This window comes from Crocuta crocuta, unplaced genomic scaffold (genome assembly GCF_008692635.1).
Source record: "Crocuta crocuta isolate KB4526 unplaced genomic scaffold, BGI_CrCroc_1.0 scaffold174, whole genome shotgun sequence".
Lineage (NCBI taxonomy): Eukaryota > Metazoa > Chordata > Mammalia > Carnivora > Hyaenidae > Crocuta > Crocuta crocuta.
This window is the reverse complement of record NW_027530330.1, coordinates 5597056-5669144: the sequence shown is the minus strand read 5'-3', so window position 1 is coordinate 5669144 and position 72089 is coordinate 5597056. Positions and strand designations below refer to the sequence as shown.

At 34.8% G+C, this 72089-nt stretch overlaps 1 long non-coding RNA gene across 1 annotated transcript; it reads left to right on the top strand.

The window, feature by feature from the left end:
* Positions 1 to 42891: 42891 nt before the first annotated feature.
* Positions 42892 to 68887, top strand: LOC144232791 (uncharacterized). Its single transcript, XR_013335518.1, has 4 exons — positions 42892 to 43299; positions 43997 to 44123; positions 67066 to 67148; positions 68830 to 68887. It is a non-coding gene; the product is annotated as an uncharacterized LOC144232791 (long non-coding RNA).
* The last annotated feature ends 3202 nt before the right edge of the window (positions 68888 to 72089 follow it).

Genomic DNA, 72089 nt, shown 5'->3' with positions numbered 1-72089 from the left:
AAGGATATAAAATAAAACTAACAGAAAAACTAATAAGAAAGTAATATCTGAGCTGGATTTTGAAAGACATAAAAGGGGAAGAAAAAATTCCATATTTTTCTTGAAATTGCATGTACAAACCCACAAAGACAAATAAATGAACAATAACCTCCAGAGACTGCAAATAATTTGATGTGGCTGCAAGAAGTGACCAGGTGTGTGTTCTAGAAAGTTGACTCTATCAGCAATGCAGAGACCAAGTTTCACAGCATTTGCCTTTTTGGGATGACATTAAAATAGGTCAGTGGCAATGGCAATGGAGAAGAGGAAGCATATGGGAGACTGTTAAAGTTATAATTTATAAGATAATATATATTGGAGACCATTCATCAAATCGCCAGGAAGATAAACATGTCAGGTGTTGGATCTGTTAATTAACTAGGTGGGAGGGGTCCTTTCACGATGTACACATATAATCACCATGATGTACACTTTCAATGTCTTACAATTTTATATATCAATTATATGTCAATAAAGTTGATGTTAAAACATGAAAACATTATTCCCTTCTTTATCAATGTGTAGATGAAAACAAGGCCACCCAGAATAAAGACATCCTTCCCCAACTTTCTTTGTGGTTGCATATAGCCATGTGACTAAGTTCTGACTAATCGGGTATAAAGGAAGTATATTTATAGCAGCTTCAGGGAACAATTCCTACCTACAAGATGAAGGGCTTTCTCTCTGTCTCTTTCTCTCTCTCATTTTAAATCTCTTCCTTTTAATTGCTGTCAAAACTACAAGCATGATTACTGGAACCCTTATCTGCTCCTTGAAGTCTATTTGAAGAGAGAAGAGTGACCTGTAAGAATCTAAGTTTCTGGAGACATAAATAAAACAAAGTGAATGATCATATGTAAGCCATTTTCTACTTGAGGCCTCTGTTGTACTTATAGTAAAATCTCTTCCTAATCATATAGAGGTTAGAAGTGAAGAAAAGGAGAAAAAGCAAGTAGAGATTTTGAGCTTAGATGGTTACTGACCTTAATAAGAAGTAAGTTAGGGGTACCTGGGTGGCTTAGTCAGTTGAGCGTCCAACTTTGGCTCAGGTCATGATTTCACGATTCATGGGTTTGAGCCCCACATTGGGCTCTGTGCTGACAGCTAGCTCAGAGGCTGGAACCTGTTTTGGATTCTGTCTCTCTCTCTCTCTCTCTCTCTCTGACCCTCTGCTGTTTACACACACACACACACACACTCTCTCTCTCATAAATAAGTAAAACATTAAAAAAAGTGAGTTAAAATTCATGTTCTAAGGGAAGATACTAACATTAGATTTAGAAATTTGGACTTACATCTGAGAGTGATATCCAAAGGGAGTGGTCTAATACATCGTTAAATAGCACAATCTGGAATTTATGTAAAAGGCTGGATATGAAGATATGAGAGGCATAAAAATACGTGCAGTGGAGGCATGCTCTTGACAATAGATATGATGGCCTTGAAGAGCACTCAGAGGACATAAGAGATCGGAGAAAAGAACTGTAGGGAACACCAACGTCTAGACCATGGATGAAAGAGAGGAGGAGCAAGAAGAAGAGAAACAATAGCGGTGGTGGTCCTGTTGGTGGTGGTGCTGGCAGTGATAACGACAATAGACGTAATTGAATAATTTACTAGGCAATTACCAGATGCTGGGCACTTCCATAAGTGCCTCCCATGTATTAACAATTTTAATCCTCTAAGCAATCCTCTAAGGTAGTACCAAACTCATAAGGTAAGTCCTGTTATTACCCCCCATTTTAAACAGTCACAAAGAAGTTAAGTTGTCAAATATTACACCATTAGTGGTGACATCCATTAGCCTGTCTCCAGAGCTCTTCCTCATCAATGTTCTGCCCTACTTTCTCAAAAGAAATGGAAATGTTCAATGGGTTCTGAAAAAACCCAACTGCTGTCATGGCAGATAGAGAGTGAAGATTTGAAAATGATGAAGTTGGTGGCTCTTACTAATATTGCAGAGAAGTCAGGGGAAGAGGGAAAATAAAACTGACTAGATTTGAAATTTTGGAGGTCACCAGTGACTTTGCCAATAACCCCCTTAGTGGAATGATGGGTCAAAGTTTGATATGCACAGGCTGAAGAGAAAGTTCATGCCTTCCTTTTTATCACACACACACACACACACAGACACACACACACACACGCATGCACACACACATTAAATAAGGGTAGTTTAAAAAAAGTGGATGAGGCACCTGGGTGGCTCAGTTGGTTAAGTGTCCAACTTTGGCTCAGGTCATGACCTCACGTTTAGTGAATTCCAGCCCTGCATGGGACTCATTGCTGTCAACCCAGAGCCCACTTCATATCTTCTGTCCCTCTCGGTGCCCCTTCCCCACTCTTTCTCTCTCTAAAATTAACAAGCATTTTTAAAGTGGATGAAGCAATGGAGAGAAAGAGTGTAGCATTCATCTGTGAATTAAAGGTGAAAGGCTGTAAGAAGAAAATATGGAAAAAGGTTTTTTAAAAATTTGTTAGATTATATAGACTTAAGTATAATTTATCATATGTAGTGAGGAAGTCATCAAACTGTTTGAAAATGCGGAAGAATGCTGGAAAATTAATGGGCCAAGTTGGAAGAAAAGGTGGTAGACAATGGCATCAAGGGCTTATGTGGCCTGATTAGCCTGGAGCATGTGAATGTGAATTTCCTCATGTTTTAGTAGTAGTGCAAATTAAAGACAACCTGAAAGTAATGCATTCTTAAGTATGCCCTAAGAACAAAGAAAAGAAACAAAACCAAAAAGGACTCAGAGAACAATATCCACCGTACAGATAGTATGGGGACAATTATCATGAAGTCTGATTTCTGGCATTAGCTCTGCCACAAATTCATTGACAGAGATCCTCTTTGGAATTATGATCTCTCAATTTTCTTATTTATAAATGGCGCTACTGAAACAAAATTTTTTTGCATGAAAAATGGAAAAAAGTAAAACCTCTAAGAAAAGATTATGCTCCAAAGATTTATTACTATTGGAGGAAACATGAATAAACTGAAAGCTACCAAGAAGTGTAGTGAGAAAAATACCAGTTCCGGATCAACTATGCCATGTCCATGCAGTCACTGAGAGAAAATCACTCAGATGCTCTGGATCTTGATCACGTTTGTAAAATAAGGAAAGTTGTCTTTAGATCAAAGACTTGTTTAAGGATCAAACTAAATAACTTATATGAATTTATTTCATAATATAAATAACTATATAAAGACAAGGAATTCTTTTGGGAATCATGAAATATCATCTGTAACAGGAGATGATAACAGCACAAAATGATGTGAATGCCATTCACATCCAAGTATCTCAGTGACGGTGAGAGATAGACTTGTCACAGATGTCGCATCTGATTTCCTTATTGTTCTGATGAGTCACACTTAATTTTGAACAGCAACGCAGTTCTGTGAACAAAGGAAGTGGTTCAAGGGATCATGACTCTGATGGACAGAGAATGGTTAACTGCAGTATGCTATCCAGCAGAATAGCGAGAAGATGCATTGTCACTACCGGCAGTGTGGGGAAAAGATTTTGGCGGAGGTTGTGGCTGAGGAAGTTTCAATGCAGTTATGGGAAATCTTTCTGCTTTCCTCATGTGGTCTCACCACATCCTCAAGGACCTTCACTGTGGGGGCTCTTGGGAGAGATGTAAATAGTCAGGGACAGTAAGGCAGACTGAAGACAGGAAGTGAAGAGGTACCAAGTATGAGGGGAGATTGGGATAGGAGGAAGCCGAGCTCTGGGGAGGAGGGAATCATCAGATGGCTAAACATACTCTATTCTGGATTGGGATATACAAGGGGATGGGGAATGAGGTTGTGGGGGTGGGGGATGGGGATATAGGTGGGTGTGGGAGGGTAAACCCAGAGCGGAGAGTAGAAAAATCACTCACCAAAAATCCATGTGGGCTCTTCACAATGATATTTCACTTTTGTATACGTCTAAAATTTCAGACCATCTAACATACATGAATATAAACCTATTGCACAAGGAGACTTACAGTTTTGGATATTCACTACCTTAATAATATTGACCATTCCTCTCTTGAAAGTCCTACGTTCTTTGGTCAGTCTCTCTTTGCTCCCTGTTGTCTATCACAGTCCTTTATCCTCTGACCTCTCTTTGCTTTTACCCAGCAAAGTGGATGTCCAGTGTTCCTGGAGTCAACCCCTGTTTTTATGGAACTGATGCTCATATTCAAAATTTGGAACTCAGAACCTCTTTCAATGTATGGACTCTTGTTTTTAATTGCTCACAATTTTCTTTTTCTTTCTTTTTTTTTTTTTTGCTTTCCATTAACATCTACCTAACCTGGTTTTCCCCCAAATTCCATCATCTTTCGTAAGACAAATGCCTCTACTTCTCCTCACTCTTTCCAAATGCATTGCCACCATGCTTTTTATCTTCCAGGACAGAAATCTTGGGGTTATCAAGCCATGTATTTAACACATCCTCACTGCTTCACAACATTAACACCACACAAATTTAGATCTTCCTTAACTGATATATGAGCTACCTCACTAGCTTAGTATATTCTCTTTATTTTCCTAAATCATTGTTTGAATTGTGTCACCTTACCTTTCAAACATTGTCATAGTTCTTAGTAGTTCTTCCACAATTTGGTTTTAGATATCAAATCTTACTTGTCATTTTCATGACATGGTTGGAAATTAAAGTTTTATAAAGCTATTTACTGTGGTACCTGGGTGACTCGGTTGAGCTTTCGACTTCGGCTCAGGTCATAATCTCATGGTTTGTGAGTTCAGGCTCCATGTTGGACTTGCTGCTGTCAGCACACAGCCTGATTTGATCCTCTGTCCTGTCTCCCTCTTCCTCTGCCTCTCCCCTGCTCATGCTCTCTATCAAAAATAAAATAAGTATAAAATTTATTTTAAAAATTGAGGTGCCTGGGTGGCTCAGTTAGTTAAGCATCTGACTCTTGATTTGGGCTCAGGTCATGATCTCATGGTTTTGTGAGTTCAAACCTTAAATCAGGCTCTGTACTGGTGGTGCAGAACCTGCTTGGTATTCTCGGTCTCCCTCTCTCTCTGCCCCTCCCCTATGTGTGCTCTCTTTGTCTCTCTCAAAATAAACAAATAAACTTCAAAATATTTTTTAATTAAATAAAATTTTTAAAAAGTATTTACTGAGTTGCTGTTATATGTTGGCACTGTGGTAAACAGAAATATAAATGACACAGTCCTATTCTCCAGGAGTTTGAGACCTACAGGGAGGCGGATGAACAATACAGCTTGAGCTATACTAGAAGTATGTAAGCAGGTTAATGGGGATCCTGAGAATAGGCACTTAATGGAGACTCAAGCCGCCAAGGAAAATTTCCAAAAGAAGTAGTAAAAACTCTGAGTCCTACAAGATGAAAAGGAATTACATGGGGAAGATAAAAGATGAAGACTACAGGGATCAGCATGGGGATCTTTACTGTAAAGATACATATTTTTAAGGAATCCTAAACTGCTTTTTATGGTAGAGTAAAATGTTTCGCTATAAAACTAAAGAGGTAGGCTAGAGTCAGATTATGAGGGATCTTGTGAATAAGACTAAGAAATCCTCATTTTATGCCAAAGGCAATGGGAAGCTGTTGAAAGATTTTAGTTACGATAATGAGTTGTGTGATCATATTTGTGTTTTAGAAAGACATCTGTCAGCAGAGTTGAAAATGCTTGGAAGGGCTGGTAGTGAAGGAGAGCAAACTATTTGAGAAGTTTGGATCTCTCACAGAGCCTTGGGAAAACAGTTACTGCTTAAAAACAACCCCTTTCATCATTACCAACAAGGTAAACAAAAAACGAAAACAAAAACAAAAAACAAAAAAGGTTTTGTTCACAGTCAGTGTGGAAACCCAATTGGCCAACAAAATTATTTTGGGTAGTAAAGATGCATTAAAATAAAAAAAAATCAAAATATGTGTCTACTTTGCAAAATATAGGGATCAGCATTTCATAAATCATGAGTAAAAATAATTACTTTGAGTTCAATAACAGGCTAAGGAAATGACTTCTAATTCCCATGGTTTTCTCTTCTAATCTGTTAGATATTTCTCTCTTGTATTTTATTTATAGTTAAGAATAGAGATTCATTAATTTACTGGTACATTATATTTAGCTTTTCAATAATAAATTGGGCTGGGGAATGCAGATTCTATTTCACATGAAGATTTAAAAAATAAATCATTTGGGATGCCTAGGTGGCTCAGTTGGTTAAGTATCTGACTTTTGATTTTGGCTCAGGTCATGATCTCATGGTTTGTGAGTTTGAGGACCCTGTCATATTCTGTGCACAGTGTGGAGCCTGCTTGGGATTCTGTCTTCCTCTCTCTCTGCCCCTGCCCCCCTCTTTCTCTCTCTCTCAAAATAAAAATAAACTGAAAAATAATAAATAAATTCTTCTTAGTTTTAAAGTCCTTACATATAACATGCACCATATGTAAAGATACTATGTGGAACCAGGATTAAAGAAAACATTTGCTGTGTGGGATTGTTGAATGTGTATGTTGTTCTGAACCCTTCTTCCCCCATTTAATTCTTGCAATCTGTCTGCCAGTACATGCTTCTTAATCATTTGCTGTTCTATTTTTCACCAAGACTTGTTTACATTTTATAGAAAACCAAGAGATAGCCTGCACTATAAAATATTTAAATACAGTGTGGTAGATCAGTATCATCACTACCTAAAAACTTCTTAGAAATAAAAGTTGGGGCACCTGGGTGGCCCAGTTGGTTACCAACTCTCGATTTTGGCTCATGTCATGATCTCATGACTTGTGAGTCTGAGCCCCATGTCAGCATGGAGACTGCTCAGGAGACTCTCTCCTTCTCCTCTTTCTACAGCCCCTCCCCCCCACCTCTCTCTCTCAAAATAAATAAGCAAACTTTAAAAAAAGAAATAAAAGTTATTAGGCCCCACACCGGATATACTAGGTAAGAATCTCTAGGGTTATGGCTCAAGAACCTATATTTTAGCAAGCTTTCCAGATGATTCTTATGCATCTTGGGAAGAATTATAGTAAAAGATCAATCCAAAAGCAGAACAATCTAAGGAAGTTCTGACTTAATGAAAAAACTAATTTTACTGAGGTGAATGTCTAGACTTTTAACAGGTAACCACAAATATTCACTAAAATTGTTCCAAACCTGTATTGGGTCTGGTTGAACCAATTATATGTTCACATTCATGTAACAATGATCTATAGGAACTATATGCCATTAAGTTTATGTTATGCGCTCCTGAGGCTCGTATATCCACAGAGATCTGATCAGCTCGTCTAGCAGGAGATACCAGCACATTCAATAGAACATACATTCAGGATAGGAAATGAAGGTCCTCAGAGCAAACTTTTTTTTAATACAAATTACCCAATAAGGCACAAAGGTATACTATTTTCAATGAGTTTGTGAGAATAATTGTTAGTCACATTTTTCTGAATTATCTCAAATATTCTTATTTTACAAATTAGTTGTTTGATACAGACAATTACAATAACTTAACCAGTAGTATAATGTGCAGAAACCTATTAGAATGCATTGTGAATTAAGAAACAAAGCATTTCTTTTCTTGATGGAAATCAAATAAAAATGTCAAACTGCTGCAATCAGACATCCTAGATATGAATATTCATTGGCAACTGTTCATGGCAGATTTATGAATTCTTTCACCTGCTGTTAGGAGGAAAAAGGAAAACATTAAATTGTCAAATAAAGCTATTAACATAAGCTAAGAGAAAAAAATATATACACAGATGGATGCTGATCTTGGAATTATGCAATCTTATCAAAAAAAGACCTATTTCTTTTATATTGTGAAAACATTAGTTTTATACATGCATATTGCAAAGGTCTGAGATTTGAACTCAGTATCCACTAGCAGCACCCTGTCTTATGGTTTATGGAGGACAGTGAAACCAAACATCTATCACCCTGTCATGTAAAGCCATGTGTAAAGATACTCATTAACAGTCTAAGTCATGCTTAGAAAGTCTGCTTCCTTCCTTCAGCAACATTTACATCAACATCCAATACACTGAACTATTTTGCCCTAAAGAAAAGCTTTTGATTAAATTAGAGAATATAATTTAAATGGATGATAACAAACTACTTCAGTGAATTTGTTTTGAAGGTTTAGTAATGAGAAGCCATATAAGATGTTTGTTTAGGCATGTTAGGTTACTTATTTAACCATGTGTGAATTTCGGTTAATTTGTGGAATACAGTTTTCATGGGCAATTTTAGTGCTTCCTGATTATTACCAGGGTTGGAATGCTACAAAAACATAACATTTCCTGGAGCGCTTCAGCAGTTTCATTTATAGGCAAGGAAAGGATGAACAGAAGCAATAAAAACTACACTTTAAATATCTCATTATTTCTTCATACACAGTTTGATTCTTGTTTGGTTCAGATGATTTTTGGCATACCTTTTACATTTCTTTTACGTTACTACTGTTGACCCAATCTTTTAGATAGGTATAGAATTTTTTTCCTTTTTAGTTTCTGGTATAAATAAATATATATTTAGTACCAATGGACTGTTTTATGTCAATTAATTGAATAAAATAGTAATGGTACCATTAGGTCAACAAGACTTTGGGTTGTATTATATCCAACAATCATACAATTTCAACTAAATATTTGGCAAAAGAATTGTGGCATTTTTTCTACAAGATGAAACATTTGAAGAGAATTGCAGAGATCTGAAACAAGATCCATTTCTTCTATTACTGCTCCTCAGCTATGCCAACAAGTTAAACTAGAAGTCATTTGAATGTGTTCCCAACACATTGATTTGGTTGACAAAACCAAAGTAAATGGTGTTGAATCCTTAAAAGTTTGCATTATCACATTCATTCGTTGTTGGTGGAAGTGTAAATTAGTGTTTTCTATGGAGGATAACTTGCTAACATTTGTTATGGAGCATAATTCATCCAACATATAAAAATTAAATATGCATACACCATTTAAGCCAGCAATTCCTCTTCAAGGAATTGAATGTATAAATGCTTACCATATTCAAAGGTATCTGTTACATCATAGTTTGTACCAGCAAATGATTGAAAGTAAGCTGCAGTCTATTATTAGGGTAGGTTAAGTAAATCATATTCACCCACACAAAAGATTATTGGTAGACGTTAAAAGAATGAGGTAGTTCTAAATGCGCTGATGTGGACTCATTTTTAAAGTGTATTTTTAAATCAAAGCAGCAGGACACTAAATTGTGTATATATTAACTTTACACATTTTAGTGTAAGACACTGAGAAAGAGAAAGAGAATCTACTTTTCTGTTTATTCATTTATCCATGTATCTGTCCAGGATACTCAAGAGACTCAAAGTAATGATTGTTTCTACTAGGTGAGTAGGGTAGGAATACACACACTTCTGATTCTAAGTCTTTTTGCATCTTAAAGACATTTATCATGTGAATGTACTAGGTAAATAAATTTAAGAAATAAGAATTAATTGCAAATAATTCATTTCCAAAAGAATGCCACAATATGAAAAGCATGGATTAAGGGATACGTAAGAATAAATGACTGTATTCTAAAGACTACTCTGTTTTCCATTAGGAATGATAAGGAATATTGTTCCAACACCCTTTCATTGTTTAGTTTTTTATCCAATCAACTGTACTTTGTATCTTAAAAATTTGCAGCCAATGCTACACTTTTAGATTTGATTATGTTGAAGGTAGCCTCCTCCCAGAATTGCATGCATGTAAAAACACCCACAAATTTGCAATAAATCCAGGGGACTTATTTGTTGTATCCACTTCAAGGCCATCCATGTGTCCCTAATGCTTCATGAAACTTGGACTACCAGCCCCTTATTTGAAAAATGGCATAAATGTAGAAATTAAGTATCATTCATTTCCATTCTCAAATCATGTAAAAGACTCTAATAATAATTTTGAACAAGACTTCAAGAATAAGTAAATGTTTTAAATTGAAATTTGTGATTATAATCTAAGCCAAAGTAACTCCTGAAAAGCAATACATTTTTGGTACCAAGTGGCCATCTCTCCAACTTCCTCTTAGTGATTTTGTATCTGGGCAGCATTTCTATCATCACTGAAAAAAATTTAAAATATATAAATTTGAGAGGGAAAAAAACCCTAAATATTAAGAAAGTGTTACTATAGTCCAAGAGTTGAAGAGTAATAATATGGAGGTTGCATGCTTTTAAAAAATTACGTGAGACCCGTTTCAAGGGTGTGATGAAGCCTGATGTTATTTTAATATATAAATTTGAATATACATATTAATCCAGAAATAAACACTACTGCCTAAAAGAGTAGTCACTAAGATTCTACATCTTTGGATGCACACAATTCCTTAACAATTACTCTAAATAATTAAAGTAACATATATTCCCTAGGAAACACCTGATAATGCTTTTATGTACATGTATACAGGTTTTCTTTTAGTATTCTATTTACAATAATCATTATATTATTTTTAAAAAATAATAGTGAACACAACACCAAGTGCTAAGTACAAAGGCAGAGTATCTAGAAGCTGTATTTGCTAATGTAAATTTTTTAATTACTACAAAACAATGAAAGATATTTAATCACACTATCAATATGTTATTCTTAACATGCTATCACTGATCTTTCAGACTAGGGCTCTGTATATGGAGGTTTCCATAGATATTTTTATGGGTTTGAGTTTCTCATTTTCTCTGTCATAAAACATTTGAAAAGTAGCATAACATCTCTTCTCTTTGACCTCATCTGACAAATTAAATATTCAACAACCCTGAAGCATCCATTACCCTTGAGATGACATCATGATCTCAACAACACTCCTTTAGGCAAATCAACATAATTGCCACACATCTAGAACATACAGAGATTCTTCTTAGACAAGGCAGTGAGAGCCTCTGCTATTAAGAGGTCAGGATTAGGTTTAAATGGCTCAGGTCTTAGATTCAACACTTTTTAAAATCTCTGGGTAACAAATACAATTTCCCTTTAATTAAAAAATGCAGAAAGATGAAGCTATGAAATCCATATTTATAGGGTATGATGGGAAAGAACATTCTATAACATCTATTTTGGATATCAAAGCATTTACCAAAATACCATTTTCACCCAGTTTATTAAAGGAACAAAGGTAGCTAATAAGTCAACTGAAACACTTCCTAATAAGTGTCTCATTTATGGAGACAAAGGGCTGGATCACTCATCATCGATGATAGTTTTACTGGCTCATCTGATTAGAAATCTAGACATTTTAACTCAGGTCTTAAGTTGTAGTGGATCTCAGATATTCCAATGAATATCTGAGAACAACAATAAGAACAGCAACAGTATTCACAAATAAATCCTTATAGAGAATTTCTTATATGCCAAGCACTATTCTAAGTATTTTTAGATGATTTAGTTCATTTGCTTCCTTACAGCCACCTCATGATAGAGATGATGTTACTAACTCATTTACAGATGAGGAAGCTGAGGTGAAGAGAGATTTACTTACCTTGTTCAAGGTCACAGAGCTTGTGAAGAATTTAAATCCAAGCCAAGGAAAGTTATACGTGTAAACATGATAAAATTACGTTGGACATTTAAAAAGATGTTTTAAATCACTTTTTTTCCCCAAAAGAAATTTCAAAAGACTGAAGGGTGATGGTTTTCCATGACATCATCCAATAGGTATTTCTTAGTTACTGTTAGATATCGTGGTAGATGCAAATAAAAAAGATATGAATGAAAACTTATATGAGACTTAATAAGCCTAACACAAAAATAAGTATTTTTTTAAAAAATGCTCTATTTTTATTATTGTTCCACTTTTATCAAGTAAGAAAATTAAAATATATGAGACAAAGAAATTTTCAGTTGTTTCTATAAGTCTCACCTATATACAATAAAATCTTGGTTTGCGAGCATAATTCACTCTGGAAACATGCTTGGTATCCCTGAAAGATTTGTATATCACAGCAAATTTCAAGAACCATTGGCTCAGTTGTTAAAATTTATTTGAAATATTTCCTTGTTTTGTGGAACACTCATAGAACAAGTTTCTCACAATCCAAGGTTTCACTGTATTTTTTTTAAAGGTATTTATTTATTTTTGAGAAAGAGAGAGTGGGGGAGGCAGAGAGACAGGAAGAGAGAGAATGTCAAGTAGGTGCTGCACTGTGAGCAGAGAGAGCCTGATTGGGGACTCAGACTCATAAACCATGAGATCATGACCTGCTGAAATCAAGAGTCAGATGCTTAACTGACTGAGCCACCCAGGTGCCTCATCTCTATATATTTACTTGCTTTTTAAAAATACAGTGGTTGTAAGAATATATTTAAACCAATGTTATTTGACCTTTTTTTTCTATTAATTTAAGTCTATTCAGTGTCTCCAAGTAACCTCTCTGACCGATTTCTATTTAAAGGTTTCTATTTAAAGGGGAACCTGAGTACCTCAGCCGGTTAAGTGACCGACTCTTGATCTCAGCTCAAATCTTGCTTTCATGGTCATGAGTTCAAGCTCTGCGTTGGGCTCCATGCTCCTCATGGAGTCTACTTAAAAATTAGAAAAGAAAAAATATAAATACATACATACGTATATATTTATAAAGTCTGTAACAGTCTATTCTTCTGACTAACCTTCAGATTCTCTATGATAAAGCCTTCCCTGAAAACTTACATCTAAATGACTATAAAGTATGTGATTGAAAATTCTCACTTGATATCAACTATGCCCAATTACATATTCACATTTTACTGAAATTTTTAGGTATTATTTCTTGAAGGCTAATTGTCTGATTTAATTTTTTCATTATTCTGAGAGCATCTCTAGCCAGTATAATTTTCTGCAGTGATGGGAATATTCTATAATTGTGCCATGCAATAGGGTAGGTACTAGACATATAATAGCTGTTGGGCACTTGAAATGTGGCTAGAGAAATTGACAATTTAATTTTTAGTTTTATTGAATGTTAACTAATTTTAATTTAAAGTTAGTCACAGGTGGCTGGTGGATAGTAGCTGCCTTTTGAAGAATGTATATCTACAGTGATTTTTGCTGAGTAAATATTTAATACATTCTTTGGAATAAATGAATGAGCAAATGAATGCATACACCAAACTTCTTAGTTTTGTTTTTTGTTTTTGTTTTTTAGAAAGTGAGAGGCACAAGTGAGCTGGGGCAGAGAGAAAGAGAATCCCACAAAGAGTAAAGAGAGAGAGAGAGAGAGAGAGAAAAAGAGGAGACAGAGAGAAGTGTGGCTCACTCAATGTGGGACTCAAACTCACCAACAAGTAAGATCATGACCTGAGTTGAAGTCAGAAGCTTAATGACTGAGCCACCCAGGTGCCCAACTTCTCAGGTTCTTAGGAAATATCTATCTGCACCCAAACTTTCGTTTTCTAATGTATGAGAGACCATTTACAGAAACAATCCTTCTAGGGATTTGTAATCTTAGAATCATAAAGTTAGTCTAGGAAGAGGCTCTGGATCATTTAGCCATCCAAATCCTTATTTGACAATGAGAGATGAGTGAGTCCAGGGAAGACAAATATCCATGCTTCAGAGCTAGACTGTGAGGAATCAAGGACTAGAGCTCAGGTGGTTTACATGGGAGGTATGAAGAACACTCTGTAACCCTGTTGGGGTTGGAAGCACAAAAAGAACAGAGCCACCTACACCCCTCATGGTGGATGAGACCACCATCCAGGGGCCCCGCACTCCTGAGCTGCCTATGCCTGGAGACAGAGACCTAGGTTTCCTTGACGTTAGAATAAGTTTCTAAGTTACTTCCCTACTGGGAAATTTATGTCCACAGAGCAAATCTAAGATCTATATTATAGTATAATTTTACCAACCTGAAAGTGATAAAACAGATAATATCTTTGTCAAAATTCTATTGCCTTAGGTATAGAGTCATTTGGAAACAGATAGGTTGAAACTTGGAAAAATGTTTAAATTAACAATTAAAATTAGTTTCTACAATTCATCTTTTTTTTTTTTTTTTTACATTGGATTCTGTTCATTCTTTTTAAGTCCAGTATCAATCCATGTTACCAAATAGAAACTGTTGACATGACTCGAATAAAACTTAAGCAGTTAGGTACAGTGGGGCAGTGGTTTCTGAAACTTGTACCAACATAACTTGCTCAGCTGTTTGTGCACATCTCTCCTCAAGTCCAACTTCGAGGAAGAGACTTCATGGTGGTAACTTGAAATCCATCATGGTGGAGGTATCCACACCACAGAGATCATCAGTGTCACATATCAAGTTGTCCCCTTCCCAACCCTGTCCTTAACAGTTAGCAGCACCATTTATGGGTATTCTCCTACATAGCAAAGACTGTGAGGTATCTCAGGACTCATAACTAATTTAATTCAACATCAGATTTATTTGTAGATGCATTTCTCCTGTGCAATACATGATAATCAGGAGACCAAATTGTTTTGTCTGAAACAAACAAACAAAAAACCCCCACATGAATCAAGAGATGAGGTTGCTTTATGAAATGCTGACTCTACACCACAGCATGAGAAAGTAATGATGTAGACAGATAGTGTCCAGACTGATATTTTTATAGCAACTAAATTGTTTCTTCTTTAATTCCAGAACCATCAAATTTCCAGTTTTTATTGTGTTAATGAAATCACTAAGAACCTTGCCATCTCTCACCTTAATTTCATGACTGAAAGAACATTTAATACTAAAGAAGTTGTAAAAATATATAAAAATATATAATCTCTGAATAAGTTACAGTTCTTCTTAGAAAAGAAACATTTGCATTCTTACACTCCCATGTACTATATATTAGTACAAGCTTTGCAGATGAGTACTTTGGGACTCCCATATGATCATTATGTTAATTTTTCTTAATAAGTCATCAAAATAAGAATCATTAAAAAAATAATATCAAGCTTTTGGACAATGTTGACAGAGTTGCAGGTGCCAGACAGAAAATCCAGTCACACGGGCAAAGGCCATAGACTGTCTATAGCTCTCTTAGCTGAGGATGACTTTTCAGATTACCTAAATTTCTGGCTTCCTTCTCATTGTTCACTCAAGTAGATGTCTTATAAAAAAACATTTTTTAGGGGGCAACTGGCTGGCTCAGTTAGTAGAGTGTGAGACGTGTTCTCAGTGTTGTGGGTTTGAGCCCCATGTTGTGCGCGAATTAAAAAAAAAAACATTTTTCAGTATTATTTTTATACATAGAATATATGGCAATCTCCAAACACAAGTATGTAGTCTCCTTATCAGTTATCTTCCATTAACATTAATGATCCATCATTTTGGTTTTTCTTTTTAATATATATATAGATTTTACATGTTTATTTTTAGAGAGAGAGTGGAAATGCATGCAATTGTGCAGGGGAAGGGCAGAGAGAGAATCTCAAGCAGACTCTGTGCTGTCAGGGCAGAGCCCAACTCAGGGCTCAATCTCATAATCTCATAAACTAAGTCAAAATCAAGAGTTNTCTTTCATTGTGTTTCATCCATTAGTTGTATATATTTCCCTGAGTGTGATATTTTCTATGTATTGATAACATGTAGCTTCGGAATGAGTAAAATGAGAACCCTATCTAGAGACAAGGTAAACTGATTCACACCTGGCCGGATCAATTTGTTCTGGTAGCTGATCTGACATATCCTGGAATCAGCACTGCCCTGTGGGCTTCAAACTATGATAAATATTATTTCAATGCATTTAAAAATGTTCATTTCTTTTCAAGTGAGATTAGATACTATTATTCCTCATGTAATTACCTCCAGTAAATTAGTGTCAATGCTTTTAAAAGTTATTTTTCTACTTCCAAATATGTAACAGGAACAGTGTATATATTATGCCACAACTTCTTCTAATAAAAAAAAAAGATACATGGGGAAAAAAAAAAACCCAAACTCTTATTCAGTAGTAAATCAACTAAGTAGACACAACCAAGTGTGTATTTGGCATATTTAACAAAGCAGACCAATGGCCCTAAATTAACACTGAATTTGCTTCTGTAAAGGAGAATCATTATTGACATTTCCAGCTTGTGGGACCACTGAGAGTGAATAAGTTGATTGTTGTTCAATTATTTAATTAAGTTCCAGGAAAGATGTGAATCACAAGGTCTGCCAGCATTAGCACTAAATTATAGAAACAGACCAGTATTGGTCAAAAAGCTGACTGCAATGATCACTGAGAGTATGTTATGGATTGACCGTCTTTGTCAGCTAGGGTATTGACAAGGCTAAATGTCGAAAACTAATTCTGAAGTTTTGAATTAAATGATTTTAAAAAGAATAAGGAAGCATGAATCGTTTAGTGAGTTGAAGCATATAGACTATTTTAGCTTGTACAACCTCAGAGGGGCCAACCACTTTGGTCCACAACATAAGGAGTGTTGAGAAGAATAAGGTAGCAGCATTATAGTAAAATGAAGTTTACTAGTCCCGCTTTATTTCTCACTTTGATTTCCATAGTTTAAGTTACCTCTGCTCAACTGTGGTCAGGAAGCAGATGATCCTCCATTGGAAAAGGACAGGCCCCTATAGGTCACTAGTAGCCCTAATGCTATGTCACAATGCCTGTGTCATTACCTCACTTCATCTCATCATCTATGCATTTTATCATCTCACATCATCAAAAGAAGGGTGAGTACAGTACAATAAGATCTTTTGAGAGACCTCATTCACACAACTTTTATTATAGTATGTTGTTATACTGTTCTATTTTATTACTAGTTTTTATTACTGTGCCTGATTTATAAATTAAGATTTATCATAGATGTGTATATACAGTAAAAAAAAAAAACAGGGATTATGTAGGTTTTGGTATTATTATCACGTTCAGACATCCACTGGGGGTCTTAGAACAATCCCCTGTGGATAAGCGGGGACTACTGGATCACCTCTTTAAGATATCATTTGGAAATGCAAAAGTGAAAATAAAGAAATCCACTCATTTTTCAGGTTTTTAGATTTCTAAACATGTTACGATGTTTAACATATGTACATTATAAACATAATCCAGCTACCACAGATAGTAAGAATGTCTGCACCGTGAAATTGGGACAGAATACCATATACTTCGCAACAGATTATAGACAATCTATGTAAAATGCTTCTTTCAAGGACTAGTATACATGCAACAGATAGCTATTGTGTTAATTAGAGTGTGAAAGAATAACTACATTGTTTATTTCCAGTAAGTATGTATGTATATCTANAAAAAAAATAAAAAAAAAATAAATCTGTGTCTATATGTTGTTTATGATTAATTGCATCAATTATAAAGTGATAGCTGTGACCAACTAAGGAAAAGCAATAGATCTAATACAATTTTATTTATTTATTTTTAAGTTTATTTATTTTGAGAGAGAGAGAGAGAGAGAGGTAGAGAGAGGGAGAGGGAAAATTCCTAGCAGGTGATGTGGTTCTTGAATTAATGAACCGTGAAATCATGACCTAAGCCAAAATTAAGAGTAGGTGGCTTAACCAACAGAGCCACCCAGGTGCCCTAATGAATTAAAAAATTTTTTTCTTAATGCTTATTTATTCTTGAGAGAGACAGAGACAGAGTGTGAGCTGGCAGAAGGGCAGAGAGAGAGGGAGGCACAGAATTCAAAGCAGGCCCCAGGCTCTGAGCTGTCAGCATAGGGCCCTACGTGGGACTTGAACTCACAAACTGCATGATCATTACCTGAGTCGAAATCGAGACTTAACTGACTGAGCCACCCAGGCACTGCTAACTCTTTTTTATTTTATTTTTTTTTAAATAAAGGTTTTGTTCTATACCACTAGTCAAAAGTCATCATTAAATTGGGAATAAAGTTTGTTTCAACCACCAAAAATAATAAAATCATTTCTAGAACACAGATGAGAACTAAACATTTTTAAATTTCTAAATAACCCCAAAGTTTCATTTTGTAAGTCTTGTATTGGGTTTTTATTCTTGTTAAACTTCCTCCTCTCCATTCCCCTCCTCTCCCTCCTTTCATTCTCTGTTTGTTTCAATTTGCTATCCTGAATTAACTGTTTTTACTAGCCTAAAGCCACTATTCTATTGATCTTTCTAATGCAGTAAATACATCTTTATTTTGGTAGTGCATAGTTTTTTTTTTTAATTTATCCTTTAGTCTTATGCAGAAGGAGAAAATGTAGAGAAGGGAAATCTCTAAATTGAATGCTGAGGAAGGAAAATAGAATCTTATATAAATCAAAGGGAACTTGTACTTTTCAGAGACATAGATCACTTTAGGTATATAGCTGTAGGTATATTATGAGGTATGTATAAATGGAACTCCAAAATCCTATTTGGGATAAAATATGGATCTACTAGGATCTAGGTAAAAGTAAGACTCAGAGGAAAACTGCTGAGGTAGAGGCTTAAATATGTAATGTCAAATTAGACAATTTAAGCATTTTTCTTTAAAAAAAAAACCCCATTTATGGTTTTCACTTGCTATGGCCCTATGATCTGAACCCTGCAAACTTGATCTGAAAAATCATTTCTCTGATTAAGCAGTTTAATTTGCACATGTAGTTCACTACATACACAGATCTTTCTATATATTCTGATTTCTTGGTGGGAAACTTTCACTGATCCAGAAGAATTTATATTAAAATTGCTTGGTAATGTGAAATCTGTTCAGGAAGATTAGAAAACCGTATCATATTCCCAGTATATTAGACTATCAATTATAACAGTTGCATCCAAACTAATTCATATTTACTCAATTGCAAACAATGTTACATGAAACAGCTTAACCCCAAATAAACATGCTATTTATGCAAATAATGTTAAGTGTTGGGGAAACAAATAAACAACAACAAAAACAAAGATGCCAAAGTCTTTTAGCAACAAGGAGCCAGAACACTTATAAGGAAATTAACTTTACTAAGTCAATAAAATAACCTAAATCCCTTAAATGTAAGACTCCTATATTTAATCTATAATACAGTTCAACAATTCCACTCTATATTCTGCACCTGAAAGTATATCAGGTTTTCTTTTTCTTCTTTTTTTTCCTCCCACAATCAAACTCTTCTTACAAGACTAGGGTATCCTAAATCTTCCCCTATTCTCACCATACATCAAAGTTATGTCCAGCAAAATCACAGCTTCTACTGCTTGTGGTTTCTCAAACAATGCTTCTAAAATATTAATGTACAATTAATCTGGGGATCTTGGAAAAATGTGGATTTTAATTCAGCAGGTCTGGAGTATGGCCTCAGATGCTGCATTTCTAATAAGCTACCAGATGATGTCTTTCTGCTTTCAGGTAGCAGCAAGGTCTTAAGAGAAGGTATATATCACCAAATCTTTAAATCATCACAAAAGTTTTGATGTAAAAGTCTTGCAAATCTGAATAGTTCAATAAGAATATAAATATAATATGGGGGAATTATGACTGTATCCTTAAGAAGTAGCTGAGGAAACTGAACTAAGGAAAATGGCGCTAACCACAGAGGTCAATGCTCCTGTATTCCTGTCAAGAGGAAGTAATGCTTTAAATTTCTCGTTAATACTCATAAAATATTTACTATAATAACAATGTAATGCACTATAGGTGCACTAGTACTCTATTTTGAGTCATATAGTACTTCTCAATGCTTNATTTTTTCTCATTGCCATGTAGTATTCCATGGAAGCAAATTTTGAATAAAACCCGATATTAATAAATACTATATATTTTTAAAAATGCTATTGCTAAGCATCAAGGACAAAATTGTGAGCAAAAGCTGTAATTGATGGTGTTTAAAATAAACAAATATAACTAATTATAAGATACTTTCTGTATATCAAATGCAAATGCCATAAAGATGAACTCAGCTTCTACTTGCTAGATTAGTAGTAGACAATGCTATCCATTTTTGTTATCTTTATATCTATAGAAAAAAAAAGACAGGTGAGATGAGCATTGATTTGGAGAAGGAGAAACTCTGAAGGAAAATTATCACCTCTGATAATTTTCCATGGCCTCTGAACCTGAGCAGTTAAATAGAGATAGTAACTCACTCATGTAAAGCTGGAAAAATGAAATGAGAGGCATAGATCCCTGCCTGGCACTGTGCCCATAGGTAGCAGCCTACAATTACAAGCTTAACTTATTAGTACTCTTAACAATCTGAGGTTCGTTCATTACATAGATGAGGACATATTTATAAAGCACTTTTAACTGGCTTCTCCTTATGACCACAATAATTATATCAAGTCTACTGTTTTTTGAATACTTATATTATATCAAACATCGTGTGAAAAGCAGTACGTAATCTCTTTTAACCTTCATACTTGTTTGAAGAATGTATTTCATTTAATAATTACCAAATCCAGAAAAATAAAGTGGTTTACATAAAATCCCTAGAGTTTATACAAAGCAGAACTGATATTTCAGCATAGAATTGCCAAACTTCACAGTTCTTTCTATAGGGTATTTAAAATTATTCCTTGTGGGTGGCTCAGTAGGTTGAGCAACTGACTTTTGACTTCAGCTCAGGTCATGATCTCAGGGTCCTGGGACCAAGCTCAGGCACCTCCCCACCCTGATGGGCTCTGCACTGGGTGAGGAGCCTGCTTAAGATTCTCTCTCATCCCTCCTTCTGTCCCTTCCCACACTCATGCAATCTCTATCTCTCAAAAAACAAAATAAAGCCAAAACCTCTTCCTTGTGGTTTTGTCATCTGTGAAATGTGATTAATTATGTGGAGAACACACATTGTTTTAAAAATTAGATCAAATAATGGGGTGCCTGGGTGGCTCAGTTGATTAAGCGTCTGACTTGGGCTCAGGTCATGATGTCATGGTTCATGAGTTGAGCCCCACGTTAGGCTATGTGCTGACAGCTCAGAGTCTGCTCTGTCCCTCAAAAATGAATAAACATTAAAGAAAGAAAAAATTTAAAAATGAAATCAAATATTGAATACTGAAAAGCCAGTACAATGCCTGGCACAAAATTAGCAGCTAATAGGCAGTCTCTAAATACAGTCATAGATGAGTGATGGAATGAATATTAAGTTTAAAATGGGTTCTACTTACAATAACAATAGCCATGGTAATGTTTTTAATCTTAAGACTTTGTCATCATCTACTCTAACCTTTACAACTGTCTGTGCAGAGTTTCCCATCATGCCATTAATTCTATTTAGTCAGATATAGTATAACATTGTTGTGGAAAAATAAGCATTCTGCTTTTTTTGGATTCCTGGCAGAATATTCCACACACAACTTCCCTTTTGCTGATGCTGTTAATTGCACAAATGCTCACGTCATCTTGTTTAGACTATGGTTTCATCCTGTTTTGACTATCATGTTGCCCTTATGCTGGTCTCCCTGTTGACAGACTTCAGCTGGTACATATTGCGCCTCAAAGTCGGATAGGCATCAGATGCAGCAAATAGACAACTTCTGCTTCAGCTAGCTGCCAGACACAAGTTTGTATTAAATTGTACTTTTAATTCGCCTTAAGAAAATATTTTTAGATTTATGTATGAAAGATGCCCTTCCATCTTGAGCATTTAGAAATGTCTAATCATCCTTTTTCTCATATGTGCTGAATTGAGTGGCATAAAAAAAAAAAAAACAATGGACCTTGCTTTTATACGTTCCTAATAGTGGTGCCTTTTATAAAGCTACCATTCATCTTTTATTAGTACTTTTAGGGCTGATGAAACTGGATTTATTACATGTATAGTAAAAAGAGAAGATAGGGATGTCAGAATTTTTTTTTAATTTTTTAAATGTTTTATTTATTTCTGAGACAGAGAGAGAGAGAGACAGGGTGAGCAGGGGAGGGTCAGAGAGAGAGAGGGAGATACAGAATCTCAAGACAGGCTCCAGGCTCTGGACTAGCTGTCAGCACAGAGCCCAACGCAGGGCTCGAACCCACAAACCGTGAGATCATGACCTGAGCCAAAGTCGCATGCTTAACCAACTGAGCCACCTGGGGACCCCTGGGATGTCAGAATTGTTAATGTTCTTTCCTAACAACAAAAGAAAAGCAATTTACTGGCCCTCACCCAAACAAATGCATGAATGCTAGCCAGTTTAGTGCAGTTTTGCTACAACTATGCATTCCATTATTTTCCATCTTGCTTCCCCCTTTGTATTTGTGGTTTTATCTTATATGAATTATAAAGACCAAATTTTAGGGGCATAGGAAAATGCAGAGGAATTATGTTCAGGTTCACAGCAGAGTGTTAGGAATCTGTGTGTAGAAACCATGGCTCTGTCATCTGGGGTCACATGTGTCTCTGAGTCCAGAATGTTATTACCACTTATCTGAGATAGTACAAGTCTGTAATTGTTCCTGTCTGGTTCTTCTCTGATCCAATGGCTCCTGCACAGTGCTGCAAGACCTTAGTTCTCTAAAGTGTTGTATTTATTATGTTGTAGACATTTCCTTTTTTGGCTACCTGGTTTACATCACCCCCCTCTGTTCCTAAGTACACTATTTCTGTTGGAGAATTATCTCTATTCACTATGTGTAATCTTGGTACTATGGAAATCCAGCTGCCTTCCATCTACTACTGTAACAGAAAGGATTGGAGCTTTGTATTCACCACTCAGATACAGCCAAGGAGTGAGCATGTGGATTATATCTCACCCATGGGAGACATTCTCTTCAGGAACTTAGAATCTTGGGAGAGTGTCACAAAGGTAGAAAAAATAGCTGGAGTTTGTTTTCTTAATTTGAGAATCCCCAAGTAAAAGGGGGAGGGGATCCCAACTGGAAGATACTTATTATGAATACACTCCTATCATTCCGACTTCTCCTTTATCTGGGGCTTCCCAAATCCTGCCCCTTGTCTCTTGACTTCTCTTGGAACGTTTGAACTCTGATTACAAGTACAATATATTATTTTGCTTATTTTAGCAAGATTTGAACCACAAACTCTGGATGCTTGCAACTCAGGAATGACCTTTGCCAACTTCAGACTTCTTTATTAGTATGATTGCCTACAGAATGAAGTATCAATTCCTTAGAATCTGGATCAGTTCTATTCTCCAACATTACTACTTTTACCCAAACAAATGTTTTATGTAAGGTAGACTTATTTCTTTATGATTATGTGTGTGTGTGCACATGCACACTTACATATCTTCACTCTCTTAAATGGAATACCCAGTACCCATCCCTTCCTAATTTCTTCCTTTTCCCTCTTATTTGAATCTTAATTATTTTCAATGTCCAAATCAATTTCCCAGTTCCTTTGTGGGGCTTTTTCTTTAGTATTAAATCTATGATGACATCCTCTCTGTTCAAATTTTGTAATAGTCATTTCTATGTAGTGCTAATATTCAGTTAGGATTTTTAGCAGGATTAATTCAACAAAATCTTTTATTTTCCCATGTGCTTTATTTCATCAACTAGACTTTAAATTCTACCATGGATGGGTCCAAGTACCCCATTGAATTCCTATAGGGCTTAGCATATTGTCTCATGAAATACTTTTATTTAATTTGTACTTTCATTCTTAGCAGTTAATTCCTTTTTGTTTTTGGGAAATTCTAGCTGTGAGATTTTTTTCTCCTTTTTATATTTTGAAAGTAATAAGACTACTTGCCTATGCTCTATAACTCATGTGTATTAATGATGTTAGTTTTCTTTTCTAAATTATTTTCCATTAAGGAAAATATAGATTGTATATGTGGTGGCTTCCAGTCACAGTAGAGAAAAATATTCAAATATTTAAGAAATGACTTAGTTTGGTGGTCTAATAAGCTGATAATAGCTAATGGTTTTTTTTTGTTTGTTTGTTTGTTTGTTTGTTTTTTAATGTTTTATTTATTTCTAGGAGAGAGGTAGAGACAGCATGAGCAGGGGAGGGTCAGAGAGAGAGGGAGTCACAGACTGAAACAGGCTCCAGGCTCTGAGCTGGCAGTCAGCACAGAGCCCGACGTGGGGCTCGAACCCACGAACCGCGAGATCATGACCCAAGCGAAAGTCGGACGCTTAACCGACTAAGCCACCCAGGCGCCCCTAATGGTTATTTAATATAAACTAAGTGCCACTCAGTGTACAAAGTTCATACTGGGAGGTACTATTTTTATCCACCATATTAACAGATGAATAAAGTGAAATTAATGATTTTGAAGGGCCTATCCAAAAATCCCCAGCTGATAAGGTGTAGGGTAAGTGTTAAAACTAAGTCTTCCTCCAGAGCCCAAACACTGAACAATGCTATACCAGCATTTGTTGCAGTTTCTGGATATAGATCAGCAAAGGGCACTTAAAAATTTAAAACAACAACAACAACATAGTGATTTAAGAATTATCTTCAGTGATTATAGAATAACTTTGTTTATGGAGTGATTTATATAATGTGATTTTGACCGAAACTAAAAAGACTGACTGTTCTTAAGATACCAAGGCAGGTCCATGATTGAATGTTCTAAAAGACTCCCACTGGAACTATTTCTTTTCAGAACATATTCTACCTACTTAAATGGACTTTCTTTTACCCAGAAAGTATATGCATTTTTATGCCAAATCTCAAAAAGTGGATTTAAGCTAAGATATTTTTGAATACTGTACAGCATGTACATTCACATTCATTAGGTGAAAAATATTGCCTCTTTAGTTTTAAGAACATTGTGCATGCAGTCTGGAAAATGCTCCAAGTTAAAGAACACTAAGGAGGCAAAAATAAATTCAAAGTCTGACACTCAAGGGAATCTTAGATGGAAAAAAATGCCATAAGATATATTATTATGACAAATGGCAAAATTTAGATATGGACAATATATTGGATAGTATGGCACTCATGTTAAATGTACTGAATTTGACTCTACTGTGGCTATAAACAGATTATACTCATTCTTAGGAGGTAAACTTTGAATTATTTAGAGTAAGGGGATATGTTGCTTTTAGTTTGCCATCAAATGAGTCAACAACAATAGCAATATATTAATAATATACACAAATAGAGGATGCTAAAATAAGTCTGGTGTGTTAATTTGTGAATCCAAGTAAAAGTTGTGAGCTAAATGCATTTTGAAATTTTCTTTACATTTAGAACTTTTTAAGAACATAAAAAGTTTAGAAATAACTATAAAATGTTAAGAACACTATTTAAAATGCTTTAACTCTTTGGGATATAAAATATTTTCTAAAATATTCCAGCTCCTTTAATATAAATACTTCTATTTACATGAATCAAAAACCAATATAGGTTGTTGATTCTTATTGAGCATTTTCATAAAAGTTGCTTAATGATTACTTGAAGTCACCTGGCACAATGAATTACTTTTAGTATATCATTACATAGTAGCTTAAATATTCTACAAATCTAAAGCATTTGAACTATGCATCAACTGCAATGTTTAGCATAAAATAAGATCTATCTTCTTCAATTCACTTTTCCTTGGTTTTATAAAGTTGCTTGAAGGAAAAACTATAACATGGAAAACTATGGTGAAACATTATAATAAACGTGCATTATCCAGGGGCACCTGAGTGGCTCAGTCCCTCAAGCGTCTGACTCTTGGATAAGCTGGGGTCATGATCTCACAGTTCTTGAGTTGAGCCCTGCATTGGGCTGTGTGTTAATAGCATGAAGCCTGTTTGGGATTCTCTCTCTCTCCCTCTCTCTGATGCTTCCCTGATTGCTCTCTTTCTCTTTCAGAATAAATTTAAACAAACAGTTTTAAAAAATGCACTACCCAAATACAGTACATGTAGCTGGTAACATTAACTTGGTAACATGATATGAGAAAAGGCATTTTGTCATATAATAAAACATAATATATAATATAATATACAATTCCATAATTCCAGTCATTAATTCAGTACCTTGTTCTTAACAACTGATAGAGCATTTTTAGAGAAAATCATTAAGAATACAAAAGATTTGAAGAACGCTATCAACCAAATTGATCTGACTGATATTTGCAGAACATTCCACCCAGAAGTATAGTAAATATTCTTGTCAAGCATGTATGGAACATTTATTGACAAAGACTATATCCTAGTTCATAAAGTATGTCAAAATAAATTCAAAAGGATTCATGACTCATAAAATAATTTTTTTTGACTGTAATGGAATTAAATTAGAAATCAATAAAAGAAAAATACCTGGAAAATCTCCAAATACTTAGAAATTAAATAATATACTTCTAAACAACCTATGGGTCAAATAAAATTCAAAGGGGGAATAATAAAGTATTTGGACTCTCTAAGGGAAAATATAAAGTTATGTGGATTAAATAAAAATGAAAACACAAATACAAGCAAAAACCTTAACAAAATGAAGCTATTAAAAATAAAATCAATATTGGGTTCCCTGGGTGGCTCAGTCAGTTGGGCGTATGACTTCAGCTCAGGTCACGATCTCACAGTTTGTGAGTTTGAGCCCTACATCAGGCTCTATGCTCACAGCTCGGAGCCTGGAGCCTGCTTCTGATAATGGCTCCCTCTCTCTCTGCTCCTCCCCCACTTGTGCTCTGTATCTCTCTCTTTCAAAAATAAATAAACATTAAAAAACTAAAACAAAATAAAATCAATATTTTCTCTACCTCAAAGAAGTTTTTAAATAATTAAAACTTTATTTTTATTTTCTTAAGGAGGTTTCACACCCAGCACAGAGCCCAATTCAGGGCTTTATCTCACGACCCTGAGACTTAACCAACTGAGGCACCTGGGCATCCCAATAATTATGACTTTAAACAAACTAACAAATCAGCACACTGTTTAAAAGTAGTGAGCAAAGTTAAGACATTAATAGACATTAATTCATAAAAGTGCCAAGGTTAAGAATGTAAGGACCAAAGATGGTGATGGTGGCAGAGAATTTGTTTTTGATCAAATGTGACACTGGGTAAAATTCAACAGCTGTCACATAGAAAAGTCCCACAAAATATTTTACTGTTAGAAACATATTGGAAACATTTCAGTTCAAACTGAAGCACAGCAGAAGATCATATAGGAAATCCCTCATTGATTGCTACTATACTAGTATATAATGTATTAACGACATCCTCAAAGTCATTTATTCATTCCTATAACAAATATACCCTGAATGGTGTCATCATTACATATATGGGATATAATATGGGATATAACAGAGATTGTTCCTATACCCCATCTATCAAATAGAACAAATCTGATTCTGGAACTGGCCCAGAGTTAGTCTCTTTGGTTCTAAATTCAAGAATCCCAGGTGTCTATTCATGCTGTTTCAAAAGAACTTCTCATAAGTTAAAAACTTAAATGTTATGTGTGTTTTATTCATACAGTGTACATTGTCTCGGATTTTAGAATATGAATTCCAGATAAAAATATAATTTCTTTAGATTTGTGACCATGAATTTTCAAAAACCAGTTTAAATGAGCAAAAGTAAGAAACTGAAAGTTAAAACTGTGCTGGAAAAACTTATCAAAACATTTGACAAAGTACTGACAAAATGGAACATCCCTCATTGAAAAACCCTGCATTTCATGAATTCCCCTGTATTTCATGAAGAAATTAACATGTGGAATGCAAATTATGTGTTCTGGGAGAAACTGAGTCATTGTAGCACGTATCAAACTAAACATATACATCAATGATCATTCTGCAACAAATTAAAACAATATGTGTTTTTGTGTGTATATATCTATTAGTGATTGTTTATGACTTATAATGTATTACATTATGTGTTTGTGTATATTCATATAAGTTTTTCCTTATTTTAAAAATGACTCATTTTATGTATCATACATATTATAACACACAAAAAAAGTTCTATTTAAGCTTTGCCAATATTGCCCTATTAAAAAACAGCATCTCAAGACTATGTTCAGATTTTTCGTCATAGAAATTCTTAATTTTCATTGTTTTAAGGAAGTTTTAAGATTTAGAAGAGTTATCAGGGCTATAAATCATCAAGAAAATGTACATTGCAACTTGTTTCTGTGGTCAACTCAGTATGTTTCTTGAGCATTCGTTAAGAAGTTTGCATGGTATACTGATAATCATTGTAAAAACGGTTTCTTATTACTTACTATGTATAAGATATAATTTCTTTTGCTTTTGTAAAACTGTGAATATAGACACTTAGCTGAATTTTTCCAATAGATATTAAAAGTTATTTTCCATTTTTTGGTCCATCAGAATTCTGTAAACAGCCACCACCAATCTTCTAAACAAAATATTATTTGTGTTTAGCAAATAGGATTATCTCAATAATCTGAAGAATGGAATGCTTTGGCCAGTGAAGCAATTGCACATATTTACATATGTATAGATATTTTTTCATTGAGGAAGGCCATATAATAAGCAGTGTAGACTAAATTCATCATCAAGATAAATGCCATAACAAAATGGCCAGTGGGTATTTGGATAGTTCAACTACCAAGAAGGCAATAGGAACAATGCTATTACCATTGGATACCTAACTTTAGCCAGCACAACAACATAATGGGCACTTTCAATGATTTTTTACTGACTGAAAGAATGACTTAAAACTTATGTTGCTTTGAGAGTGGGTGTGCCTGTGTGTGCATTTACAAGTGTACAAGAGTGAGAAGAGGGAGGAGAGGAGGAGATGAGAGAGAAGTGAAGAACTGGATGTTTGTGAACAGAGGACAGTAAATAAGTGTTTGGTGGTAAAAGTGCAGTTGTGGAATACAGACAACTTTCTTTGTGTGTTCACTTTTGGTATAGTCTCACCACACAACACCAATCAAGGTCTCAATGAAAACTATTGACTTCTTTTCACACTCTTGTATTTCCACATAACATTATGTCTTCTAAATTGTTTCTTCATAATTCTCAGACAAGACACTCTATCCCACATTTTTCTTAAAACATTACAACTTTGCTGATATATCTGATAAGTGGTGGTATATATATTACTACATACTAAACTATTACTACATATTAGATTTTTATTGGAGGAAGGGGCTAAATGTGTGATCTTGCCAAACTTTGTCACCTGTTTCTCAATGAGCAAAACGGGATGATAAAGGAAATTATCTTGTTGACATATTTGACATCTGTAGGCTATACATTCAGACCTAACAGGGACTTGAAACCCCTTTCATTTTATAGATGTGGGAACTGAAATCTCAAGAGGTAAATTTATTTGTCCAAGGTCCCATCCCTCATAAAAGCTAAAATGTCCTAACCAATTTCTGCACTTCTTGACCCTGAAACTGAATTTTGATAAGACACTTGCATTCACCCTTTCCTCTAACACTGGATTTAAGAGACATGTGCTTTCTCCCAAAAACTGAACCTTAGTCTATCTCTTTGTTCTTACTGTCTGAATTTGTATGAGTCTGACTGATACATTTTTGAAAGACTACTGCATTGATCTTGTTTTCCCTCAGATGACAACTTTCCAGTTTTTAAACTTCTGAAACCTGTCCTTGTGCTAAAATTTTAGGTATAACCCATCCTCACTTTGAACAAAGATTTCCCTCTCTAGGCAGCCATCTTGTTCTTTGCCATCTCCCTGTCCCATCTTTTCCCACTCCCACAAGTGTTCATACCCAATAAGTACCTTCCACAATCATTTTTTACTTGTGTATCTTGTTTTCTTTACCTCAAATGGAGTTTTATGCCTTTTTCTTACTTATTCAAATTATACCTCCCTTCCAAAATCATATCAATTCCCAAATGTTTCTAGAAGACTAACTCCTTCACAGCTACTCAACAAAGACCCTTCCCTTTCTTGAGGGAGTATTTATCTTGCATCATGATTCTAAATAGCACTCTATGACGCATTAAATGGTGTCATTTTTCAATTGTTTTATGTGTTTAGGTGTTGTCTACACAATCAGAATTGTTAATTTCTTGAGACAAAGACTGAGGCTTATATGAATTCTGTAATCCTTGTCATTAATAAGTATGCTATAACTTCATATTGACTTTAATGGAGAGCAGGAAATAGCCTGACATAATATCCAACAGTCCTCAAATTCTATGCTTATTTAGAGACACATTAAATTGAAAATTAGTTCAATAAGTCTTTCCTTTCTTTGGATATAATATGAAAGTACTTTAATTAATTCATTGATTTGTGTTAAATATTTTCAGTCTTATGTAGAACATTTCAGAGAGAAAGCATTAAATGAAGTCAAAGTTATTAATTAATCTCATTGGTGGTCATTGTACTTGTCTTCCCAACATTCATTTTATTAATTTCAGCCTTCCCTTCATGTATAGCAATCATGTAATCTGAAAGGGATTGATTTCTTCTTTCTTCCTCCATTTCATGGATTGATTTGTCTTGTCTAAACAAATAAGTATTGTTTTCTATTCCAATAAATTCCAGTAATACTGGCCTAAGCCAGTTAGCACGTGGTATTCCCCTGGCTACAAAGCTGGTTCTGTGTTGACCCATTCAGCACAAAATTTAGCTAATTTTGCCAACAGAAATTATTTCCTTTATGGTTACATGAGCCAATAACTTCTCTAAAAGGTTTAAGATAATTTATATTGGAATTTCAATTAAATATAACCCAAAGCATACTAATGATTGTTCTTGGTTGTGGTGTTTTAAGAGAATAATGTGTGAAGCTATTCATAATTTTTATCTTACATAGATATGTGTGCTAAAGAAAAGAAAAAAATGATTGGAAGTGAAATGATAGATAACACAGATTTATAAAGGTGAAACAGGAGCAAATGACTGCAATGGTCTCCGACAATGAGTTGACTCCTTGGGAAAAGCTGATGAATTTAATATTAAAGACATTTTCAAAGAAACTTAAAATCTAGGCCTCATTTCTTTATCATTACAAGAAATGCATTATGTAATGTTATGCCTAAAAATATAACCCTATACAAATTCACACCTTTAGATATTCTAGTAGATTTTTCACAATAATCCATATTGTTTATATGCTAAGCCTATTTTGTAGATTTGTTAAAATCAGCAAATGTGTTTTCAAAGTTCTTTAAATAGATCATTAGACTTATCATATTACAAAATTGCATGCTTTTAATTTGAAAATATTCATTTATTACATATATAAAGAACATTGAGGAAAAGATTATGATTTAAAAAACTAAAACAACCCTTCTCCCAATTCTTAATAACTTGCCAGGATATTTTTGACCAGGATGCTTCTAAATGTACACAATATGTCTAGGTATTATTTCGTATATTACATGTGGTAATTGGGCTCAACATCTATTGAAGAAGACCCAAGTGCACTGTGATGAGTGCTCAGAAAAAGAATAACTCTAAGATCATGGAAATAATCCTAACTGGGGTGTGCCAAAGTGTGACTTTTGATCTGTATTTTTGAAGTATGAGTAGAATAAAGAGGCAGGGAAGGGAAACAGCATAAGCAAAGTCATGAAGTAGAGAACAGTTTTGAAAATTCTTGGACTGCCCGAAGGACGTAGGATGCGACAGAGTCCAGATTGTAGAAAATGCTAAAAATACTATATTTTATTATGTAAGCAATAAGGAACAAACAAATGTTTTCTGAGTAGGAGATAATATTAGACATTGCTTTAGAGAGGATATTCTGTTGGTGTTATGAAAGCTGGATTAGAAAGGAAAAAAAATTAAAAAAGGAGAACACTTTGCAAAGAATTAGAACAATAGCAAAAATGGAGTGCAGGGAATGTAAGTAACAGATGTTTCTGAGGTGATTGATAGAACTGGTAGAAGCTAGTCAGTTGTGAGGATGAGGGGAAAATGAGTGCTACAATAGCTGAGGCCCCCAAATACACACATATTTCTTGCAATAATCAAGATAGTGAATACTGAAGGAAGAGCACGCATAAGAAGACAGATTGAGCTGTGGGTGTTCAAGAAATTATGTTCTGGAAATCATTGGTAAATCTGTGCCGGGACTTCAGAAAAGAGAGACCAGGACTGGAGAAGTAATATTTGTTAAAGTTCCTCATTATACATGAAAATGAAGATGACGGAGGATGTTGCCATTGGAAACATAGCATCTAAAAGGGTGAAGGGAAAAAAGTTCGAGAAGAAACAAAGACAAGATTTTGATGGAGGAGAAGAATGTGGATAAAATACAGGGAGAGTCCTGACAAAGAGGTTTTTGTACAGGATGGAAGAGATGTCATCCAATGCTGCCAGGACATCAACTGACATAAAAAGTCTGAAAGCACATGACTGGGTTTAGCAATAAGTAGCATTTCTGAGAGGACATTTTCAGTACCTTACTGAGAGAAAAGAACATTAGAGCAGGCTGCCTATGAAAACTGAGAAAGCAGAAACTGCAAATATAGAATAAATGAGTTCTGGGGGGGTAGGGGGAGAAATCAAAAGGGAAGGTGATTTAGGGAAGGCAGGATTAAGGGACGGTTTTTAATTGGATTGAAGGGACTCAGGCTTTTTGTGGGCTAAGGGAAAAGAGAAAGGGAGGGTGCTGAACTATGACAGGCACTTAGGGGAAAATCATAAGATGACATGTAGAGAAGAAAAAGCCGCACGGGAGGGGCTCAAGGGCAGTGAGTTGTAAAAGGGAAAAGATGATTTGTTTCTCTGTGAGAAGAGGTACCAAAAGTTCTGTATTTTGATAAGAATGGCAACGTGAGCTTTATTCAAAACCTGTTGCACTGTATAAGGATCAGGAAAACACAGGGGATAAGGGGCTATAAGTAAATCAAGGTGATTGGATACGCTTAGATATATTTTATGTGAGTTATGTGGAAACAGATGTCCCATAAACACGGATTTTTATTGTGAAAGTGAATATTTTACGTTTAAAATAGCCTAGAAAATTATTACCTACTAATGGGAGAGTGCCTCTGAGAACCTAATTAATGAATGAATTTTCAAACATAGCTCATGCCTTTCGGTAATATATACCTTGCGCTCTACTCATTTTAGTACGCTAATAAGTCTTGTTTCTTCTCCTTCCATACCATACAATGAACATTAAGTTAATGCTAAGAATAAATAAAAAAGAATTAGGCAATTATAAGTACAATTCTACATTTTATATTGTACATATATAATACATATTATTCTATATATAATTATATATGAAGTTGTATATGCAATTAATATACTATTATATTTAAATATAGTGTCTAAATAGAACAATAATATGAATTAAATATTTTTAACTTAAATAATTTAATTAATTAAAATAATTTATTAAAATAATATCTATTATATGTTAGGACTATAAAATATAAATGAATATAAATAAAATAAAAACAGGAATCTTTTCGGGTGCTCAGTCAGTTAAGCATCCTATTTTGTCTCAGGTCATGATCTCATGGTTCGTGAGTTTGAGTCCCATGTCGGGCTCTGTGCTGACAGTTTGGAGCCTGGAGCCTGCTTCAGATTCTGTCTTTCCCTCTCTTTCCACCCCTCCCCCACTCATGGTCTGTCTGTCTCTCTCTCTCTCTCTCTCCCCCCTTCTCTATTTCTCTCTCAAAATTAAATATTAAACAAAAAGAAACAGGAATCATTTACTGAACACTTACCATGAGCTAGCATTGTGCTAGCTAGGGACTTTATATATTATTTCATTTATTCCTCATAGTCACACAGTGAAGTAGAAATTGAGACTCAAGGAAAGGGACACAAATTTATTCAAAGGCACAAAGCAAGGGCAAGACATGAACTCAGGTCTCTCAATATTGCGTTCAGTGGGTTGCTTTAAATAAGTCTGTGACCATGACTAATAACATAATTTTACCTTATTTCCTAGTTTAGATCTGTGCTGGGGTAGAGAACAGTTGATTCTTACCTCATATCTACAACTCTTTAAGAACTCATCTCACAGTTTTTTATTTTTTCTCCAATCAGTAAGTCTAATTTCTTAATGGTCGTTAGTTAGTTGTTTTTTTTTTTTCTTCTTCCTTTTTACTTGATTGGTACTGTCACTTTATCATTTTTTGGGAATCTGTGTGGTAGTCAAATCATAGCAGTTGTAATTTCAAAGGCTGAAGATAACATTTTACCTAAGCTTCCAATGTTATGAGCTAGGCAGTGAGTTTGAGAGTGACTCTAATAGGAAAATTTATTAGGCAATAATGTAATAATGAATTTGTAGGAAGTGCCTGAATGAGGTGCTCTGAAGCATAAGTATGCTATCCTTACTCCGTAGAGTAGTACACCAGCTAGAGAGAATCTTAAGCTGAATAGTGAAAATGATTTTATGATAAAAATACTGGATGGTGACTCTGAACACCAAAAACTCATTTGTGACTGTGTCACTAAATGGGACCTTGGTCAAGTTTCCTTAACATTCTTTGCTACTGTTTACTCAAACTTAAAAGAAAGAATTTGTTAAACAATCTTTCCAATTCCACATAGTCAATAAAACTATAGGATAAAGCTCTATTTATAAAGAACATCCTAGGAGTAGGGGTTACCTTAAACTAATAGATTTTGGAGGAAAAACAGACTAATCACCCTCTCTTGGCCTTAACATATAGACCAACTTCTCAAATGGCAACTGATCAGAAGCCAGAAGGAAAGAGCAAAGACTACACTTATCCATTCATTGCTTCTCTGCCATATAAAACTCTGAAATACCCCCCTGAACTGAGTTAACTGTGTTAAGTCCAAAAGGGCTTTTGTTTTCCTAAGAGGAGTTAAAATAAAAAGTACATTACATGTTTCTGGAGTTAATGCTGCTGTTCAGATATCTTCATTCAAATCTCTTGTGATTTACTGTCACAAAAATTTCTGAACAATGCCACAGGAACTGTACCTAACAAAGGAAAGTGAAGCCATAACCGTATATTGTCATGTGCGACAAGTTAATGTGGAGCATTTTCTAGTGCTGCCCTCTCCAGAGGGTCCAACACACAAACATCAGGCTGAGTGTATTTAAACAAGCAGTGTTTGAATTCATTCCAACCTTTCCATTTACAGCAATTTAAGACTATTTGTATTCAGGAAACAAAATAACAAGGGACAGCTGTTTCTCCACTTTGCTCTTACTTCTAGGCTATTTAAAAACACTTTGACAAGTTAAAAATGTAAAAGAGCATCATTATAATTTAGGGAATGCGTAAGTCAGGTAAAATTATGGAGACTAGCATAAAATCAATAGTTTCCTTTTTAAACCAATTTTACCAACAGAGAACTAGCTTATATTTTGGAAGACTGGCAGTGTGCTAGGTATTTATACGGCATATATCTTCAATCTTAAGAGATTCAAGAAGGAGCCCATATAAGAACAGAACCTTATCCATGGGTGGTCCTACATATATCTAGTCCTGTGAAGTATGCTCATATTGTTATGGGGCCAATCCACTCAATCCCACCACTAGCTGAACACCTCTCAGCTGATGTGTATAGACATTACCTCTGCGTTCACCATTGGCATTTCATACTATAAAGATGCTGTATGATAGATGATAAGTTAACTCTTCCACTGATTACTGAAAGAAATTCTGGGCTGATATGGCGGCCCAGTCATCTCACTAAAGCAGTGGAAGGGATTGCGCCCGCAACCTTAAACTGTCTTCATTGTTATTCAACCAAACAATGAAAGGATGATGTATGAGGGCCTAGTGTGTGCCTTACATTATTCTTTCTACGTGGCTGATTGTAATGCCGTGCTTGAAGAATTCAAATTTTCAATGCTGGCAGGGCTATACACAACCAGAAATTTTCAAAGATGATCATAGCCTATTGGAAATCTACCTTTCACAACTCTGCATATGAAAAATTAGTTTGGAATCAAACTCGAAATTGCTACTTCAAAATGTGGCACTATTACAGCTACTTAAGAGAAAAAACACAAACCCACTGATTGAATGTGCCCAAAAGAATGCTTTTGATTTAAAAAAAAAAAAAAAACTAATCAACAGATTTTTCCTGCTTCCTAGGACATGTTGCTTCTTTTCCTGAGATACCACAGATGAATATTAACAAAAGAACAGTATGCACAGGAGAAATGCTTTTTTTGTAAACTCAATGGAATGAATGTTAACAGTTTTAGGAATATGTTATGGTAAGGGGGGTGGGGTTTGTCCATATGCATGTGGTTATTTTTAGGTAAGTAAATTACCTTCCAAAGGAGCCAGATGGCTCTAGGAACACATCTGCAGCTTTGGTTTCATTTTCTCACTACTCACACTGATAATGGCAGGGTCATTGAGGAGATGGTCACAGGCAATCCTATGAAACATACAGTGCCTTGTATAAAAATAGGGGAAAATATATACTATAGATTTTTTTGAAGCTAAGGTTATAAGAAGATGGACTTCTATTATTGTTTAACCAATTGACAACATTTCCCTTCCTGATTGCTGTATGGAGAGGTGAGGAACTTGTTGAGGGCCATTACATCACTGCAGGTGATAGGAGGGAAATCATCAGATTGAAGATTATCCATGAATTAAAAGCCACCTTATTTGGTGGGAATATGTTTGTTTGTTGATATTGAAAAGAAAAACTATGGCATTGTTTTCCTCTTATTCAGTTCTAAAGAGAGGAGCTTTGTTGTGATGAAGACAAGCATGTTATGCAATAATTTCATGGCATACCCACTGTGCCAGTCATCCGTTTTGTGCCTTTCCACTTTCCATGTTTCTTTGCTCCATTTCCTGATACTGATGCTGTATCCTGGAAACACATCTTCCTTTTCAGCTGGTAAGATGGTAAGCCTTTTGGGTAGAATGTGTTGGGGGGACACCTTCAGAGAAGGCGTTCTCTGCCTCTGGTACAGCTTCTAATTAATTCTTTTTCCAAGTACACGACTCCAAGTCTAGTGGAGGAAATCTAGTGGTTCTCACATTCCAGCAAGCTTCCCAGTACCTCCAGGGAATTTCCTTGTAAGATTCTTGAACTTGCAAGCAGGCATCTCTCCCAGGAAGTTTTTATGGGAACCTGGCAGATGGTATCATGCTAGCTATGGTTGGTCTGCATCACCTCAACTAATTCTGTCATCCAGGGATCACTGCCATAGCCTCTCCAACAAAGTCTGACTCTCAGCATTGGGGGACAGGGCAGCAGGTAGATAATGGGGCCTCTTCCAAGTTTGCTTCTTCCTTGGGTACTGTGTCTCTCCCTAAAGGTAGTAGCCACTCTCCATATTTGCTATATGAATCCTTTGAAGTTCTCTTTATCCCTTCATTGGCTAATATCCTGCTACTACTTAATCATATATTAAACTTTCCATGTTCAAATCACTCATGTGGCTTCTGCCTCTTGACTAAATCTTAACTTATACACTCAATTAAGATATTCAGGACAAGATGGATAATAAGACATCTAAGTTGAAGAAGTGAATGGGCAGCTGAAAGTAAAAGAGTCTGGAAAATTATGAAAACACACAAACCAGGAAGGTATGAATGAAATAGACAAGTGTGGCAGAGACTATTAGCTCTTCACTAAAATTGGCCTTTCTCCTCTTTAAAAAAAATTAAATGGTTTATTTATTTCTGAGAGAGAGAGAGACAGCATGAGCAGGGGAGGGTCAGAGAGAGACACAAAATCCAAAAACAGGCTCCAGGCTCTGAGCTAGCTAACAGCACAGAGCCCAATGCAGGGCTTGAACCCACAAACCATGAGATCATGACCTGAGCCAAAGTCAGACGCTTAACTGACTGAGCCACCCAGGCACTCCTGCCTTTCTCCTCTTTAATACTTACAGGATTATAACCAGGCACAGAACTGCCCACTTGGTCTACATTTACTTGCTGCCTTGCAGTTATGTGTGGCCATAGGACCAAGTCCTCACCAATAGAGTATGAACACGAGTGACACATGCCATATCCTTTTCTGGGACTTGAGAGATCATTTATGTCTCTATTACATTCCCTTCCTCCATTCTGGTCAGAACACAGAAGGAGGTAGAGTGGATCAGCTATGACCATATAGATGACAAAAGTGCGCTAAAGGATGGCCGAGCAACCGTTTAGAAGGAAGTTAATTCCTGAATGACTGTGATAAACAGAGGTGCCATGTAAACCTGGATTGCTTACCTGAAACCTATCTCATAGAAGGAGGTATGTTTACAGTTATTAAACCACTATAATTTGGAGTCTATTTGTTATAGCAGTTTAGTTTTGTTCCAACTAATATATCTGCCAGGGAAAGTCACTGTTGTTCCTTTGGCTCAAGTCTGTATATGAACTAGACGTTATTATCTATAGTTGTTCATAAATATTAAGCTATTATCCCACCATTTCCATATCCAAATGTGTTTAATTGAAAATATATTATTCCCAATCTGTAGAACATGGTGTTAATTTTCTTTTCTGTATAGATGCCTGAGTTTAGTGATTCATTATTTACACCCAGTGCTCATGACAACAAATGCGCTCTTTCATGCCCATTACCCATTTAGCCCATCCCTCCATCCACATTCCCTGTTGCTGGTATTGTCAATCCCTATTTTGTATTCCTCGTGTCAATAACACATGAACTAAAACTGGGGCTCAGAAGTTCTCTCACCATTATATGAAGAAAACAATAGTTTAAGACTATGTAGGACTATATAAAAATAATTCCTTAACCTTCACTAGTAATTAGTGACATTAAAAAAATTCTGACATTTTAAACAATTATTGAATATGCACCATGTTCCAGGAACCAAAATCTTATTGAACATCGTAGACCTTATCTTTGCCCTTATAGATCTTACAGTTTAATGAGAAAGACAGATATTAAATATATAATTAGAGGGGTTGGGGTGCCTGGGTGGCTCAGTCGGTTAAGCCTCCGACTTTGGCTCAGGTCATAATCTCACAGTTAGTGAGTTCAAGCCCCATCTCAGCCTATGTGCTGACAGTTTGGAGCCTGGAGACTGCTTCAGATTCTGTGTCTCACTTTCTCTCTGCCTCTCCCCCACTCCACCAAAATTAAATAAACATTAAAAAAATTTTAAAAAGGTAATTAGAAGGGTTATTTTGAAAAAGAACACCCAGCAAGAATCCAACGAATGCTGTGGTATTAACTCTAACTTATAAATAGCATTATGATGGAGGTCATGTAGAGTTCAAATACGTCCAGTAAATAATTTACCTGATAAATGCCACAAAGCATTGATTTTTAAATGCATTTGATGTTTAGTTTGGGAACTTAAAACTAGAGTTTTATCATTCAAGAATTCAAAAAGCATTTGCCTTCCTTTTATTGTTTTCTGCAGTTGCATGCCAAAGGATGGTAGGGATGTGTGAGTGGTTGACTCTGACAGAGGGGAGCATTTTATCACTGAGATTGTTTGGAATTGTCAGTACATATTATAGTTAAAAGTTGACTAACTTTTGGTCAGTTTATTGCTGTTTAAGATTCACTTCCGACAAAGAACACAACATGGAAGGCACTTGGGGCAGAATATTCCAAGGGTCCTAACCTCTTGCAATGCCACTGATTTTCTGCAGTGATCTTGGAATCACACAGGCAATAATACTCTAAACATTAATGATTCTTTTGAATTGTGGTATTTTATTATTTCTTACCATTTATTATATGGAAGGCATGGTGCTAACTGCTTCCCAGATACTCCCAAATCTCTCATAACAACCTTTTAAAGAAGATAAAAATAGTTTTAAAAAATAAAGTTCAAAACTATTCATTTAGAGTCAGTGATTTTCTATGAGCAAAACAACTGGTAAAGATTTAAAAATTGTTTTGTGCTGTAGAATTGAGTTTTACTTTGTAGACTGAAATAACAGCTATTGTCTGGGAGAGAATTAATTTGACCTCTTTGAAATGCTAATTAAATTCTTATCTACAAACCCAATATTTGCACTGTTGAGCTATGTAAAGGAAATATAAAATCCATAGGCTTGATGAAATGATAAAAGACATTTGTTTAACTAAATCATTAAAAAGGAACAGTCACTTTTATTCTGGGCATATGTTCTGTCCCACATGTAAGAACAAAACAAAATAATACCGATACGTAGAAAGCATTTACACTTAATTGTATAGTGGTGTTTGTTATTTAGGTTGTTTTGACAATACACAGAGGAGTAGTTCCTAAATTTTAAAATTATAACAGACTGAGTTAATACGATTATGCCTTCAGATAAACAATTGAATGATTTTAGTTTGATTTCTGTAAGCTTAACAACTTACATTTTCACCAGCTTCCAGGTGTTCATTCCTGTAAGTCAAATATCCTTTACTCGTTAATTTATTTCTATCAACATATTCTAATTTTAATTAAAACATATTCTTAATAGGAAACTTTATGGCATAATTTTCAGTAGACCTAATCAGTGGCAAGGATTAGTAACAGATACACAATAACCCACACTACACTACATATTTTAAATAATAAGTGCATATTTTCAGACTCCTACTTCAATCCAATTCAAGAAATCCTGCTTTCAAAGTACATCAGTGCAGGGAATTTGGTATACCCACTGGGATTTCCTGATATAAAAAAAAGAAATTCAGGCCAAAAAAATTACTGTCATTTAGTGTAATTCATTTGGCCATGGCTGAATGTTCCCATTTTTAGATTTTTATTTGATTTTATTTTTTAAATTTAATGTTCATTTATTTTTGAGAGAGAGTGTCAGACATACAGAGAGAGAGAGAGAGAGAGAGAGAGAGAGAAAGAGAGAGAGAGGGAGATACAAAATCTGAAGCAGGCTCTAGGCTCTGACCTGTCAGCACAGAACCCCACGCAGGGCTTGAACTCACAAACCGTGAGATCATAACCTGGGTGGAAGTCAGACACTTAACCGAGTCACCCAGCCACCCTCCTTTTTTAGATTTTTTAAAGAAAACTGAATATATACCAATACTATTTTTCCTCTTTATTACAGCCCTATCATGATGCCATAAGTTAAATACAATCATAATAAAATAAGATTTTGTTTTATTTTAATTATCTAATTCAAAGTGATAAAAGAAAAACAATAGGTTTACACTTCTCTATAGGTAATGGACTATTGTGCACATAAAAGGACACTATTTATCATATTGATTCAGGTGTAGAAATTATTTCCTATTGAAACTAATGTCATGTCACATGTTTCATAAATAAAATTTCCCCATATGAGAAGGAATGTGCATGTTCAGGGTGTATGGATGATCGAGAAGGCTAGAGGTGTTGATTTAGATGAAATATAATTGTAGTTGAAAGTCTGATGCTTAAAATCACCGTGAATCAGAATAATGTATACATGGAACAAATTGATCAGCAGGGCTTCTTGAATAACTGACATGTTAGTGGGTCTATATTGAACCAGGATTGAACAGTCAAGTCAGAGTGTCACTCATGATTTACCTGGCAGAACATTTTTTTTGAGTGAAAGTGAGTTATGTCTTTGATTAGAACATACAGAAAAATAGAGCCATCAGATAGACAGAATAGAGATTGACTTGTTTAAAAACTTCTATTGAACCAAAGCCAGTATTTATCCTTTCTCCCAACATAGGATTAAATGACACAGACACAGGGCCCAGTTGAAGCTGCTGTATAAAGATAACAGCAGAGCTTTTGTTATCGCTCTGAATAGACCTTAAAATAAAAAAAAAAGGCTTATTGGATTATATCTTTTCACTATTTTTTGTATACTAGATGCTTACTCATAAAACTGATGATCAGTGAATTAATCTATCGTACCATTTTTTTCTAGGATAGAACATGATCTACTCCCTGGAATTCCAACATGAGTGGCTCTCTGTTTCCTAAAGATCATCAACATGCTCTTTTTCTCTTCTTCAACTTACAATTTTTTAGTAACGTTTCTGGGGCTTGGGATGAGGAAAGAGATTTCCAGAGGGTCGGACACGTTACAGGACAGCACTGATGTCAAGAAACACAACTATCAGCTAAAGCCCAGTAGCTGAACAGAAGGTTCAGCTCAATAAGGGATCAGAGAGAAAATATTTGTCTAGAAGAAGGTGTCCAAAGAGACAACAGACTTTCTCGTGGCCTAATCTACCTAACCCCGTGTCCCCACTTCCCTTCCCTAATTCTTACTCATTCTTCAGATCTCAAGTTAAATATCATTTACACAGAGATGTCCTCCCTGATCCCCTGATTATGTTAAGTGCCTTGTTATATTCTCATAGCATTCTCCACTTCTTTTTGGTATAATTCATTTGTAGCTTGTTTATCTTATGAAGCTTTTATCTAGTTTCACTGTATATCTCCAGTGCCTTGCTCATAACAGGCACTCAAAAATATTTGTTGAAAGAATAGATAGCTGAGATCAGTAATAGCAATTGCATATTATGATGGGTTTCAAGAGAGAAAATCTAAGATGGAGAGTTTGAGGTTGAGGAGTTGATACTGGATCATTTTTCTGTAACCTTTTTTTTAATAATCTCCTTCCTCTGGTTTGGAGTCACAGCTCTTTGTTTTAGCGTAAAGAATACAATTATCCCAATTATGTCTTGACAGACACAAACATACTCATCTTTATAGTACACAATCTACAATGCCACAATTTCCACCAGCTTAATGAGTGGACCATCAAGCAGCCATTTGAATCTTCTACCCATTCTTTGTTTACGTACTTAGAGACTCCAAGTGTTGACAGTAGCTCTGAATTATTTTTAATAGGCTAATGGTTGACATTAAAATAAACCACAAGTACTTGAACATGACAAACATCATATTGAAAGTGTTGTTAATATCATAACTATCTCATGTATTAAACATGTATCTCACTGACCTTAAACTTAAAAACAATAGCAAAGCAATTATGGTCACTACTTCTACTTGATTCTTAATCACTTACTTTGACTCATTCCATGATTACACTTATTCATGGAACATTTCTTGATGATGATACTGCACCAATTCTACTGAATACTGCAGGGCACTAAAATATATTAATGTAAATTCACTTTGAACATTAACTAGTATTCGTAAACAACAACAACAACCGTGTTTTTATAAAGATCTTACATTCTTCTATAGAGTGCCACTGATAAAACAATTCCCAATCCATATTTAGTCTTCAAGTATCAATGTCCTGCCACTGCAGTATGGACTGTTTTCAATTACTCAGCACTTGCTGCCAGAAATCTTTTCCTTTTCCCTTCTCACCTCCTGTTTGAGTAGCAAAAAGGATAACACATATCAGGCAGTTTAAAATCCTCCCTGGTGTTATCCATAGGCAGTTAGTCAGAAAGATTTCTAAGGAAAAATCCTTCTCAACACAGAAAAATATACTTGAATATTCTGTAAGGCACTTTGTAGAGACAGGAATAAATGGGGAAAGCTACAAGCTGTTGAATTCACTCCCCTAACATGTCTTTGCTATCATAAGAGCAAGATTTAATTCAAAACTGAACACCGCTCTGGAAATTTACTTTCCTCAGGAAAAGTGCAGCCTTGAAGAGAAAGTAATTACTAAATATGAGTGAGGAAAGGGAACAATGAGCCAAAGCCTAAACAGATCATTATAGTTGTTACCAGAGGGTTTCAGATTCAGGAAGAGGAAGAAAATGGTATGTACATGTTTGACATTTTAATATTACACTCTCATTAGCTGCTTTCTAAACTCTGAAATGTTTGACATGTAATTTAACTACCCAGAAGATGGGCCATTTTCTTTAGCCCTCACCGAATGATACTACTTAAAATAGAAAATGAAGAAAAAAAGGAAAAAGTGGAAGAAAAAGGTAGTGTATGACTCCATTTATAGAATTATACAGAAAATGGCTGAAAATGCAATATCCATCTTTCGGGACTAGCATGAATCATTGCCAGTATTTTTAATAGTTATAACCTACTCATTGTTGATTGCATTAACAATTTTTCAATTTTATTGGACATCATTTATTGCTATTGACTGGGAAAAGGTTGAAAAGACTTAAATATTTTGCAAATTTAAGTTTAAAATAGTTCTATTTAATGAGCTCCATGAATCCATACCATAACTTACAAAAAATTCACAAAAAGCTTTGATGACTTTCAAAATCTCTACTAGAGTTGAGGTGATATTTGCTATCTTACTCTCTACTGGCTGTTAAGACATTTGATGTAAATATTTTTCTCCTGGATGCTTTATAAAATATCGGATACTGAATTTCTCTAGTACAAAGAATAAACAATAAAAACTATTGTTAAGCAATGGGATCAGTAGCTTGGCTACCCTATCAAATGGAATTTAACAAGAAGCTCATTTTCTGCTCCTAATTTCAGAGCTACCAGACTAACAATGCATGTTTGAAAATCCTAAGTGAAGAGAAGGCATGACTATCAACTCAACTACAAACGTTTGTGTTTTCTTCTCTAGATCCTCAGCACTGGCAGATTCTCAGCAAATGAGGTATTTTGTTTATCAGTTTTGCATAGTGGTCTGGTTCAGAAAATAGTAAATCCCCTTATTATAAGTTTCCTATATTGTTTCCAGAATTTTTTCCATGTTCATTTCAATTATCTCTTTTGGCACAACATGAAACAAGTCTATTATAAAGAGAGCTTCCAGGTGTAATATGTAAAGTTTCTTTTTTATTTCTTGAATTACATGGTTCCTGGATCTGTCTCTTAGGACTTTATTGTAATATATTAAGACATGTTAAGTGTGTATTTTGTATAATATTTAATTGATCAATGGGAAAAAATGAAGTTAGCTTTTTTATGTATTCTCTTGCATCAACTAATTTAACCTAAAGAGTATATTTATTTTGCCCAAACTAACTTTAGCTGCTTCCTATTTATCAAATGGGTTAATTTTAACTCATTAGAGAAATGCTTGTTTCCAATGTAATGGATAAATTGACATGTACTGTATTTACTCTGAATGCTGACAGCTGCTGAGGTTTTTGTTCTTTTGGAATGGTGGGGATGACAAAGAATTGGAGAGGAGGAAAGGGACAGATCCTTCAGGCTTCTAATTTTATTCAAGTCTTGTCTTCTACCTCTACCACACTTTCTCTGCACCATCCCTGGACACAAACACAATTTGTAATATTCTCCATTGTCACGGTCATCTAACCTTGCATTAATATGTGTATTGAACAGGGTGGGACACACGGTACCTTTTTATTTAAATGAATTTATATTCTTAACAGCATTGCTTCAGAATGCTCATTTTCTCGTATACTAACTAGACTGATGTTTTGTTTTTAATTTGCCAATCTAGTTTGGAAATATATAATGCCATATTTTGTTTATTTTCCTGATTACTCATGAAATTGAATATTACATTTGCTTACCTAGCATTTGCATTTATTTTGGGAATGACTTTCTTATATTTTGCCCACATTGCTAATAATATGGTCATTTAAAAGTAATTTATTAAAAGATTAATATATTATAATTGTCTAGTTTCTCATTTATCTATTAAACGTTTTCATGTTATATTTCACTGTTCTTAAATTAGTACAAATAGATTTTTTATCAATAACATAACACATTCCTTAATTTTCATCTTCATTTATATTTTATATAGAGTAGGCCTAATATAGGGATTCTGAGAAATACAGTTAAATGCAATGATGGTGAAATTCTCCTGAAATCTACCTGAGCAACCAAAATGCATATAGACATTGGGCTATTTTATTATAGCATTGAGGAAGGAGCTATTTAGAATATTTACATGTTTCTCATAAATTTGGAAATGGTTACTTTACAACATCACTTATCAAGTACAAACTAATTATAAACTGAAGCATCATTTGTCACTATCCAGAGTTTTTAAGTCTTCTTACAACAAAACCATAACATAGTAACATTGGAAGCCGTTAATCTTGTTTGTACATAAAATTATTGTTAAACAGACTTTTAAAAATGTTCTGACAAAAAAGATGGACAAAACGAATCAAACCATGTCCTAGGTCTCAGGTTCATATTCTCTACACATTAGCAAATTTTTGTGGTACTTTAATTTCAGGTTTTTTGGCTAAAGATCAATCAGTGTTAAAGATTCAAAACAGTGATGTTATTTAAACCTGGGAAATCTCTGAAAATATAATTATTTGGGCCTTGTGTATGTACACATACTTAGAGAAAGGGGCTGCAGGCACAATTTTCTTAATGAGCTATGACAATACTTAAAAAGTCTGTGTGTTATGCTAATTTGACTTTCCTGATAGGAATTGTTTTAATAATCTTCCAAGTTCTAAAGTTTGCCCAGTAAGAGTGCCAGTACAAACAATGAGATGTGCTTATTTATTCTGCTTTCTCAGGAGTCTCCTACCCAAGTTCATTTTGATTTGTATTATATATTGTATATTTGTGTTATATTTTATATTTATACATATGTATCCTAGCATAGACATAATATATGTAATATTATATATATTTATACATATATCATTTCTATGCTAGGATACTTTTATGATGGAGAACATATTATATTTAATTGGATTTATGATAATCATTATGTCGCTAATAATTTTTGTGAGAAACTTGTTTCCCTTGGTAATTTTGTTCTATATGTTTTATAGTTGCATCTCTTATGTTTAAAAAGTGTTGACTGTCTATTGATATTTTATGAATACATTTTAGAAAGCTCTACTGTCTTATTTTAATTATAAATATCTTGTTTTGAGAATTCATATTTTGTTTTTATGGGCAATTGATTGAATATTTTCTTATAGAAATAAAAGGCTTCATCATGAATAATTGGTTCTATCTTACATAAAGGTAGAAAAAGGCCATAGATGATTAGTTCTTTTCTGCCATTGTTTTTTCTCCCCATTCTTTCAAATTTTCCTTTTTGAAATTCAGGATAAAGACTTCTTATTTACTCCAATCTTCTCCAAATCTTTTTTCAGATCTATAAATCTCTCTAATAACTAAGGGCCCAAATGTTCAAATACTTATGACCTTTGGGTATGGAATGATCTACTGCAAACATGGTTTTTCTTTGAAAGATCTTTTATCTTAAAAATTCATATGAATTTAAAAATATATCTACTTATTATATATATCTATTTATTTCATTATAACAAATAATGTTGTAGACCTGAAATCATAAAAATACTAGAAGAAACCACAACTTGAAAGCCCCTTGATATTGGTCAAAACTTTGGAATGGACACCAAAAACACAGTCAAAAATGAACAAATTAAAAGAGTGGGACTGCATCAAACTATAAAGCTTCTTCAGAGTTAAGAAAAACATCAATGAAATGTAAAAGCAACCTAATGAATAGGAGAAATATTTGCAAATCACATATCTGATAAGAGGTTAATATCCAAAATATATAAAGGACTCATAAAACTGAACACAGACACAAAACATACAATCTGCTTAAAAAGTGACCAAAAGATCTGAAGAGACATTTTTCCAAAAAAGATATATAAATGACCAACACACCCATGGAAAGATGCCCAACATCACTAATCATCAGGAAAATGCAAATCAAAACCCCAATAGGATATCATGTCATAGATGGTTATTATCAAAAAGACAAGACATGCAAGTGTTGGTGAGGAATAAAGGGAACCCTGTTGCGCTGGTAGCTGGGAATATAAACTGATGCAGCCACTATAGAAAAGAGTATGGAGATTCCTCAAAAAATGAAAAATGGAACTACTATATGATCCAACACTTTCACTTTTGGGTATTTATTTGAAGAAAATGAAAATGCTAACTCAGAAAGATATATACAGCCCTGTGTTCACTGAAGCATTATTTACACTAGCCAAGATAAGGACACAATTTAAGGGTCTATCAATGGATGAATGAATAAAGAAGATATGATGTACATGTATGCATGTGTGTAGATAGAATAGGATATTATTCAGCCATAATAAAGAAAATCTTGCTATTTGCAACAACATGGATGGACCTCGAAGACATGTGAAATAAGTCATACAGAGAAAGATAATTACCATATGATCTCACTTTTATATGGAATCTAAAAAAACAAACAACAACAACAAAAAAGAGCTCATAGATACAGAGAATAGATTGGTGACAACCAGAAGCAGAGACGGTAGAGGGTAGATGGAATGGGTGAAGGGGAAAAGGTACAAACTTCCAGTTATAAAATAGGTAAGTCATGTGATGTGATGTATAGCATGGCGACTATATTATTTGCATATTTGAATGTTGCTAAGACAGTAGATCTTAAAAGTTCTCAGCACAAGAAAATAATAATCATGTATCATGGGTGTAGACTTACTGTGATCATTTTGCAATACACAAATATTGAATCATTATGTTGCACATCTGAAATTAATATATGTCAATTATACCTCAATAAAAATGTATAGGTAAAATATACAATAAAGAAGAAATAATGATGTGGATAATTTAACATCAAATTTAACAACAAATAAATTTGTTTAGGGAAAAAAACCTTTGAATACTACTCAGAGAGAAAATACTCCGGAATACTACTCAGATTCCTGAAAAAACAAAATACTCTAGAATACTACTCAGAGAGAATATTTTCAGGAATACTACTCATATTCCTGAAAAAACAAAAAACAAAAAGTAAAACCAAAGCAAAACAAACATATTAAAAAAAAACAAACAGTAACTACAAAATGCCAGGCGAGCACTCTGGACAACAGATATAGAGACAAAATCTCTAAAATCCGGCACAATCTGCCTCTTAATTCTTTCTTGATATGACAAAGATTGATATTTGGTTTTCCAGGGCAAAAAAGCCAGGGTTGGAGTTGAAAGTGTTTACAGAGGATAACAATTCTCCCAAACTGGTAGATGTAGGCCAGTTGATTGCAAAGAATCTGGATGAGATTGAATAACTCAACCAAAATTTACAATGTGACACTCAAAACCAAATCCAATGTTCCAGATATGCTCTGACAAGCAAAGGGAATGGTTTCAGGACTAGTTTTCGAGCTGTTTGATTTTATCTCAACATTCGAGAATGTCATCAGTTTTAAGATGTTACATAAGTAACACTGTTTTGTTAGTTACAAAATGGAGCACGAACCGTCACAAAAGATAAATTTCTCAGTGACTATTCTGGTTTTTTATTTCAACCTTAAATAAACAATACCAGCATTTTTTCCAGGTTCTTATGCTTGGAGAAGCTGTACATTTGCCAATGACGATGTGCATCTCAGAAACATCTGATCACAAATGCTACACTCCTCTCCTGAAGCCACTGGATTTGGCTAGCCTAATAATCTTTTCTCGAACTTTTAATATTGTAGACTTTAAGCTAATGAAAATCTTTTTGGAAAAAAAATGATATTTACTTATGAGTCATGCAACACTAAGAGTTTGTCCACCTCATCAACAAGTCCTTATTTAGTAATGACACACTGATTAACACTGATTAACTGATAGATCACTGATTGAAATGGTTCATTAGGGAAGTAACTTGCATCTTATTAATAAACAACCAAATTATTCTCATCTCACAAACTGTCATTAAATAATTTAGCCTTAGAAGAAATTTCTCTGTCCTTGCCAGATAGTAATGCTTTATCTCTTAATACCTTTCTTAATTTCGGGACAGTGGGGTGGCTCAGCCAGTTTAGTATCCGACTTTTGGTTTTGGCTCAGGTCACGATCTCACAGTTTGTGAATTCAAGACCATGTTGGGCTCTGCGCTGACAGTACAGAGCCTGCTTGGTATTCTCTCTCTGNTTTTGGCTCAGGTCACGATCTCACAGTTTGTGAATTCAAGACCATGTTGGGCTCTGCGCTGACAGTACACTCTCTCTCTCTGTCTCTCTCTCTCTCTCTCCCCCTCCACATGCACTCTTTCCCTCAAAATAAGCTTANTTGGGCTCTGCGCTGACAGTACAGAGCCTGCTTGGTATTCTCTCTCTGTCTCTGTCTCTCTCTCTGTCTCTCTCTCTCTCTGTCTCTCTCTCTCTTCTCTCTCCCCCTCCACATGCACTCTTTCCCTCAAAATAAGCTTTAAAAATACCTTTCTTAATTTCAGAATGCTAGTTTCTTAATATACTCACAAAAGGAAATTTTTAAAGCTTATTATACTATTTTTTGTCTCAGGTGAATTTTTCACCGTTCCTGAGTAAAACTGCCTAAAGTATGATACATAAAACCTGCATGCTGAATACTGAGCTAAATGATAATATTCAATAGCCTTTAATCCCTGTAAACAGTGTCTGTGGTAGTTATTAGTCTTCCTTTTTCTACTTCCAAAATATGATTGTGGCCTAAGGCTTATCTTATAGCTGGATAGCTTTCTCTCTTTGTGCTTCTCTTGAAGATTCATATGAAAAATGCTTTATTTCTATAAAGTAATATCCAAATATTTTCCTCTAACGTGGCTACCTTTCCCAAATGTCATCTATGTTATCTTTCTATTTCGTATTTGGTATGTCTGATATTCTTCTTTCACCCAAAATTCAATATTGGAAAGTAACTGTGGCCTGATAGAAAGTCATTCAACACTACAAATAATCAAAAAAGTTAGCCTGCGGTCCTGAATGTACCCTGATTATGTGAGATTTGTCAGAGTCATTGAGTACCTTTCTTATCACTAAAACAATTTTAGAATAGAACTTGGTCTCTCCCTCCACAAAGTTATTTGATGACTAAAACTAAATAGTCCTCTTTTCCTCTACCCTTTTTGTTCTTTATGACTCTGCCATTCTCATGCTAGATACTTTTTTATTCTTCCACTCACCCATGCTTTAGGAGTCATCTTAAAAATCTCCTTATATTTTGAACTCTAAATCCTGTCCGTTATAATGTACTGATAATTCACTTTATTATGATTTTTGCATAATAACATCGCTCAGATACATCCTTCTCTTCCTAATTCCAATGTATTCTCCATGATTCTAGATTTCATTACTTCTACTCTGAAATAATATCAAAAACCATCCTAAATGTTAATTGGTCTTTATTTTATATGTTTCCATTTCTCTCCTCTATTTTCCTTAATTGAATTGTTTCTTTTTTATTTTCTTAATTCTTCACTCTATCTTTAAATGGAAAAAAAAGGATATAAGGTTATTTAAAAAAAAATACCTCCCCTCTATTTTTTTAAAACAGAAACAATGGTAAGCAAAAATGGGTTAATAAAAAGGAGTCACAAGTGGGGTTTGAGATAATAGATATCAAAATAAGATGTATGTGATCATGTAAGCACCATGAGAAACTAATAAAGCATTTCATTCATTCATTTATTCATTCAGCACATGTTTTATTTTCTCTAAAAAATTGTTATTTTGAGAGGATAGTGTCCACTCTCACAAGGAGAGCCAGGATCCCACCAGGGAAATGTGACTGAGATTAGTGGTCTTTTTGCAAATCACAGCTACTTCCCTGTACCATTACTTCCATATTAATTTCCCACTCTTTCCACTAAGTTATTCATTTCCTAATCACTGACAATATAATGACCTATCTGGCCACTTCAGTTCTACCTTCTATAACCAACTCATTACTCATTCCTTTCTAACACAAATGATTGGAGCCACATCATAATTTATCTGCTCAGTTATTTAAATATTTTTTCTATATTAGATTGTTGTAAAATAGGAAAAGCCTCTTCAGAATATATATAATTGGTGTTCATTCATTATATTATTCTAAACCATATCAGAGATTTTTTTAATGTTTTAGTTATTTTTTAGAGAGAGAGAGAGAGTGCACACAAGTGGGGGAGGGGCAGAGAGAGAGGAGGAAAGAGCATCTGAAGCAGGCTCTGCACTGGCAGCAGTGAGCATGACCTGGAGCTCGAACTCACGAACCATGAGGTCATGACCTGAACTGAAGTCGGTCACTCAACTGACTGAGCCACTCAGGCACCCCATAAACCATATCAGAGATTTTTAAAAAATATCATGAGTGTCTCTTTACAATAGGACTGAAGGTACACCACCTGTTTGTTATGAACATTTTTCATTGTGATGTTATTTTAAAATTTTTTGAATATTTATTTATTTTTGAGAGAAAGAGAGAAAGTTGGGGAAGGGCAGAGAGAGAGAGGGAGACATGGAATTCAAAGTAGGCTCTAAGCTCTGAGCTGTCAGCAAGAGCCCGACATGGGGCTCAAACTCATGGACCATGAGATCATGACCTAAGCTGAAGTCAGATGCTCAACCATCTGAGCCACCCAGGTGCCCCATCATCCTGATGTTATTTAAAAGAATATAAACACATACGGAACTCACTCTACTTCTCTATTAAATTAGTACCATGGATTCATAAATAGTTAGAATCCAAAGATGATGAGGGAATTTTCCATTTTTAATTAGTTATTAAGTTTCAAAGTAGGTGGCAAATAAAATCCATTAGTAGGTGTTCTTATCATTGAACCTATCTGTAGGGAGTCTTCCACATCATAGCCTGTCAATAAATGAAGAAAGCTGTAATTTTTCATTAAATGGAAAATAGGAATTTTAATTTAAGATGTGTTTGTAAGTAATTTTCATGCAAGAACACAGTAGGAAATAAAAACACTGATGCTGAGAACTAATTTGTTGTAGAAGTCTCAACCGCAATGTCAATTACAAGCACAAATCTGCAAGTTAAGACCAATCTAAAGGATCCCATTCTTGACATCCTAAGAAAAAATAGAATTTAATAAAACTTCATTTACAAAAAACTCAGATCTATCATTCTACAAAAAAAAAAAACCTGAATGACAACGTATACAACTATTTCACATCCACCATTACATGAGACCAACCTTTTAAGATTGCATAAATAAGTCAGTGTAATTCCTTTGTAACCATAAGTTTAAAAAAAAAAACATCTTGCCCATTTTTTAAAGATGGTTCATTTATTTTTATTTTTATTGATTTATCTTATGATTATTTGTTTGAGAGAGAGGGTGTGTGAGTGGGGGAGGGACAGTGGGAGGGGGAATTAGAGAAAGAATCTTAAGCAATCTCCAAGCCCAGTGTGGAGTCCCAGATGGGTCTCAATCTTGGGGCTCAGGACCCTGAGATCATTTCCTGAGCCGAAGATGAGAGTCGGTACACTTAACTAACTGGCCACCCAAGCTCCCCTCCAATTTTTATTTGAGTATAGTTGACACATGATGTTACCTTAGTTTCAAGTGTACAACACAGTGATTCATCAACTCTATGCATTATGCTGTACCTACCATAAGTGTAGCTACCGTCAGTACCATACAGTGCTATTACAATACTGTTGACCATATTCCCTAGGTTGTACCTTTCATTCTTCAACTTCTTCCCCAACTGTTAATGCACATAAATGCAGCTTCATTATAATGATTCTAATTTTTCATGAATCCAACAAAAAAACTTGTCCACAGGTCAGTAACTATTCAATTCTAAGTGTGATTGTGCAGCTCATAATTTGGGCCAAAGTATAATACTGAGACAAGAGAGCTAATAGTATGTTTTCTTAACATATGCACAAATTATAAATTTACCACATAAATTAGAGAGGGTAAATCACGTGTGTGTGTGTGTGTGTGTGTGTGTGTGTGTGTAAAATAAATCACATCTGAATGTATATGTCAGCACAGAGCCAGACTCAGGGCTCAAACTCATGAACCATGAGATCATGACCTGAGCCAAAGTTGGACACTTAACTGACTGAGCCACCAAGGTACCCCCCCCCGCACTGTGTAGTTTTAAATGGTAAATATGCCAACTATTTTGGCTGACATCTCTGAGAATTTGAGGTACTTTCTTTCAGAACATGCAGCTACTTTTAAAGTCACTATTACTAAAATGTTTCATTTCTATTCAAGTTTTCTGGCAATCCCTTATTCAGCTTTTAAAACAAAATCCAAGGAATCTCCTTTTTAAAAACTTGACCAGCTAGGGTTTGCTAAAATATGCCACAGAATTTACCTAATTATTTGGAGAACATTTGTTTACTCATTGAGATATCTTGAGTCCTAGTGCAAGAATAGGGACCCATTTCTGCTCAACTGGGTATTCAAGAAGGTGGAAAAGAATTTTAAAAGGCGAAAAATACATTTGTGTGTGTATGCATGTACCTACAACACACATATGCATGCACACACACACACACACACACACACACACAGAAAATAAGCAGACCAATGCCTTGATAACTAGAATTAAAATTCTAGAAGAAATAATAATATAGAAAATAATTAACATAGAGAGTGTGATAAGGAAAATTATAGACAGTAAATAATCAAAAAGGAAAGGGAAGAGGATTTCAAAAGAAACTTCAAAGGACTAATTAAAATCACCCAGATATAGAAAAAGCAGACCTTCAAGCAGAACCATGTAATGCATTAAGAACACAGACAGCTAGAGGAAGAAGACTAGATGTAATCTTAGTACAAGAGAAACAAGCTTCAATACAAAGAAGGAAATTGATTTCACATCAAGGGAGGGACAGGGGCTTTTTCTTTGGTCTGTAAATGAAAAAGAAATATAGAGGGGGACTTTAATTTAGGATACCAAGGCCATGTTTGGAGATGTGCAAGATCCAAGTTTGAAGATGTTCGACCAAGAAGTAAATTAAGAAAAGATTCAATTTGTAGATGTGTAACACTCCACCGCCTCTAAAGAAATATGAAGGAAAAAATGATTTAACCTTCTTACATATTCCAGCATACTAAAAGATGTGTCTGTTAGGGCAGACTTTCTACTGTGTCAGGAAACAGACAGGATTGAAGAAAACAGAAAAAGACCCACAGGCCAAATATTTAGATTCAGTCTGTAAGACATGAAGGATCCTTATTTAGATATAAATGCCAACAGTTTGGAATACATTTCACACACACATACATTCATGCACACACACACACGCATACACAAACACAAATATGGAAGTAGGTCAGTAGAATTAAGAAGCTTTATGAGCAAGAAGTAATAGAGCTTTATGTATTATTGTTTTTCTGACCCAGGCTACAGTAATAGCTAAAAATTAATATCTCAAAAGCTATGAAATATCTATATGTATATAGACACAGGTAAAGAAAGAAATAAAGAAATCAGAGTAAAAGAAGTGGTCGAAAGAAAAGATGCCTAGCTCTCTTTTCAAGATATCTTGGCTGCAGGATCTATTTTAAATGATATAAGGAAAGCACTCAAGGGGAGGAGTAAAAACCAAAGGCTTTAAAGAGAAAAGTAGATATTCCCAGCTGTACAAGTGTTCAGTGGAACATGTAGTTGGAAAAAAAATAATCAAAAGTGACGTGGAACAGAAACAGCAAAAATGAAAGTGCAAAGGAAGGACATTTGTATTGACAGAGTCAAGAGAAGAACAGAAAAAATGAGTCAAATAAAAATATTCACCTGCAGAAATTCTAAAGTTCATTTATTCATTCAACAATCGCTTATTATGAGCCTACTGTGTGTCAGATACTATGATACAGAAGCTTAGAAATGGATAGGCCACAGCTCCAACTCTCAAAATGCTCACAATATGTTGGGATCATCCTCTGAAAGGGCTGTAACCACAACGCAGTATTTATCCTCATTGATTCTCACTGGTGTGCATCAGGTCTTAAAATGTTTTCATGTTTTTTTTTTTTCCTCTATAGCACTTTGCTAGTGAGCACGTATAAAGAATTCATATAAATGCGTCAGAGTCTGCTTATTAAGAAGAACATTTGCTCTGACATTAAACTAACGAAGTTTCATTCTGGCAAGGTTGAAAATAAATTCATAATAAGGCACTGACTCATGATAGTACTCAGTAAATGTTAGCTATTATTATGGTATTTAATATTCAGAACAACCATTGGAGGTAGGTGCTATTATTATTCCCATTGTAAAGAAAGGTAAGACAAGGTGAAGAGAGATTAGGAATTTAACAGTAATGGCAAAGCTCATCACCGACAGAACCAGGATTCAAATCCAAGGGTTGTATGTCCTCAGACCCTGAACTTTAATATCCTACTATAGTTGTTTTTCAGTGTAGTCTATGTCAAAAATTTGACCTCAAAACCAAGTCCCCAATAAATACTAGCTGTTACTATTATTAATATAAGGGTGCTGTTAAGTTACTTATGACATCATTTCTCAGTCTGTGTACTTATCATTGTTAGATAACAGGCTGCAATAAATCACTGGCCTTCTTTCTGCACCATAAACATACCATGTTCAATTCTGCCTCAAGACTGGTGCTTGCAGCTCACTCTGCCCAGAGCGCTCACTCCTTTCATATCTTCACAAGAGTGAATCTCTCCTGTGATTTGGTTCTAAGTTCAAATTGGCTTTTCCAACAAGCTTCCCTTGATCATCCTGTTGAATGCTGGGCTTGCCTCTAGGGTGTCCCTCCCCATTAGCCAGTGCCACTGTTGCCACTCATCACTCTCTCATTTGTTTACTTTTACTGTCTCCCCAGAGAATGTGACCACCACGCTCCTCCGCCTCTGTATCCACACAAGATAGGAGATCAGTAAATATTTGCTAGAAGAGTAATGTAACTAGGACATTTCCTTCTGCGTTGACTTCACCCCATAAATATCATCTCATCACTCTGCTTACCCACCCATCAACTTGAGCAGAAAGCTTGCATTTCAAGTGAATCCATAATTTCCCTATAGCTTCATGTTTTAGCTTTCTTAAACTTGTCATTTGTCAATATCAAGAGCCATGCTTGTCTAGGACTTAGCTAAAAGTGACTCCAACTTCTCTGGTCGTCATGGTCTTCCTACTCATTGTAAGTTTTCTTGCAAGTTGTTAAAAGCACTGATAAAATTTGTTTTATGTGTCCAGGTTGGAGTGCAGCCTGTTAAATAAGTTTGAAAAAGTAAACTACAATATATGATCCTGCACAAATATGTAATTTATTATATACAGGGAAATTAATGATTAACTAAACCTAGAACACTCAGCAAAACTGCTATAATTTAAGAAAAGTACAGAAAGCTCAGGGTTTTTTGGTTGTTCTGAATCTGTCTTTTCTTCCCCCACCTTTTCTCCTTTCTTCTTCTACTCTTTTTTTTATTTTTGTTAGGTAGAAAGAAAGGAATATTTTACTATCTAGGGGAATCCCTTTTGTTCCAAGAAGTATGTAGGTAGAAAGAAAGGGATATTTTCTTATCTAGGGGAATCTCTTTTGTCCCAGGAAGCACGTTCAAGTTAATAAGATGAATTCTAATGGCCTTCTCTGAATGCCTCAAACATAAACAGGAAAGTGAAGAACCCAATTATTACTACAGTATTTTTTATAAAGTGGGTGACAAATTATACAAATATTACTAATATTTATTACTTCAGTAGTTGTATCTTTCAAGGTCTTATCAAAATTATCTTTGGTAGAATACTTTATGCCTTGATTTCTGTTCTACCTATGCAGATGAGCCCAAAAGAAGATCTGTAAGTTTAAGTATTTACCCATGGTGTTGAAGTTTGTTTCCTAGAGACAACAAAGATAACGGCTCTCCATATAACTTTCCGTAAGGCATAGAGTTCCAAGTTCTGCTTCTCTAGAGGTTCACATATCACTGGTCCTTATCCCTTGCCTTATCCTTCCTATGGCACACAGCTAAATATTTAGTAAGCTAAGGTTCATAGGCTCCACATCACTATTAAAGATATTTATATCATCCACACTCATCATTCCAAGAAACAATTTTTTATTTTTGTGTGTGTGTGTGTGTGTTTAAATGTTTTTATTTATTTCTAGGAGAAAGAGAGAGAGAGTGAGCAGGGGAGGGTCAGACAGAGAGGGAGTCACAGACTGAAACAGGCTCCAGGCTCTGAGCTGGCAGTCAGCACAGAGCCCGACGCGGGGCTCGAACCCACGAACCGCGAGATCATGACCTAAGCAAAAGTCGGACGCTTAACCGACTAAGCCACCCAGGCGCCCCATAATTTTTTATTTTTTATGTGAGAAGAAACTATTTTGAAGGTGATATCTTATAGTGATTTTAAACTGCTCCTCCATGAGCCCCCAAATAACTTGGAAGGTGAGGTACTAAGAATGGTAGATTTAGTAAGTAGATTTGCAAGACAATTAAAATACTATATACCCAGAAAAATCATTTCCTATATGTTTGTATTGGATTATTAGAAAAATGCTCACAAATAATCCTGTTTAAGTAGTCATTTCTATTTTACAAATAAAGGAATTGTGTATTGGAAAGAATGATTAGCTTTACCAAAACTGATTAGTTATCCAGAAAAAATATCCTAGTGAAAATACTTTAGTAAGTTAATATAAGGGTGTTACTTTTATTTTAAATAGATTGGCACAGGAAATGCCTCAAGTGATTCAGTCTGGATATATTTTATATTGCTACCCATATTTAATAAAACTGTAATAAATTTTAATGAAACCCATTTGCTGTAGGGTCAAAAAATGGCTTAAAACACAATCAGGACATGATATATAGAACTGAATAATATAGATTGTTCAGATAGAGAAAACCATTTTAATGATAATAACCCATCTACAGATTTATCCAAAATTTCAAAGCTCTTGATCTATTACCTTCACATATAGTATATTTATAGAATTTTTCTTTAAAGTTAGAAGTCTTATGAAAGTTCAATAGCTTTTATTATTCCCCTTTACAAAACTAACAGAAGAACGATTATTACCAAAGTGCAAAATGCAAGTGTTTCTAAATTTAGAATTAACTTTACTTTTAAAAATATGATGTTAAAATCCACTTGGGCTCGTTTGTTTAGACTCAAAGCTATTATTGATGTTAAATTTGAAAGTGAAAGTTTCCAGAAATTATATAAAATAAAATATGTTCTCACCAAAGTTCTACAGGGTTTTCACTATTTTTCTATTTGCCTCTATTGTAAGGGAGCTCAGATTGACAAAGTATAAAAGTTGACAGCTGAAAAGTCAATTAAAATATTTTACATAAAATTTTAATTAATAAATATCCCATGGCAGTATGATCTACAACAGTATAATCTACAACAATGAAAAGCAGGAAACAATAAAATATACATCAACAGAGGAAACTGGATAAGTAAAATATAGTATATTTATATACCTAAAACCAATACAACAATGAGAATAAGTTACCAATAATATGCAATACATGGTTGAATCTCACATATACTACACTGAATGAAACAAACCAAATATTAAAGACTACAGAATACACAATTCCATTATATAAAATACAAAAGAATACAAAACTAATTTGTAGTTTAGAAGTCATGATAGTGTGGAGCTTTGGGGGTATGCAGTGACTGAAGGGGCCATGATGAGTGCTTCAGAGACACACCATCAGAGATTATATTTTACGTTACATATAGGAGATAACTAGATTGTCTAGAGAAAAGGTTGAAGAAGGAGCCCTTTGTTGATATACAAAATATACAACAGGCCGGTTTACCAAGACTCTCTCTTCTTAAAAATTTTTTAATGTTTATTTATGAAAGAGAGTGAGAGAACGAGCTGAGGAGGGGCAGAGAGAGAGAGGGAGACACAAAACCTGAAGCAGGTTCCAGGCTCTGAGCTGTCAGCACAGAGCCTGATGTGGGGCTTGAACCCATGAGCCATGAGATCATGATCTGAGCCAAAGTCAGATACTTAACCATCTGAGCCACCCAGGCACCCCAGGCTCTAACTCTCTTAACTCATGTTCTGTCCATAGATGGTGTATCAAAATTGCTAAACTCAAATGTGGTGAGGGCAAAGAGATTCAGAGTAGGGACAAGTAAGTGAGGAGGAATTTGCTGAGAATTGATTTTATGACTGCTTTTAGAGACATTTCAGTCAAATATTAAATATGAATGTGGCCAGGGGCGCCTGGGTGGCTCAGTCGGTTAAGCATCTGACTTTGTTTGGCTCAGGTCATGATATTATGGTTTGTGGATTTGAGCCCCGCGTGGGGCTCTGTGCTGACAGCCAGCTCAGAGCCTGGAGCCTGCTTCAGATTCTGTATCTCTCTCTCTCTGACCCTTCCCTGCTCATGCTCTCTCCCTCTCTCAGAAATAAATAAAACATAAAAAATTAAAAAAAATGAATGTGGCTAAATTAGCACCACTAGATAGGCAATGTCATGGCACTAGTAGTGTTTGGAGCTACATATACATCATTGACATTTCTGAAAATGTACTCGACAATTTTCCTCATCAATCCCTCTGTTTTAGTGGCAAATTCCTGTAATCATCCTAAAGGTTGAAGTTTGGATACAATTTCTCATCTCACTTGAAAATCCTAGTTACTAAGAACAGACCCAGGATACCTTGGAGGTTAGGGGGAACTATGCTTCAGGAGCATCTTCATCTCTGATTGAACAAGTGATACTAATCTTCAGAATGGGTGGATATTTTGATTGAGCAATTTGAGGCCGACCCCAAATTCTATATGACTATATATACCAATGATTTTTTAAAGCTGTATGTTATAACCAGTTGCTAAAATAAAGATTCAATCTTAGTTTGAACTTCATTATGATCATATAAGATGTAGAAATATCAATAGTTTATATGTGACCAAATGAGGAAATATTTACTAGTCAGACTGTTAGCTGAATATAGCTACACTGTTCAATTTGTGTGTCTAACATGCAGAGCTATGGTAGAATCAAAAGGTTCCTCGTGGACTTGCTATATATATTTTTTTCCTGAGCCCTTGATTTAATGCCTGACATTCCTTTTTCTTGACATTCTATTTCTTAAATCAAATTTGCTGTCCCCTAAATTGGATGGAAAAATCAAGTTTCATTTTGTGTTATGCTCTTTGTCCTTTTTCACTTATAAACTCTACATTGATTTTAGTGAGGCACTCACCACAGCTTATGAACCTGGGCAGCTTCTTTGAAAAAAAGAAAATGAGTTCGCTTGTGAACCCATTTTCCCCAAGCCCTTCGCAAACTAATTACCGCATCTGCAGTACAATAGGAAGGGGAACAGAACCACGCAGAAGGTTAGGGAAGGCAATCAGCCAGCATGCTTCTGTCTGTACAACATCCTGTGAGCCAGGATGCTGCCTTATCTTGTGATGATTACCCCCGTATACAGCAAGGAGCCACCAGTCATTAACTCCTTGAAGAACTTCAAGTGTAATTTAGAGTTGCTAGTGCAGTCTGCTGCTTTATATAATGGCATCCTAGGCCATTAAACAGTAATTTGTATTGTTCTGCTTGGGAAAACAAAGGCATCGGACTGCTTTTTTTTTTTTAAGAGCAAAAAGAAAAGAGTAATTTATAGACATACAGACAATAGAGGGCCTAGGCTATGGGAAAATACTGGCAAGCTCAGGGCACAGGGAAATAGCCACCCTGCATCTAAGGATACAGGATTCTTTGTGTCTTTGACACTAAGCAAACTCTAGCCATGCTCTAATGAGGTGCTTTCCTACTAACCTATGTGAAGCCACTGACATTTGGCATTTTGGGAAGATAGATCAAAAGTGGCCTACAAGCCTGTATAAATGTTTAACACCCAGGTGCTCGACTTGACATTTTCTTGCTATCTAGCAGCTGCCTGATTATTTAAGGATTACCAACAGTCATTGAACATGGAGAAAGGTCCACCTGTACTAATCATTTGCTATAATAGGATCAGTGTTCAACTCTCAGGTTCTTTTGATTATCACTGTTAAACTTTCTCTTAGGTCCCCTAGCTTGCTAGAGGAAAAAGACTTACTGAACTGTGCTATATCAAAGGGCCTACTATTGAAATATTAGTGGACATTTTTTTTCTGTCTCCAACAATAGCTGTTTTCTCTTTCAGCTCAGATAAAGAATACTAAAAAATATTTCATTTTATAAATGTGCTCTGTCATATCGATGGTTATTATAAAATCATATATAAAGTGAATATAATACAAAAAATCCTATCATGTCAACTGCTACAAAGTAATTTTGTAGTCTAATTTCTTATCACAAAATTAATACTAAATTGGCAACATCTACCTTAGGAGCCAGTGGTGTCTGTTTTAGCCCAAGTCCTGTCTCTGACTCTTTAATAGATACATGAACTTAAACAAGTTAATTTCTCTGAGCTTCAGTTTCTCCAGGGTAAATAATTATAATACGTTTGTTAAGAGAGAGAATAAGAACTTTAAACAATATGCTTGGTAGAGTAAGGGCTAAGTAGGGCAAATTAAGCTTGTGCTCCACACCATTTCAGATGGGAGGGATGGAATTTATAAGAGTATGTGTTGTGTCAAGTGGAGGGAAAATTATCCTTTCCTTTTCTCCTAGATATTTTGCTCCAAGATTATATTTATTATTAATATTATTATGTGCTTGGCATAATCTAGGCACTCAATAGGTAGTTCTTTCTTTTTACTGACGCTTCCCTTTGTCATTTCTTCCCTTCTGTTTTACTGATAATAGAATTGTAATATTTTAGAAATAAGGATGGTTGAGTAGATGAGATAAAAGGAAATTCCTTTAATTTTGTCCTCTATTTGTACCAATCTAAAATAGAGCACTGATAATTTGTTCTAAGTTCTTGTCAACATTAGATTTATTTTTATTGAACTTGAGGATTGCTATCTGGGCGCTCATTTATGTTCCTGCACTGATATCATGATAAATGCTGTGGAAAGCAAAGGAAATATGGCTTATGAAAATACTTTGCTAATAGCATACACAAGAAAACATATGCTAATTGGTTTGTTATCTGACGCTTGTTATAGACTTAAAGACTTTGAATTTTTTTGTTTTGTTTTGTTTTTTTACATTTTTGGACTTTAAAAATTTATTTATTTCACACGCCAGCCAAATCTCTGTCTTAATCTCCACCGGTTGCTAAGTGAGTCACCAGTTTTGTCACTTCTGAGAGAGTGACAATGTGTATCACATTTCCAATTTTCGAATATATATTGAATGTAATGCATTGAAAACATTTGTGGATATCAAAAGAATTTTGCAATTAGATTGCAGAAGTCATATGCACTTTATCATGTGGGTGTTGAGTGTTATCTCTTTGTACATGAGGTTTTGGTAGCTCATGAAACGAATTTAAACATTACCCTACGGTGAAAATAACTAAGAAGGCTACGGCGGCAGGGTTTGGCCAGCTATGGTCCACACGCCAAATCTAGCCAGCCATCTGCTTTTGTATAGCCCACAAGCTAAAAAATGTTTTTTGTTTTGACTTTTGTTTTTTTTTCTTTTTTACATTTAAAATGTTGAAAAAAGTCCAAACAAAAATGCTATTTTGTAACATGTGAAATTTATATAAAATTCAAAGTTTAGTGTCCATATGTAAAATTATATTAGGATACTGCTAAATCACTTTATTTAGATTTGGTCTCTGTCTGCTTTCATGTTACAATGGTATATTTTAATAATTGTGACAGAGACCATATGGCCCAAGAAGCCTAAATAATTACAATCTGTCCCTTTAGACAAAAAAAAAAAAAAAAAGTTTTTCTGCTACTGTCCTAGGGTATCATTTAGAACTTTAAAACAATTTAATATTCTCCTAGATCAAAGAAAGGTAGAATATCTCTCTGTCATTATGTACACATTGATCAGAGAGACAAACTGGAAAAATTTATATTAGATATGAGAATACAGGAGACTAAATTCTCGAAAGTTTTATTTCCTGAAAGTTTTTGAATAAATAAATGGAGAGAATTAAGTTCTACCTATAAGACATATGGGTTTTCCAGCTCTGATACAGTTGATACATACATACATACATACATACATACACACACAGTATACATATATACAAAATTTTAAAAGTAAATTTTGGAGCAGGAATTTGATTAGGATTCAGTGATTGAAATTCAATGGAAGAGTTCCCTCCTTCTCCATACCCTCTCTAAACCTGACTTTAATGAAAATAAAAACCTAGAAAAACAAAAATTAAGTATGAAGATATTTATAACAGATCCATATTAATTTGGGTATTAAGACCAATAACTTCTTAAGATAAGGCGTAATGCCTGCAGATCTAACTTTCAGTATGTAGCAGTAGTCTATATGTAGTCACTTTTGGTGTGTATCACCAAAAGATTCTGCCCAAGTAAACTTTGGTCCTGACATTCATCAGAGGCCCAGGCTTCATCCTTTTGAAATATTTGCTTTGAAGCAACCGTCTTGGGAACAATGTTTTCATTAAACCAATTGTTCAGAGTAACAAAACCAATTGTTCAGAGAACAATGTCTCTAGACAAGGGAGAAGGTATAGTACTAATGGGAAAAATACAAAGGAGAAAACAATACCAGCATCACCTTAATAAATATCTAATACTAATGTTTACTGAGCACTTCTTTAGACTTTAGACTCTATCCTAAGCTCTTAAAGACATCATCTCCATTATTTGTTGTAACAGTCCAATGAGGTAGATACTAACAGTATGACTACTGCTGCAGAAAAAGAAGCTAAGAAGTAGTGCCACAGTTCGTTAATTTCAACTCAGTATCTGAAGTCCAGGAATTTTGTGTGTGTAGGGGGCAGGGGAGAATTTTTCATGGGATACTCTACTCTAGGTTTTAATCACTAGGCAAGTGAAGGTGACTCAGTTGTCACTCTGGAAGTTTCTGGTGGGAGTGGAGGGGAGTGCAGTTTATAAGATATGTGTTATGTCATGTGTACATAGACATAGCCAAAATGTAATTCTTCCTTCTCTCTTAAGTAGTTGGCTCTCAGTGTAAGTTATTTCAATTTCTAGAACAATATGCAATATGAAATAAATACTGATTTAAAACTAATTTAATTTTCATTTCTTTTTAAAAGTATACCTAACTGTTCATTCCTATGATTAAAAGAAAAACACCATAAATGTATGATTTAACAAATAAACAAAATATATTTCACTCTTGGTATATATGTATTATTATTAGATAAGCTATTAGCATAAAACTTTGTATTAGGAGGATATGCTCACAGATGAACTTGAGCCAAGCTTTCTCCACAGCTTAACAAGATAGTCCTACTTCAGTGAAGCCTTCAGTTGATTGATTTCCAGATCTTGAGAATTCCCAGCATGTAAACAATTAAAATACAGGGTATTTATTATACAGTGCCCTGCCAAACTTGAACCTCAGTTTTAATTTCCTGTTCAGACTGAAATAGTAATGCAAGACAAAAGGAGGAGATGGGAACATTAAGAGGGATTGAAACTAAACCAGCCAAAAATAAAGAGGATGAAGAAAAGAATATGTGCTAATGAAGAAAACTTCTCCATGGTGCCACTGACTGGGCTCTCTGGGGTCTTTTCTTTAGGACTCAGTCTGGAATGATACGAAGAGCTGGGAATATGGAGCAGAAAAGACCTGGTTCAAATCCTTTATAAGGCAACTACTAGCCTTGTAACTTTGCACAAATGAAACTCTCTAAGTCCCACTTTCTACAAAAGTTAATTAGGAAAAATACCTACCTACCAGGATACATGCTAAAAAGAAATGTGTGAAGTTTCAAATGTAGTTCTTGAAAATTGGGAGAAACAAATACTCATCTCTTGCCTTTTCTACCTGTAATCCTTTTTAATGTGTGTGCTACCTGAGTTTTTGTCTGGTCTCCTCTTTTCTCTCACTAATATTTCTATTGGCCCTACACTTAATTACCTAACTCCAGCCATTACAAGAACTAATAAGAAAAATATTGAATAGTATCAAATAGTCCTCAGTCTTGACGTAAGGAATAACGATCCATTACTGGGGTATAAATAATTCTTATGTGGGGCGCCTGGGTGGCTTAGTCGGTTAAGCGTCCGACTTTCGCTTAGGTCATGATCTCACGGTTCGTGGGTTCGAGCCCCGCGTCGGGCTCTGTGCTGACTGCCAGCTCAGAGCCTGGAGCCTGTTTCAGTCTGTGACTCCCTCTCTCTCTGGCCCTCCCCTGCTCGCGCTGTCTCTCTCTCTCTCTCCTAGAAATAAAACATTAAAAAAAAATAATTCTTATGTAATTTGGACACATATACTGTGTAACTATTAGGTTTCTTTTCAAGCTAAAAGTGCCTCTTAGACTTATTAGTTACTTAGGATAAAAAAGAGAAGGATTTTGGAGGGAAGATAACATTGCCTCCATATTCATTTTTCAAGTTTATTTCTTTATTTTGAAAAGTGGGGAGGTGCACAGAGAGACGGAGAGAGAATCCAAAGTAGGTTCTACGCTGTCAGCACAGAGCCCAATGCGGGGCTTGAACTCACAAATACTTAGTGAGAACCTACTTTGCACATCAGACATGAAATCTGTTATGAACGAATTAGAGTATCTAAGACATGCATCAGTGAAATAATTCTTTTACTAAATTTAAAGTTTTAACTATACTAACTGTTGTAAGTGAAAGTATAAATAAAAGTTCTATGTGAGGCTGTACAAGAGAAGAGGTCGACATAGACATGTCTAGAAGCCTTCACTGAGGAAGAGACTTCAGCTGATGTTTGAAAGTGAGGAGGGGTAAGCAGAAGAAGAGGGACTGAGAAATAAAAGCATAAGTAAGGAAATGTGGTGAAAGAGACACGGTGACTGTGAGGAGATAAAGAAGTATGTTGTGACAAGAGCCGAGAGATGAGATGAAAGCATTAAATGGGAACTTCGTTTATCTTTTACAAAATGTTAGCCTCGACTTGAAGTAGATGGCTGACAATAGCGTGATTTGAGAAGTATTTAGAGATGCTACCATTAGAATTTTCTCCCAAGGGCACCTCGATGGCTCAGGTGGTTAAGCTTCCAACTCTTGGTTTTGGCTCAGGTCATGATATCATGGTGGTGAGATCGAGCCCTTCGTTGGGCTCTGCCTTGACAGTGCGGAGCCTGCTTGGGATTCTCTCTTTCCCTCTTCCTCTGCCTCTCCTCTGCTCTCTCTTTCATAAATAAATAAATAAATAAATAAATAAATAAATAATAAATTCTCTCTCAGATATTTTACCATTCATTCCTCCATTTAGCTAATGAACTATTTCTAACCAGACACCGGGAGTCTTCACTTTGCACAGTAGTGCAGGACTATAAAAGTGACTCTCCAAGCCAAAACCATGCAAGCCAATTATAGTATCAGTGGGGAAAATGATATTTCTGTGACTTCCAAATTATAGTTAGCATCAAACATTTTCTTATTCTCAGTTATTAATGTATAGGGACATAAAAATAGTAACAGGAATTCTTCATTAAAACACTGATTTAAAAGATTGGAAACTATTTTGTTGCTAACAAATGTATCAAGTGTGGTTTGAGCAGTGGTTGACTTCTTATTATATAATTTATGATCTGGAGTGAGCATCTTTGCTTTGCCTTAGCAAATTGTCACACTTCTTTCTAAGTTTGGGTCAGCTTCCAACATTTTATCTTCCACACTGCCAATGTTATGAAAATTTCTCTAAGAATTCCTTTAATGTCAAGTACCTTGTCAGAGCACTTCCTCTGGGATAACTTCAACCTTTTTGTCACTGCCATTTCCCTAATTTATGTTGATAAGCACCCTTCTCAGTTTTCATTTCTCTGCTATAGTTGTTTCATCTTTGTTGATCAATTCCCTCTTTCAGGTATCTTCTTTTTCAAACACCACAGGTTATCACTGGGAGGTAAGGAGGCAACACAAGTGCTTATGCCGCAGTTGCATGGTTGCTATCCGTGTGCATACAGATTCACAGGTATGTGAAAACTAACCACTGACAGGCTTTCAGAGAAGTAGTTGATCTGTCACTGATTCTGATGCACATCTGCATCTTACAAGATTGTCAGATAGTCCCAATAATCAGGTAAAGTTGAGACGCACTGCTACAGAAAATCACACTACGGGGAAAGAAACACTATAGGGAAATCACACAAGGACCTTTTAGAGTCTTATGCTTACATAGATATAATTGATCTTTGTCTCCAGACCAACTAAATTGCCATCAATTATCAATAAGTATGATTGAGCTTTATATAAGAACCAGAGGCGTGAGTGTTTTCTACACCCTATTAGTAACACCCAGGATAAGGCATATACATGCAGTATTTTTTCAGATTAGAAATAAAATATACAAAACATCACTAACAATTTAGGATACTTAACTATTAAACAAAGGTGTACATAGAGTTTTTGTTTTATGCTTCATATTCAGTGCCCATTACATTTCAAAAACAGCTTTGATAATTCTGCTCAATTCAGCAGAAATCTCATATACGCTAACTAGTATTTTAAAATTAAAGTCATTTATTCAGCAGATGAGAAATTAGAGTTATTACTTATCTCATACATAATTCTACCAGTCATCCTGGTAGCAATCAGTTCTCTCCATAATATCTCTTTAAAAAAAGTCAATAATCTTTTCACATTGGATAATAACTTACACAGTGAATGTAAAAAGAGTGTTCAACTCCTTTGTGCAATCAACCCAATGTCTTTTGTTAGGTATGTATGACTTCAAATCAGTGTAAAATGGCAGTCTAGCAGTTAAACAGTGTGCATTGCTGGATCTAATTAATTCTACTATTTTATGCCAAAAATTCCATTAGTTTCCATTAAAGGTCTTGATGTAGTGCAGGCTCCTTTATGTTTTGTAGTTAAAACAATCAAACTCCTTTTCAAATTAAGGATTATACTGCAGGAATGAAGGAATGCTAGTGTGGCTTTCTAGCACTGAGTTAAGTTACTCACTTTTAACAGGATATTCGGAACATGAGTTAACTGCAAAATGGTTACCGTGTAATAAATACATCAACAGAATACTTAAACCCATAGGAAAAAAACAGCTGGGAAAAGGCAATTAGGAGTCTGCCCTATGTGTTATAGTTTTATGGTAATATAATAATATGCCATTGGAAACAAAAGTTTCATTAGGGTTACTGGAAATATTGGAAGCAGCAATGCAGCCAAATTTAATATTATTTTCCTCCTTGAGATTTATACCTCTGCTATATCTGCTCTTTTAAAGATGCCATTCATTCATAATTCATTGTATAGTTTTACAAGCCTTCTTTTGGTTAGTAAATAGTAGTTATTGCATCCCCACTGTGTGTAAGGAATCATCATCACTGTGTGGTGACAGATAGATGACCGAGTCACATGGGAAATGAACCATGAAAAAGGAAAATGGCAGATCTTCACCAGCTACCAAAGGACGGAAGTCTCAGAACTCTTTCTAGTAAATATCAAGAATATATCATTTGTCCAGTTTATGTTTTTGTGATTGATACAAATGTTCTTTTTACTTGGCCAATACTTGTTTATATAAAATAATCACACTTATAATCTATAATAGATACATTTTAGTTCTCATTAAGAACTTTTTATTTTTTTAATTTTATTTTATTTTTTTAATTTTTTAATGTTTTATTTATTTCTAGGAGACAGAGAGAGACAGCGTGAGCAGGGGAGGGTCAGAGAGAGAGGGAGTCACAGACTGAAACAGGCTCCAGGCTCTGAGCTGGCAGTCAGCACAGAGCCCGACGCGGGGCTCGAACCCACAAACCGCGAGATCATGACCTAAGCGAAAGTCGGACGCTTAACCGACTAAGCCACCCAGGCGCCCCCATTAAGGACTTTTTAAATACAAACACCGATACAAGTGATTCTCATGTGTTTTATTTATTTTTTTACTGCCATAGGCTTATTTTTTATTAATCAATCATTCATCATCAAGCATTACCTGAAAAGTCACTATAAAGACTTTATATTAGTAGTTGGGGCTAACACTAATATAGAATTATGCTAGTTATAATTATTAGACTTCAGTCATGAGGAATTTATTCAAGATAGTTATAGCTGTGAAGATTCCAAAATTTTGAACATTTTTGATTGCATCCATCTATGCTTTTCTTTTGGGGAAATATTCATAGCTCTGGTCTGAATCTTGAGATGTATGCTCTGTTAAAGCTGAGATGCTCTGGATAGAGGGAAAAGCTATGAATAAGAAGAGTTCACATGAAGTATTACGTTGGATGACATGAATTACACAGAAATGGGGGCAAAAGTTCAGAAAAGGCAATAATGCTGTGAGTTGGGATAGTAGAGAAGAGCTCCATGTAAAGACGTACTTAAATGCACAGATAGAGAATATGTTCTACATCCTTGTTTTCTAGGTGTTTAGGAGATAAATACATTTTACCATTTAATACACTATAGTGATAACTAAAAGTCCTATTCCAATTCTATATTTCACTTAGGCTTAAATTCTTAAGCTATATAAAATAATTTGAAGGCCTAGTTAATATGACTGAACAATTAAATAGCATCAACATACTCCATGAAATGGATTTTGTCAAAAGATCAATATTTTCATCAATACACTTTTCTGAAAAGATGCTAATGCTATGGATGAAATTAGGTTCAATTGATTCTAAAGGGAAAAAAAAACCCTAGGATATTAATAAGTTCTATATTTAGTATTTTCTGTATATATTTTCTTGAACTATAAAATTCAAGCCACCAGCAGAAATATTGTCTTTTGAGAATATAGGACATTTCTTTCAAATCAAAATAATTACACCCTCTCTTCATAACAAAAATAAAGCCTACTTCCGACCTGCCATTGGCCTTGACATTCCTTCTCCTTTCCCTTCCTCCTATTAACTAAAGATGTCTGGGAATTTTATACCCAGCCTGCTAGCGGAGCTGCAAGCACCAATATTAAAAAATAATATAAATCATGGCTTATATCAAGTTTCTCTTTTAAAACTGTGATTCTCCAGAAAATAGAAAGGTTTAAACTAAGATATACTATGAATTAAACCAAGAAATATAATTATTTATATACAGGTTGATCTCTCAAAAAAAAAAAAAGTGATGTATCAAATGGACCCTTTCTACCACCTTTGATATTCCATGATTCTAAACTTATTTTTGCAGTTAAAAACAGAAGAGACAATAATTTACTTGTTATCCCAGGACCAAGAAATCAGATCTTGTAAGCAGTATTTTTAACTGGTTTTTCATAACTGCACTTGAAATACAAAGTACATTCGTGATTTTCAAAATTATATCATAAGCTATATGACATAGCTACTAGATGAAGATTCATTCATTTCAAAGAAGATACTACAGTCTAAATTGTATTTATGTTTTAGTGTCTGGACATGTTTACAGCTTTCTCAATTATTCACTGCCTCAAAGTCTCACTGAAAGAACAACTACATCAGCTACTTGTTTCTAAAAAGAAGCACATTTGTACCAGACTAGAAAAAGTAATCAATATTTGTCCATACTTATCATATAAAATATCTAGTGGAACAAATTTCACAGTTTCAATGACTCAGTTGGTAATTCATTACTCATGTTATTATGCCCTCTCATCTTTGACTTGTTTAAGACAAACAAACTAAACTCAGTATGTTTGTATTCTCCCCCCGGTTATTTTGTAAGCTTCCCCCCACCCCCAATTCTTTTTTGATTGCTTTTAAAATAACATTATTCAAACAAAGAGTCTAAATCTGATCCCAGTATTCAAACAATATTCAACTAAGACTATANTATAAACTGTTCTATAAGATTTTTTTAAAACTCATCTTGAAAGAGAAAAACTTCAAATTTGATTATTACAGATAATAAGATCAAAATAATGACTCAAGAATCTTTGCTGATCAAGAAAGTAGTAAAGACCAAGGTGTAAAGGTAAGGCATATACATGTGTGTGTGTGTGTGTGTGNTGCTTAATCTTTGAAGTTTTCAAGAAAAAGTTATTGATGAAATCACAATTTTATTTCTCCCCCCAACAAAAAAAGGGCAGAATAAATTTAATAATCTAATCATACTTAACAATTTTTTTAAAAAAGAATAAAACTTGCATCACAATAAAAGAGACCTTCAAGGCAGATATAATCATGGTATGAAAAACATTTCATTTTATTATTGATTAAAAGGGTTTGATCATGAAACTTCATTCATCAGAACCCACTTCTCATTACATGAAGGCAATGCACATTTATCAAGTATATGTGTGGCTTCTCACATTTATGTTTTTCTTCAATTCTTTTTGTCTTAACTTTGATGGTTTTAGTATTTGTATGACTTTTATCAAAATTTCAGCTTCTCCTCAATCCAGTCCTTTAGAATATCAGCCTATTAGAAAGCCCACTGTGAAATAGACTGCGCAAATAGAGAAACTTCAGCTTCATCCCATTCCTGTATTAATTCAAAATTTTCTGTGTCAGTTGTTGACATAAATATAAATCTTTGACTGTTAAGAACATAGATTCCCACTAATGAAAATGGAAAACAATTGAATTCTCTGGAACTGGTACAAATCATTCACATGATTCAGTAACAGTCCACTCTGGCAAATCACCATGACATAATGATTATAGTAGCCTTTAAACATAGTAAATTATAATGCATGGACCACTCTGTTCTACCTTCACTTCTCTGGTAACTCAATAAGTCCACTCATAACAAAGTCAACTTAATATAAATCTTTTAAAAATTAGAGTAAATAGAAAAATCAAGTTCTACTTCTTTAACATGGATCCCCAAAGATAACTTAAAGAAATATGAGGTGTAATGTGAAGCAAGTGGACTACACTAATTATGGAAAAATTTACCTAATAGGTGTTTTTAATAGGTGTGTATATGTGTATATACATATATATGCAATATATGTTTGTTTGTTTTT